This window comes from Lissotriton helveticus, chromosome 4_1 (genome assembly GCF_964261635.1).
Source record: "Lissotriton helveticus chromosome 4_1, aLisHel1.1, whole genome shotgun sequence".
Classification (NCBI taxonomy): Eukaryota; Metazoa; Chordata; class Amphibia; order Caudata; family Salamandridae; genus Lissotriton; species Lissotriton helveticus.
The window spans coordinates 161,524,138-161,596,226 of NC_136063.1; the positions used below are offsets into that span (position 1 = coordinate 161,524,138).

The 72,089-nt window shown below is 43.7% G+C and overlaps 1 pseudogene; it reads left to right on the top strand.

Annotated features, from left to right (window-relative positions):
• Window positions 1-3,081: 3,081 nt before the first annotated feature.
• On the top strand, window positions 3,082-46,429 carry LOC144827967 (small ribosomal subunit protein uS15 pseudogene; annotated as a pseudogene).
• The last annotated feature ends 25,660 nt before the right edge of the window (window positions 46,430-72,089 follow it).

A 72,089-nucleotide genomic window follows, 5' to 3' on the forward strand; every position in this document is an offset into this window, starting at 1 on the left:
ATCCAACGCTTTCCCTACTGTTGCACTCTTTGGAGTGGGAATAGCAATTTTTTACCCCTACGCTATCCAATGCTTTCCCTACTGTTGCACCCACTGGCGTGGGAATAGTAATTTTTACCCCTACGCTATCCAACGCTTTCCCTACTGTTGCACCCACTGGAGTGGGAATAGTAATTTTAACCCCTACGCTATCCAACGCTTTCCCTACTGTTGCACTCTTTGGAGTGGGAATAGTAATTTTTACCCCTACGCTATCCAATGCTTTCCCTACTGTTACACTCACAAGAGTGGGAATAGTAATTTTTACCCCTACGCTATCCAACGCTTTCCCTACTGTTGCACTCACTGGAGTGGGAATAGTAATTTTTAACCCTACGCTATCAAACGCTTTCCCTACTGTTGCACCCACCGGAGTGTGAATAGTAATTTTTACCTCTACGCTATCCAACGCTTTCCCTACTGTTGCACTCATTGGAGTTAAAATAGTAATTTTTTACACCTACGCTATCCAACGCTTTCCCTACTGTTGCTCCCAATGGAGTGGGAATAGTAATTTTTACCCCTATGCTATCCAACGCTTTCCCTACTGTTGCACTCTTTGGAGTGGGAATAGTAATTTTAACCCCTACGCTATCCAACGCTCTCCCTACTGTTGCACTCTTTGGAGTGGGAATAGTAATTTTTACCCCTACGCTATCCAATACTTTCCCTACTGTTGCACCCACTAGAGTAGGAATAGTAATTTTTACCCCTACGCTATCCAACGCTTTCCCTACTGTTGCACCCACTGGAGTGGGAATAGTAATTTTAACCCCTACGCTATCCAACGCTTTCCCTACTGTTGTACTGTTTGGAGTGGGAATAGTAATTTTTATCCCTACGCTATCCAACGCTTTCCCTACTGTTGCACTCTCTGGAGTGGGAATAGTAATTTTTACTCTTACGCTATTGTACGGTAATAATATTGGATATTATTTAATTATATTATGTTACTATATATATATATATATGTTTTAACAAATATGATGTAAAAATTTGTTTTTATAACTTTCATTAATTATTTCATTATTATAAGTTAATTTAAGTATTTTTAAGTATATTTTGGTAATTAATTTTTAATATTAATTTAATTTACCATTGTTTTTTAATAAAGTCTATATTTTTATAAACTATATTTTAGTAAACGATATTTTTAACTCGATATTTTTGTACTTACCTGTTTGCAGATGCAAACTCGATATTCTGTCTGTAGATATTTTGTCAACGATATTCTTGATAGTCGATATTATGTCCCTTGATATTATGTCAGTGATCCCTGGGAATGTGTCAAAATGCTACATCTACCCAGGTGAGGTGTAACGAGAAGAAATATTTTTATTTCTCCTTGATATTTCCTCTTTCTTTGCCTCTGAGGATTGTTTTTGTGCAGGAAGGTGTGCCTTCCTGCACTAAAACAATCTTGCCAACGACACAGGCACCCTTGCACCATTTCACAAGGGGGCCTGTGTTGGTGCTAGGCAGCCAAAAACGTGCCAGCGCTAAGAAAGGACAGGAATACGCTGTATAGTGTGAAATACGGCACATTCCTGCCCTTTCACGCAGTGCAGCGCAGCACGGTGGCATGCTGCGTTGTGCTACATGAAAAAAATGATAAATATGGGTCTTTGTCTTTATCATGTTACATCTGCTGTGTGTTCAAAGCCAGGAGTCAAAGGTCAGGCTAAGTGTTTGACAAATTTCTGCTTCTTCATTTAACAAACTAGCAGGAGTAGGAGGAGTATGAAAGAAAAGGATGTAGGCTGCCATTTTTTTTAACACAAGGAAATTTAAATACATGTAAATGTATTGTACAAAATTCCAAAATATACTAGCAGTTAAGAAAGCACAAATGCACTGTTTTGTAGTTCTGAAGTGTGATGGAAGCAAATATTTTTAATAGGTTCAAAACAAATCAAGACACTTAGGCCCATCTTTTTCAAAGTGTTGCGTCGCTATTTGCACCGCACTAGGGGTACAAGGGTGATGTAACACTAAAGTCAGATTTGTCAAGCTATGCAAGGCAAACCCTGCGTGGCCCTGCATGGTTTAATAAATCTGGAAAATGCAAGGCATCGCAAATTGCTGCCTTACTTTAGTCTGCCCCAGGAAGGCGGTCGATGGGTGGAGAATGTGATTTCCCACACATCCAACCATCGCTATTGACACATTCCCAGATTTACCATTAGCGGCAGATCTGGAAATTTGTCAAATTGCTACGCCTCGCCAGGGGAAGCGTAACAAGGAGAAATATATTTCCCCTACTTTTCTCCCTTTTCTATGTGTACCGCATTCTGCAGCACATGTAGAAAGAGGAAAATACTTCTCGGAATTATTTTTGTGCAAGAACATGTTCCTTTTTACACAAAAACAAACCTGCTTACAACACAGGCACCCTTGCACCATGGTGTAATGGTGCCTGCATTGGTGGTAGGCAGCCAAAAGTGTGCCAGCTCAAGAAAGGACAGGAATGTGCCGTATGATGTTAAATGCGGTGCATTCCTGCCCCTTCATGCAGCGCAGCTTGTTGTGTTGCGCTAAAGTATGAAAAATATGCCCCTTAGAGATGTGCAAATGATGATTAGTCACTGCACCTGAAGTCCACACATTGCCGTTTGTGCGCTATATAGTTTTATCTGTAAAACTGTATGTCTGTGAAAATTTAGTGGCCACGTAATGGAAAATGCGCTGTCTGTAAATGGTAGTGCGCCCCATACCATGCTTTACTAATATATTTGTGACATACTACATCCTTATCACTCTCCTGCTGAATGGGCGTGGCTCATTTGCTACATTTGTTTTTTGTGTGACGATTGGATTTTTCACTGTCCTTGTGATTACAGGGATGTAACACTGATAGCAGCACCCCTACTCTGAAAATTGTTCCAGGACCACTGGGTCCAGCACTCTGCATATCATCCATGTGGACTGAAAAGGGCCCGGCTCATGGGGGGGCCTTGAGCTGGGATGAGCTTGTAGCCAGCCGTGCGTGCTATAGAAAGGCTCTTAATGCTACAAGGGAACCCAAACGGTTGGCTGAGGACCATGGGGAATTATGCTTTAGAAGACAAAGGTCCTAAGCTTATCATGATAAGGAAAGTAAATAAAATATAGGCCATAATAGGAAGCTATATTTATCCTCTGTCCAGCCGGACAGGGTATTTATTTTCAACAGATTCAAAATTATTTATATGAATAAGTCAAGGCACAGTCCTGTACCTTACTCAAGAACGACACACAACACATAGGGAAAGGTTTCCACAGGCAAGAAAGAGCAATACTGGCCACTTTTACATCAGTGTTAAATTAAAGTTTTTGCCAATCAGTACAAAACACAACTAAGGTACAGCACAATTGCTAGGTTGTGGAAGTACTGCTTATAGTCGACGTTTCGATCCCTTTACGCTCTAATTACATGGGATCATCATCAGGACAACATTTGAAAAACATTTGCCTGTTTGTATTTAAAAATGTGACCGCCTGTTAAGGAGGAAGGAAGAAAAGGAGAAAGAAAATCATAGCCATAGGCTAAGTTAGAAACCTTCAGCAAGTCAATATGTCCATCTACCTTGTACATTTCACATTAATTCGGAATCGGCTTAACGTGTTTAAAACTTGCTGTATTTAAAGTGCGTCGTTTAGGGGGCTTCCATACCCGAGTGCGTCCGTGAATAGTGTCAACCACATCCGGTCTTGACCCACAGCGTTTACTATAGCTATTCCTTTTAAGTTCATTAAATAACTGGCAAAAACTTTAATTTAACACTGATGTAAAAGTGGCCAGTATTGCTCTTTCTTGCCTGTGGAAACCTTTCCCTATGTGTTGTGTGTCGTTCTTGAGTAAGGTACAGGACTGTGCCTTGACCTATTCATATAAATAATTTTGAATCTGTTGAAAATAAATACCCTGTCCGGCTGGACAGAGGATAAATATAGCTTCCTATTATGGCCTATATTTTATTTACTTTCCTTATCATGATAAGCTTAGGACCTTTGTCTTCTAAAGCATAATTCCCCATGGTCCTCAGCCAACCGTTTGGGTTCCCTTGTAGCATTAAGAGACTTTAGCGCAATCACTAGATTGCAAGGGATTATTCATTTAATCCGGACCCTCAGCCGAGGGTAGGCTCTCCTAGTACCCTTTCTCTCCCCCCAAAACTATCCTTATCTCTCTTTTCTCAAATCAGCTCTAGTTAACATGTCCAAACACGCACCCCTTTACACCGATGATTATATAAAACAACTCTGCCAAAGATCTTCCCTCCTCTCTGACACCCCTGAGACACCTGATGTTACCACAAGTACACTACCAGAGCAATTAGAGAAACTTCGCAAAAAACAGGTGCGACTTGAATTAATGATTTTGATGTTAACTGACTATTTAAAGGCTGAGGTAATACCATTGGAACTCCAGGTGCGCAACGTTCCGGGTATTTTCACTGATAATCCCAAATACATTTCTAATTTCAGTTATATTAGGACCACTTGCTCCCGCCATTGGTTGGTCTTAGGGATCGATATAGCCACTGAAACACTAAAAACATTGGAAATAGAAATCCTTGATATAGAAAAACAACTGGCAGACACAAACTCCTCCCCTGATTGAAAAAAACTCCTTGAACAACTAGAAAAAACTATATCAGATTTTCATCGCATAGAGCAGAACAAAAAGTCAAATAAAATAAAAAAAGACATCAAATCTTATAACGTTGAGAATAATTATCCATATCTTCAGAAGGATTTTTACACCAATAAAACTTACCCCTTCCCACAGACCAATAAACCGTGGGGACGCTATAACCGTCGCCAGAACCTAGTAGGTTTTTCTGACACTTCGGCTGAATCATCCGATAGTTCAGACCCAGGTGAGGGGTCAAGTGCAAATACAAGACGAGGCGGTGGCCAAAGCAATTTTTTATCCAGAGGCCAGCCCAACACCCCCCCAGCGCGGGCGGGTAAAGAAACCTCAGCGATGGTTCAACCCCCCAGGAGAGAGGAGAACCAGGAACAACTTTTACCAATGGTGACTGAGCAATCAGCAGAGGTTATACCCATCTTTAACCTTTCAACCCACAATCTGCTTGATGTAGAATTACAATTACTCAAAAAAGGCCTTTCATTCGTGCCCACCATCTGCCCTAATTTTATGGAACTTATGGAACTGCATACGGAACTGTTAAGATTTTTTAGAACAGTCCGTTTGAAGGCATTTTTCCAATTACATCCGAGCCCGACCCCTACCATGAATACTCCTTTTCGACCACCATCCACCTTTTCTCCATCATCTACGATGGTTCCCCCAGAAATCATTGCATTTGAGAAACTTGTTCTGAAAGATCTTACTACAATCCAGAACAGCAAACTTTTTGTTCCATATAATATCTCTTTTCAAGAGAAAAAAGCGATTGAAACACTTAAACGTGGGACGTGGTTATCAAGAGCGCAGACAAGGGGGGAGGGATTGTTATCCAAGAAACTGAAACCTACAAAGCTGAAATCATGCGCCAATTAAACAATCAAGAACATTACTTAAGACTCCCAGGGAACCCCACAAAAGAACTCCAAGAGATCATTGCTAAACTTACATCCCAAGCATGTACAGAAGGATTTTTGAGTAAAAAAGAATATAACTTTCTCAACATCAAATCCCCAAGACTACCAGTTATATATACATTACCCAAGATTCACAAAGATCAAACGAATCCACCAGGACGACCCATTGTTTCCGCATGTGGCTCTGTGCTGGAACCCTGGGGACCTATGTAGATTATTTTATCAAAGAATTTGTTCCCACCACGACATGCTATGTGAGAGATAGCATGTCAATGATTAATCTGGTGGAACATCTCGAATATGATCCCCTACTGGAAACATTATGTACATTAGATGTGGAATCACTGTACACAAACATTCCACAAACGGCAGCCCTGTTGGTCATTCAGAAAATTCTTGACACCCGTCCACGCCCACACAGAGTCCCCACTCTGTTTATTCTCCAACTATTGGAATTGTGTCTAACAAGAAATTTCTTTTTCTTCGATAACACGTATTTCCAACAGATCAAAGGGACATCCATGGGGGTTATTTTTGCCCCCAACTTGGCCATATTGTTTATGGACCAGCTGGAAGTAGGTTCAATATTAACACCATCCAACCCCTTCTTCACAGGCATCAAAATATGGAGGCGCTATAGAGACGATATTTTCCTAATTTGGAACCAGACCAGTGAAACATTAAGTTGTTTCCTACACTGGCTAAATAACAACTGCTGCGGTCTCACATTTACCCTAAGCTGGGACAAATCCTCTATATCCTTTCTGGATCTCACCATCTATCATTCAGAAGGTCAACTCCTTACAAGACTCTTGAGGAAGCCAACTGAGCGAAACACGCTTCTAGATTACAAAAGTAACCACCCTAGGGCACTGAGGGACTCCTTACCATACTCACAGTTCCTCAGGATTAGACGAAACTGCTCCTGAAAAACTGATTATTTCAGAGAGGCGGCGGTCCTCTCTAATAAACTGAAAGATCGAGGCTACCCAAAGAAAATCGTCAAACAGCTCCTCAAAAGAGCATGGTATTGCCCACGAGAGGTCTTACTGACGCCAAAAGATAAAAATCCAAATGAAAGAATTGCATGCGTCACGACTTTCTGTCCTGTCTCGAACAGAATTAAAAGGTCAATCGCTAAACATTGGCCAACAGTTAACGCTGGGTCAATACACATTGAAAAACCTCTCTTTGCATTCCGCAAGAGTAAAAACTTAAAAGATCACCTTGTCAGAGCAGCATTACCAATAACACCAGTAGGAAGCACACTTGAGTCAGCCTGGGAACTACCACCACTGATAGGCCATGTCAAATGTGGATGCTGCAATGTATGTGAATACACGGTGGAGGGCAGATTGTTCACTCACAATAGCACCACGTTTGAGAGACGCTCATTTTCCAATTGTAATTCTTCGAATGTAATATATGCGATACAATGCCCTTGCCCGAAATTGTACATTGGCCAGACTACACAAAAGACTTAAACACGCATTGGCCAGCACAGGAGCCGTGTACGTTGCAAGACAGCCAATGCTCCCTTGGTTGATCACTTCGAGGAAGCTGGGCACAGTGAAAACGACATAAAATGGACAATACTGAAAGTGGTCAAGCTACCATCCAGAGGCGGAGATATTGCCCAAATACTCAACCGAGAGGAACTAAAGACAATGATCCAATTCGATACAATAAGGAATGGTTTGAATCGAGCAGAAGACTGGACTACCCTACTATAAGTATGAACTTTCCTGCTCCATGTCCCATGATTAAAGCGGACACATAGACTATGTTCATTCCAAAGATTGACACGAAAGCAGAGTGTTTTGATATAACCCAAAAATGAAATGTTATTTTCTGAGTTTTTAAAATCATAAATCGGCGTAATTATGGTCACAAAATGCACTTTCACTTTAGTTCGCATCCAAACAGTAATCACTCCCCCCACTAATCACATTCACGGTAAGTAATTCCACCCACTCGCCACCATCAGATGTGCAACAAACCCACTCCAAAATGGCCGCCATCGATTGGCCCCTTTCTATTTCGATTACCATGCTGCCTTTAGCAACACGGTGGAAATGCCTATCCAGACTGCAATCGAAGCAGCGGATAGATAGGACATCGTTCCTTCTCCCACCAGAAACCCAGTTACCATGGATCAACTGAAACACTAAGGTAAGCCCATGCCCATGATGGACAGGTTTAAAAAGCGGCTACAGAGAGGCTTAACCTCAAAGCCTTCAACTCACTAGGTCCCCCTTGTCTCCCATCAACAGGCAAACCTTGGTAATACCTTCATCACACATTGGTTGAAGTGACAGGACCCCGTCCTTCCCGTTCCCAAGAATCCCGTCCTTCTTGTGGCCAGCATGCCACATGGGTAAGATAATTTCTGCAGAACACCGGAGAGAACGCGCAAATCTCTTCAGTGGTTGAAAGTATTTTTGACCAAATTTCACTTATCACCCCCACTAGATACAGCATCCTCACCTATGCAGACCTGTATTAGAAGCCAGACCCGGCGGACGTGCAGGTAAAAACTGTTACATCTCCTAAAGAAGATATACGAATATTTTAGAATTATTACTAATCATCCTCAATCCCGTAGGTATCACAGCCAGACCGAAGTCCTTGACTAGCGGGTCAGCGTCTAGCTGCACCCTAATTCCCCCATTGTGAGGCTAGGATCGGGAGATAACCGCTTGAATCCTAGTAAGTGCACTATGCCTCCCCCGACCACCGGACACGGTAGGATTGCACACGAGCGCCTGCTTTCGAATCGCTAACGCATGGAGTGCTTTATTTAATGAACTTAAAAGGAATAGCTATAGTACACGCTGTGGGTCAAGACCGGATGTGGTTGACACTATTCACGGACGCACTCGGGTATGGAAGCCCCCTAAACGACGCACTTTAAATACACTAAGTTTTAAACACGTTAAGCCGATTCCGAATTAATGTGAAATGTACAAGGGAGATGGACATATTGACTTGCTGAAGGTTTCTAACTTAGCCTATGGCTATGATTTTCTTTCTCCTTTTCTTCCTTCCTCCTTAACAGGCGGTCACATTTTTAAATACAAACAGGCAAATGTTTTTCAAATGTTGTCCTGATGATGATCCCATGTAATTAGAGCGTAAAGGGATCGAAACGTCGACTATAAGCAGTACTTCCACAACCTAGAAATTGTGCTGTACCTTAGTTGTGTTTTGTACTGATTGGCAAAAACTTTAATTTAACACTGATGTAAAAGTGGCCAGTATTGCTCTTTCTTGCCTGTGGAAACCTTTCCCTATGTGTTGTGTGTCATTCTTGAGTAAGGTACAGGACTGTGCCTTGACTTATTCATATAAATAATTTTGAATCTGTTGAAAATAAATACCCTGTCCGGCTGGACAGAGGATAAATATAGCTTCCTATTATGGCCTATATTTTATTTACTTTCCTTATCATGATAAGCTTAGGACCTTTGTCTTCTAAAGCATGCTATAGAAAGGCTGTCAGCCCCCAGGTGGGGCAATGTTTGCTTGTTTAGCAAGTCTGTTGCTGTCTTTATTTATGTTAAGGTGGTGTTATGTTTTTTTTGCACAGCATACCTCTCCGATTAAAACGTGTTCATGCTCACAATATGTCGGCGATGGCTGCCTTTATTTACTAGACCAAGAATGCCCACAATATGTCAAGGATGGCAACTATTATGCAAGGATCAATATTATGCCAGGAACAGGCACAGTTGTGCCTGACGCTCTCCTTTCATGGCCTTTTATTCACACAAATAGTACGACTGATACAGTGGGGCCTATAACATCTCCAATCTTTTTGTGACTTTAATAAAATAAGACTGGATGCATATGTCCACATTCATTCCACCTGCTTTGCAGTGCACGAGTGAATATTGTACATCTGTGAAGTACACTGAATAATCACATTTCACATCCTTTATTCCATAGGTGCATTGTATACAGGGAATATCCCTTTTTTTCCATTGCAGTTAGTTAGGACTCAAAATGCAAGCCAGACCTCCTTGCTTTGCCAAAGCTTGTTCTATTTTTTATACAGTTTCAATGTTAATAGAGGAGTACCTAGGTAAAAATTTAGTGAAATACAGAGGTGTTTGTTGGTTTTCTTGGATATTTTTATGGGACGTTGTACACACCTCTGTGAGTGTGGATGACATTCAGCTGGTGTGTATGTGTATGCAGTCAGGCGCATGCGCAAGTGTTGGCTGATGGATGCACGTGGGTGTTGTCTCTTAATGTGCCATATTCTGTGTACTATGCGTGCCTCTGCTTCTGCGTGCACCTGCCAGGAGGGAAGGGAAACAAACAGTGCCTCCCGCTCCCTTGCATGTTGAGTAGGGTGGTTTTGCCTAATGAGCGGCCATGTTTTGCTTTGCAGCCAGCGTGCAGGAGGCAGGAGATGTGAAAGCCCTCCATAATGAAGGCCTTGTCACTGGAACTACCTTGACAGGGCCTAATGATTACCAACAGGCCTCTCTGAAGGCTGGGAGTGTGCGTAGAAGTGTCGCCACCCTTCCTCCTCCGTCTACTCCCATTCCACCAGCTGAGGATCCCTTTGCTTGAGAACTCACTAGGTCACTTGTTATTTTAATGGTCCAGTTTAGCCTTTCACTTGGAGTTGGTGCAGCACAACATTTGCTACACCTTTACATACAATTTCATAACATAAACGTGTGCTTAGCACATGTTTCTTGTGTGATCCAACAATATTAAAATACGTATTGCACTTGACATTATTTCTAAAGTGCATTTACTGTAGGGCTAGTGAATTTACACAAACTTCTGTTTTTTTAACTGCATCAAATGAGATGTAAATAAACTATCCTTACTTCGTAGATATGTACTCTTTATAAAGTTGGATTTGAATTACATAATGTGTGCTTTAATACATTAAATGACATTTGCTGGTTAGATGATTGAATAGACACCCTCCAAAAGCACATGTAGAATATGATTACTCTAGAAATGCTAAACGTTTATGTGATGTGTGCATTAAGGTTTCATATATTGCCTTTAAATGTAGTTCTTAGTCAAACTTACAGATGATGCTCAAACGATTTTACTGTATGTCACATGTAATATGAATCAAATGTACTGAAATTTTACATTAAATTGTGTTTAAATGTGCAAACGCATACTAGATGTGCACTCTAGTTTAACACGCTAAGTTAACATTTTAGGCCTATATTTTCATGCTACATAAAATACTGTTTTCCATTTTCTGCTAACATTACTTTTCTTGCAGGTATTCACACACATTTTTAGTTTGAGAATAGATACATTACTGTACTATGGATAGAGAGAGAAAGCCTGAGAGGAAGACCTTGAAGATAGAACATGGAAAGCCAAAGTGTTAACTGAAAACTCTATTCAGCAATGTTACCACCTAACCTGAGTGTGAGAAGAGGATGTTGTTCCCATGTCCAGTGTCGGATACACTGCAAATGTTGCAGTCTGTAACGTCAGAAAGGAGAAAGACAATGGACCTCTGATGATGAAATCAGAGGGATGTTGCCTGAACGTTTTTAGTGCGAATAACTGGAGTCTCCACTGTCGAATGCTAGAGCACTTTTCCATGGACTTTGAGAGGTTTGGACCTCTATGCTTCCTTTGATTCTTTCCTGAGAGCGGCATAGCCTAACTCTTACTTCCCTGACTCAAGAAGACTCTTGACCATGATTCTGCAAAGCTGACACCTTCTTGTTTAATTCTTCCCTGCTCTGTTCTATTTTCCCTCATGGTATTTCTTTATTTTTAAGGTCCTTTAGGCTCTAGAACCATCCTCTTAGCTTGGACTTTACTTTAAGTGATTTAGATTTACCAATGTATAGATGAGAAAATCTGAGACTCTTCTCTGAGCATCAGATACTTTTGTTACTTTTTTGTGTTGCTGTGACTGAACTCAGTCAGTAAGTCATAATCACTTTATTCGGTTAATTTAAAACCATAAAGGTACACTACAAAAAATTCATTATAAAAACAACAATAAGACATAAACAACATTCATTATCTTTACGCCATAGTGAAAAAACTGATTCCAGGACTTTACAAAAATGTATCTTGGACATAATAATCAACCAGATGAACGTTCAATTCAGTATAATTATAAAAAGTTAAAATATATCACATCACGGGGTCTCCTTTTTTTCCCTTTCGAAGCCGCCACAATGAAGAAACTAGCACTATTACAATTTTCCCAAACATTATTTAGCATCTGTAAATATATTAATGCAGGCCTTACCTGCATAATGCCTTTACTCTTTAAAATAGGTACTATAAAACCCTTATGAATGTGCAAATAATGATCGCAAAACATAGCAAAGTGTCTTGGGTAGAAAAATTATCACAGGAGCAGGGACCCAAATCCTCCACCTTTTTCCATCCCTGGGGCTCTGCCAATAAAAAGTGCAAATAATTAAATCTAAATCTTATTAAAAGGAAGCGGTGGTGGAGCTTTGTTACTACTTCTAATAAGGGTTTTATCTCAAGGTTTGTTTTCAGTACTAGGTGGGCTCGCACCTTTGGTTTCACCAGCTCTCTAGCCTCACTTTCAGTATGTGTCATATATAAGTGGGATTTCTTGACCCAAGATAAATCTTCCTTCGATAACTCGTCAGGTGAATCAAACAACTTGGGGCGTCCTAATTGCATTGTTAACCTCTGAACATAATTTAACCAGGGAATGCAACTTGCTCTATCCAAGGATAGGCAATCCTGTACACTCTCACAGTTGATTGCGGGACTGATAGCAAGTTTCTCAAAAAGTTGTTTTCCACTATTTGGAGATCTTTAACCTCCTTGTATCCCATATTCCAGAACTGTAATTAGAGATAGCAATACATTTTGCTCTGTATATATTTAACATAGCTTGGACCAGCTTCGCCCCTAACCTACGCGCAAATTTAAGAATCACTACTGTTGATCTTGCCATAGCATGTCTTTTGGCTTTCTATTACGATGTCCATGTACCCCTTTCATCAAAACAAACACCCTAGATATTTAGTTTCCTTCCCAGTAATGCGTTTTAAGTTTTTTGGGTCTTGAACCCATAATCATTGTATGAGATTTATAAAAATTTACATTGAAATCCAGCAATGTCATAAAATCTGCATGGGAACTAAAGAGACACTGTAGGCCAACCGCAGTTCGTGCTAATAAGGTAGCATTGTCTGAATAAAGCGCTGGTATCAGCCTCTCCCCCACTCGTGGATTATTATTGCTGGCTGCACCCAATACTGAGTCTAAATTGTTAAAATATAAAGTGAATAATAGGGGAGCTAAAATACAACCCTGTCTAACTCATTTAATGACACGTATTCCCTGGGTGTGGTTGCTCCTTTGGTCAAATCTTACAGTCGCAGTAAGGTCCCTGTGCAGATTGGAGGGAAAGTTTACGATATTCCAATCAATGCCCATTTCAAGTAATAAAAGCCATAGTTTGGGTCTGTTTACTCTGTTGAAAGCCGAGGACAGATCCATAAACGCCAGGTGTAGTGTCCCTTTCTTGGCAATAGTGTTTTTCCCTGCTAGCAAATGAAAGTTGAGGCACTGATCCGTGGTACCCCTACCTTTCCTAAAACCATGTTGCAGGTTTGATAGTACATTACACTCTTCTAGCCAGTCTGTCAGCTTACTGAGGATCTTTAACTACTTTAAATACTTTAACTGCTGAATCATTCAGCGATATTGGCCTGTAGCATCGCGGGTCTCTTCTCTGCCATTTCTTGAAAACTGGAACAATAGTTGACTGGAACCAAGGTCTCGGCAAACCATACCGACAAGCCATATTGAATAATACATGTGATGATATTTTGGACCATAATGTCACATTTAGCTTAAAAAGGTCAGCCGAGACATCGTCCGGTCCGGGAGCTTTATTACTTGTTATTTGTATTATGGCCTCAGCTACTTTCTTTTCCGTGAAAGCCATACCATGGGGCATATTACCAACAAGTAGCGATCTTTATCGCTAAATAGGCTTAGCGACAAATTTTTTATCGCTGACTATCGCTGGATATGTTAGCGGAGGAAACATGCTATTAGCAACGTTTTTCTCCATTGTGCTAAAATATCCAGCGATATCGGCGAAATGCGTGAATATCGCTGAGAATACAGCGATATTCACGCATTGGCGACGAAATGCTCTTAGCCATGTTATCCACCTCCCATTGGATAACATGGCTAAGAACTGGTCTGAGCAGGAGTTGTTTTTTGGCGATGGTGGGAATATTTCCATCGCTACGCCTGCCTTGCTAATAGGCGATAGCGATGTTAGCGACTGCTTTCAGTCGCTAACAGGTTGGGTACACCCACTTTGCATGTCATTAGCGATAAATATCGCTGACATGCAAAGCGGGCCCCAAACCGCTCGCTAGCGCCTAAAAGCTGTCGCTAACATCAGTTAGCGACAGCTTGCTAATAGAGCGATAGAATTATCACCGCTTAGCGGCCGAAAACGGCCGCTAATCCGGTGATAATTGCCTATCGCCACCCTTGGTAATATGCCCCCATAAGCCTCAACCGTGGACCATGTGCCTAGGATTCCCTGGTCATCCTGGTCACCATATATATGTTTAAAGTGGCTAAATCACTGCTCCTCCGGTATATTACAGTCCAATGTACTGCCACTAACACCAGAGAAGAATGGTTTATTAAGAATTTCCCATTACTTGACACTATTCTTAATAATCTCCATGGACAGTAAATCATTCCAGGCATCAAGTTTGATTTCTGTTTTACGTATGCATATGGCCTGCTTATACATTTTCCTATGTTCGGCTATTAAAGCTTTATCTTGGGGTTTATGCTTAAATGCAGAGAGTAGCTTTTGGTGGGCAACTGTGCAGTTATGGTCAAACCACCTCTCTCCGTCATTTATGAATTCCCTAGTTAGATGTGTGAGATCTCTGGCCACCTGTTTGCAGATCCTATTGTTATTGTAGGCTGTGAGAATTTCTGCTTCCTTTTTCCTCCCATCTAGGCAGCGATCAATCTCATTCCCAACGGTTTCTAATAGATCATTTAGAAAATTATCCGGGACTACCTTACTCTATTTAAGTCTGCGGCCTTGATCCTTTACCTTTAAGTTTGGGACAGTAATGATCTTCTTCATTGTGGGGGTAACCCTAATGCTCCCATCTAATATGATATGTATGGGATCATGATCACTAAAATGTGACCATTGGGCAGCATAGGCTTTTACCAGAGATAACAAGGTCGTAGTAATGAAGATGTAATCAGTTGTGGAGTTCAGGCCCCTTCCCTTAACCCGTTTACCGTGGCGATAATTTTGCCGCAGTGCGGGGCGTTCTATTATGTGGGCGGGGCCGCGTCGGCCAACAGATGTGCGCAGCACTACCAAGGTAGTGCTCGCGCCGGACGTTGGCGATGGCAGCAAGGAAAGAATTAAAGGACCAACCTCTCCTCTCATGGTGTTTGGGTATGATAAGCTACATTCTGCTAAACAGTCCTCTAAAAACCCACCTTGTTGCATGTGTTCAAAATGTGTATCGGAAAATTGGTTTAAATAGTTGTTTTTATGCAAAATCCCTACAAAAACATGACTTTAAACAGTGCAGTAATAAATCCCTAGCGTCTAAAATACCATAAAATGTGTGCATATATGTGTTTTGCACCCTCTAAAAAAGGTGCGTACTTCGCAGGTACCGGAGTCATTGCAACTCTCGGTGTGATTGCGAAAACAGGAAGTAGGGTTCAACCGAGGCAGGCGCACCAGACTAAACTGCAGTGACGCATCACAAGGACAATACCATACCACATTCATGGGCAGATGTATTAAATAGTTATAAGCAGGGCCGGACTGGCTATAGCGGGCACCGGACAATCCCCCGGTGCGCCGCATGGGTGGGGGCGGGTTTTTTGTTTTTGTTACAGGGCCGTTTTTGCAGCATAGCTGCAATATCGGCCCTGTACCAAAATCGGCCAAAAACCGGCCAAAGAGCTCGACGGCCCCTCTAACCCCCCCCCCCCCCCCCTTCCCCACCCCCAAAAGGGGCCAGGCGAGCACTTTGCCAGGGCCGGTTGTATTTCCTAGTCAGGCCCTGTTTATAAGGACAACTGTTGTATATTCTTGACTGAGCTCAGATCTGTGAAAGGCAGGGACTAAAATGCAGTGGGCAGAGCAGCACCGTCGGCCCGGCTGGTCCTCGCGGGGCAGAGAATGAGATGCCTCCGTGCAGTGGGAGCCGCCGGATTCTCCCACCTCACACCGGCTGTCAGAGATGATCAGAACCCATCCGTCTCTGCACCTCCGCCACCGGCTTGTCTCTTCCACACAGGGATGTGTCTCATGTTCTCCGTCTCCCTGGCTCGCACATGGCAGTCACAGCAGCGCGGATCCAGCTGTCAAAAGCTCGTCTTTATGTGAAGGGAAGAGCTCTGATAATGACACACATACACATGTCAACATCTCGGCTGCACTGCGCCGGCACAAAGGCAGGCATCACGGCGGCGACTGAGTCAACCAGGAGGAAGCAGAGTATTGCACCTTCCCTGCCTGTCTCCGGGTCAGCTGAGGCCGAGGCCTTCAGATGTAGTCTTAGTGTCTTCTATGACATGCCTCAGCCCTCGTGGCGGCTGCGCGCCTTGACTGATTGACATGTCACACAGGCGGTGGAGACGAGGTTTTCAGAACACTACTGATTCCAAACCCTCTGGTGCCCTCTGAAAGACCCATCAGACGTCTGACGGCTTGGGTGAGACCGCGAGGAGCCCCTACATATGCTGGCTGTCTAAATATTCTACCACCTCTTCCATCCCTCCGCTATCCTTTTCAATCCAACTAACAAACTCACATGTCCACTGCTCAAATTAATTTAATATTTTCCTATGCTAATTCCTCACTAATCCTGTTTGGGTTCTGTAGTTGCGTGCTACGTGCTGAAAAGCGCTTCAACACCTCATCAGGGGTAGCAAGCATTATATAAATGCAAACCCTTCCCTCTTCTATTCCTCCACTATCCTTTTTCAATCCAAATAACAGACTCACATGTCCACTGCTCAAATTAATTTCATATTTTCCTCTGCTAATTCCTCACTAATCCTGTTTGGGTTCTGTAGTTGCGTGCTACGTGCTGAAAAGCGCTTCAACACCTCATCAGGGGTAGCAAGCATTATATAAATGCAAACCCTTCCCTCTTCTATTCCTCCACTATCCTTTTTCAATCCAAATAACAAACTCACATGTCCAATGCTCAAATTAATTTCATATCTCCCTAAACTAATTCACCACTGATCCTCTTTGGGTTCCGGAGTAGTGTGCTACTCTCTGAAAAAGCGATTCAACACCTCATCAGGGGTAGTAAGCGCTATATAAATGCAATTACAATTACAATATTCAAATGCAGTATCACTGTTGTGGTGTGTGGTTTAGAAGATATAAGATGCAGGCGCAGGAAGAGGTGGAGCTTCCGCTCATTATGCCAAGATGCGCGTGCACTGGCACTCCAGGTCCTCTTGCTGTGCACCTGTGGCCATACATGGCCTCTCCTAGAAACCCTTGGGCAACTCTATATCAGCCTTCCTAGAGCCTCCTGTAGTGCTCTTCTGGCAACACATTGTTGTTCCACAACCCTCTTAGTAACCCCTATATTAGTTCTCCCAGATCCTCTTATAGTGCCCTGAAGTGTTTACACTGGCAGTGCTCCTGTGGGTCATACATCACTGTTGTAGTGTCCCTCAGGGCCTACATAGGCACTCCTAGTCCAGCTTGTAGTGTCTTGATGGACACACTTAGGTACTCATCGTGCCTCTTGTACTATCGTACATTAGCACTCTTAGACCCCTTTGTACTACCCTACACTGACGCTCATAAACCCTTTTGCAGAGTAGTAGTGAACATACATTGGTACTCTTAGTACCTCTTGCACTATCCTGTACACTATTGTACAGGCTTCCCTATTACAAAGCCCTGCATTCCGTACATTTGCACTTACGCCACTGGCATCATTTCATCATAATCATAGCGGTGGGGGAGTTACACACCCCACTGGACCCTTGATGGCATCACAGGAAGTAACATCTTCAATCCTGATAAGACAAGTAGTGACATAACAGCCGCGGGGCAGATAATGGAACTGTAAGACATAGATTCAAAATCCCATAATAAATATAAAACTTAAAAGTTAATAGCCTCAGATGCAGAAAGAAGGCAGCATGGGAGTCAAAGCAGTGCACCGGGGTTGCAGGAATAGCTCCTGCCACTCCACTGCTATAAGTTATTTGGTGCTGGTTGCTGGAGGGTGTGGTGCACAAAGAGACTCAAGACCTGGATTGTTGGGACTTTTTTTCTTCTTCAGATTTATACAGCGCAAACTCGACCTGAAGGTATTGGAGCGCTTTACATAAGCACCGGTTACTTTACACAAGGACACATTGGTTTTTTTCTTTTTTTTCTTTTGGTAGGCACAGGGAGATTACATTATTTGCCCAGAATCACAGGATGTGGACATGGCCCCGAGGCTTGAACCTTGGTTTCCCAATTCCAAAGTCGGCCGTCTAATCGTCAGACCACATCCTCAGAGCTTCTTCCTTCTGTTTTGCTGAATTCGTGTTTGCTGACTTTAGGACTCTGTGCACTTCACCACTGAAACCAGTGCTAATTTGCTGGTGCTCACTCCCCTTACATGGTAAATTTGGCCCACACCCAATTGGCACATTTAATTTACTTATAAGTCCCTATTAAAGTGGTACTACATGTACCCAGGGCTTGTAAATTAAATGCTACCAGTGGGCCTGCAGCACTTATTGTGCCACCAGCTCAACTAGCCTATTAAAACATGTCTCAGGCCTGCCTTTGCAGGCTGCATGCAGTTTTACTGACATTTGTCATGCCTGAACCTTCCTTTCTAATACACGTCATTCCTAAGTTAGGCCCTAAACAGCTCATAGGTCAGGGTGCAGTGTATTTGAAAAGTTAGACATGTACTTTTAAGTTTTACATGTCCTGGTAGTGAAAACCCCCTAAAGTCGTTTTTCACTACAGCAAAGCCTACTTCTCCCGTAGGATAACATTGGGTTCCCTTATTACATTTAATACGTGTCCCAATTGCAAGAATTAGAAAAAGTAAGGAGACCCCCTCTTTGGGTTTATCTAGGACCAGGGGGAAATTAATGGAAAAAACACGGGGTGTCCCACTTTACAGGCCCACGGAGTGTGGAAAAAGGTGAAAGGCAGGTTATACACAGTTCATAAAATTAAGTTTTATGAACTGTGTATAACCTTATGATGTGTAATTACCTATGTTGTTTTAATAACTATTAAATGATCAATTATGTATGTGAAACATTAAAATCTGTATACATTTTTTACGAAAGCCTTTTTGTATTAGCCTAGTTGATTTATCTTTGCTACGAGCAACAGTAACGGTAAACCTGTGTGTATCTACTGTAATCTCGCACCAGCCACACATCAGATATTTGTTGCCTTTCACCTTTTTCCACACTCCAGCATCCTAAGAAAGGTCCGCCTTGGGCCCTTAGTCTTCACTATACAGACACGTATAGACAGATTTCTGTCTGCCTAGGCCGTAGGCCTGTAAAGTGGGACACCCCGTGTTTTTTCCATTTGCAAGAATGTAATCAAGAAAAACCGGGGGTCCCTACCAACACACTGGCCCAGCCTGGAACACAGCCCCTCACATCCTAGAATCACACAAAGTTTACATTTCTGAGGGATGCTGGGGCATCAATATACTCAAGCAATAGAGACATCTCAGGCTTACCCTCTCTGCTCAGCTCCATTGTGATCACATATCCATAAGGGAGGATTTTGAGTGACCAGCCAGCTAATGAAAGGGGCTCCGAAAGCTGATGCCCAAAGGAACTCAAAAATGAAACTGAGATTCCGGAAAAAGCAGCAAAAAGGGTCAGTGGAAGCCTAGCCAGAATGCCTTTACCAATTATAAACTTAAACTTAAGTCCGCTAACCCGGGAGAAACTATCGGGCCTAAAGCCTCAGCAATAATTGACCACAGGAGGGGCCAAACAGAGCTAGCAAGGCTCCGTCTTCCAATTCCACATCAGGAATGAACGGCCTGTCTCACTTGGTTGGTTGGCTGTAGAAGGAGGAGGCTGCACAGCAAGTACTAGTTATAACTGGGATACCAAACATCAGAGTTAGGAGGCTATGGGGCTCACAATCCAGAACTAAAAATGGCAGGTTTGCAGGAGGAATGGACCTTACGGGAGAAACTAACAAGAGCCAAGTCCCATAAACTGTACAAGATGAGGGAACAGAGTCCACTAACTAAACGCTTGAGCCAGTAAAAGATCTCTCATACCTAAGCAGTCAAGAGTGGGAAAACATGATGGCCACGTACAACATTGGAAAGGGCCAACAATTTATCAAAACCAAAGGGAGTGAGAGAAGTAACCAGAGAGAACCGGCAGGAGGGAGCTGGCCGCCCTTGCTTAAAATTCTCCAACTATCAGTGTAAGCCATGAACTATCAACCTAACAAAGTGGACATCCAGATCAGCCTTCTAAACACTCTGGCTGTGTTTGTATCAGGGATTAATGAGAAAATTGCTGATTTGGACAGCATGATAAGAAGAGCACAAGCAGATGCACCCAAAATCAGGCCTACATGTAATTGTTTGCCAGTTCTGGATAAACTGGTGACTCTCCCTGAGACAATAAGGTTAATTTTCACCAAGTTAAAGGAAACCTTTGGGTAAAAGGCATCTAACAGACAAAGGCCCACCCAATTTGTCTCCACTGCAACCCAGATTGTTTAAACTGGGGCCCCTGGCAAAATCAAGGGAGCCAAACCCTTGGTGACCCTGCTTCAGCAGAGGTCCAGGGAGAAGACCAATTGCAAAACAAAAAGAGAGCAAGGTGAAGAGACCTGTAATTGGGACGGAATCTGGGTCAATCACAACTGAATACCCTGATCTAGTGCCCAAAACACCCAAAGAAGAACCCTCACTTCTGATGCTGTTAATGCCTTGGTCAGAAGGACCCGCCAAAGACCAAACAGTTACTACAGCAATTAAAGGGACTAGAAATGTAAGCTTAAATGGACAAAAGAGGCTGGCCAAAATAATTACATCTCTAAATAATAAAGGGAAGATTTACAAACCCCTTTGACACATTTGCGCTACCTTTGTGTCACTTTTTGACACAGCAGCGGCGTAAACAATGCAGCAAATTTACAATGTGATGCATCTAAGGAGATGCGTCACATTGTAAAGCCCTGCATCACATTATACCTGCGTCAGGTATAATATATTCTGGGTGGGCGTTCCCAGGCAGGAAAGCCTCATAGAAGTCATGCAGTGAAATCTACTAGATTTCACATACGCCACTTCTAGGATGCCACTGCATCAAAACCTTACGCCTGCTTGAAGCAGGCATAAGGAGTGATGCAGTACAATAAGTATAGGCCTCAACATGCATTGCTGGTGTTGCGTCGTGCTTGCAGGCAGATTACACCTCAAATGGGCACATTGCTATCCTGAACACAGGCAATATTCTGAAACTCACTCAACTGATTCCCACTCTGGCTGGAGTTACAACTAAGGACATAGTCTTGATCGTGTTCCCTGATCCTGGTCCTGGATACCAAAATTAGACCATCAAAATCACCTGAGGCTCCGCCGATCTGGGTCTTAAAACTTCCTAATGAGGAGGCACCTTTAAACAATGGGGAACAGTGGTAATTGCTTATAAGGATACAGGATGTCCGCACACACTCGCAGTCCTTAGGGCAGCAGGTGAGGCCTCTGGTCAGACGATGAAAGCGTACTTCATCCTGAGGAATGCTAAAAGTTCATCTCCTAGGATGGATAATATCACAGCTGGAAAGAACGGCCAGAAAACCTGCTTCCTGGATACTACTGCAAATGACTGTGACTGGCTACCCTGCCCCCAGAACACAACCAGCAAGCTCTGATGAACCCAACAAATAACGACCAGATAAAGGATCCCCAGTGACTATGGGGCACATGCATCAATGTAGGCTTTTGCGATTCCTTAATTGCGATTATTAAGGAATCGCAAATATGAAATCGCAAAAGCCTATGCATGTAGGAATCACTAAAAAAATAGCCATTCCTACACATTCCTAAATTGCGACTCGCAAATTGCGACTCGCAATTAAGGAATAGCTTCCCATTCATTCCTATGGGCCTACAGGCTCATAGGAATGAATGGGAAATGCATGCACAATTTGCGAGTACCCCATAGGTACTCGCAAATTGCACATGCAATTTCAACGTTGCAAGGGTACCAAAAGGACACCCTGTTGCACCCCTGAAATATGCATGTGTGCAGATGTTGTGCTCACACATGCCCCATGGGCATCTGTGTGTGTAACATGGATTTTTGCAAATTACCATCAAGTTTAGATTGATGGTACTTTGCGACCTCTAATAGCGAAATCACTATTTGCGATTACATCATGCATTACATTTAGGGAATCGCAAATTGCGATTCCCTAAATGCAATCGCAATTTAAGTTATCGCAATTTTTGCGATTACTTAAATTGCGGTTTTTACATTTGGGATGATGCATCCCAAATGCAAAAATACCGGTCGCAAAGGGGCAGATTTTTAGAATCTCCCAGTTTGTGACCGGTTTATCTTTTGATGCATGTGGCCCTAAATTCCTCCAAGTGTGATCCTGGAACATTAATGGCCTGTTGGGTAAAATAGGAAATCCTGACACTAAAGAATCTGTGAACCTTCCAAATAGTGCTGTTACATGTAAATGTAAATGTAAATGTCATGGTACTTATAGAGCGCACTGTCACCAGACGGTCACCTTGCGGTGTCGCCTATTCGGCTTCCTGGCGCTGATACTCATACCGCTGTGGAACCCCTCCTGGCTTTCCCTGTGAAGTGTCCACTCCTGGGCACCCCCAGGGTGAAGCCAGGCATCCTTAGCGCTGTTGGGGCCGGTGTGGAAGCTAAGCAAGCTATTGCCCAGAGTTGCAGCGTGGGGCCCGTGATTAGAATAGGCACCGAAGCGAGAATTAACAGGTCCGAGGAAATTGAGCCCGAGACCCCGCCGAGGCGGGCATCGAACCCTGGTCCGTGGCCAGAACTCTGCATCAGGGTCTGCCCCTCTAACCATTGAGCCACACTCCTCCACTCCATGAGTCATGGACCCTTGGTTCAGTATCAGTAGAGGGCTTTATAAACGTCTCAGTCCCTGCAAATCAAGCCTTCCAATATGGCCACTGCAAAGGGGATCCTGCAATCTATATATTGATCGCCCTTGCAATGGAAAGTAAAGCGCTTGACCAGTAATTATCATGAGTTCCATTTATAAAGGTCTTGCTGAATGATAGTGTAGGCAACAGGGCTCTTGTTGCAGTTACCCCCTCACCTTTTGCCCCCTTATTTTGCTACTGGATGCGGATTTTCAACTCTGACAGTGCAATGCCTGCTAACCATACCTCAGTGCCAGTGCTCCTTTCCTAAAACAAGGTACAGTCTAATTGTGCTACAATTGGCTAAGGACTTTATCACCCATGTAAGTCCCTAGAAAATGGTAATATAGGTAACTAGGGCAAGGGTACTAAAGAGGGTCCCTGAGGGCTGCAGCACATCTTATGCCATACTAAGAGGCCCACATACAGTCCACACAGATGCCAGTGCAGGTTGCGTGGCATGGTGCAACTCCTGGGTGAAAACACGACATAACACACTCTTGTGTGTCACTGCATATAATATATGTATGTCACCCCTACAGCAGGCCTTTGAGTCCTAACGCAGGGTGCATTATATTTTATGTGAAGACATATCTGCATGATCAGCTATGTACCTGTGATGTCTAGTTTTATTACTAGATATTGCAAGTGAGCAGGGAAGCCATTTTAAAAGCATGTTCTGTACAATCGTGAAAATGAGTTCCCCAGTTACATGATGACTTCACTGAAAGTAGGAATGTTTGGCATAAAAAATCTTGTAACAACGAACCCACACTGAGCCAGTGTTGGATTTACTAGCACATGCACACAGAGGGCACTTTAGAGGCGCTCCCTGAAAACCTACCAGCTCCTGGTGTGTTGTCTGACTGGTTTCTGCCAGCTTGCCACCAGAGAAGAGTGTCTGGCTGCCAAGGGTGAGAGTCTTTGCTCTCAGGAGGTCACAGCAGAGCATACTTGAGAAAAGGGTGATAACACCTCCTCCCACAGCTGATTAGCATTCCAAGGTAGGGGAGCTTCAAAGAACACTGGTCGAAGACAAAGAGTCAGCCTTCCACATTCAACTCAGAACCCACAGAGATCAGCTGCCGAGTGCCTCAAGGATCCTCTCTGATCCCCACTCCCTTAAAATCTACATGGCCCGCTTGCAGCCATCGTCGGAAGCCATGAACTCAGCATCGTCCCCTACGCCGACAACAGCCAGCTGATTATCTCCCTCAAAGACAAACCCACAGCGCCCAAGAGCAACTTATACAACAGGATGAAGGCAGTTGCCACCTGGATGAAGGTCAGCTGCCTCAAGCTTAAAACAGACAATACTGAAGTCCTCATCCTGGATTCCACCCCCTCTGCCTGGGACGACTCCTGGTGGGCGACAGCGCTCTGAACCCCGCCACACCATGCAGGAATCCTCAGCATCATCCTTGACTCCTCGCTCTCAATGAAACATCAAATCAACGCTGCTTCGTCCTCCTACTTCCACATGCTCTGCCTGCTTTGCAGGATTTTCAAGTCGAATCCCACAGAGTCCAGGAAAACAGTCATCCATGCACTCGTCAGCAACAGACTCAACTATGGAATGCACTCTACACTGGCACCATCCAGAAACTCCTAAAGAAAGTGCAGAGCATCCAGAACGCCTCCATCAGACTCATCCTGAACATCCCATGCCACAGCCACATCACAGGCCACCTGAGAGACCTTCAATGGCTACCTATCAACAAAAGAATCACCTTCAGACTCCTTGCGCACTCCTACTAAGTCCTTCACAACACCGGACCTGCATGCGTCAACCTCTACCTCTCCTTCTACACTCCCACCAGACATCTCCATTCTGCTCAACAGGCTCTGGCCACCATTCCACGAATCTGCAAGACTACGGCTGGAGGAAGATCCTTCTTCTACCTCGCTGCGAAGACCTGGAACTCCCTGCCTCTGCACCTTAGGCAGTCACCATCGTTGCCGCAATTCAGGAAGACCTGGCTTTTCGACTGAACCGCAAAACAACCCCCCACTCAGTACTTTGAGACCCTCACGGGTGAGTACTGGCGCTTTATAAGAAACCTGATTGATTGCAAGTCTTGCTTCCCTCACAGTAGAGGCAGCCTAACCCCTTTTTCCAGAGCCTTTTGGTACCTGGACAAGTTGAAAAATTAATTAGCTAGTCAGTTAGGTGTGCCCACCCCCAGGCTAGTACCACCCCTAAGGTGGTCTAATTTGTGTTGGCAAACATAAGCGAAAATGTAAACCTGCAAGAGGTTTTCCGTCACCAGAGAACTCTGAGAGGTGCTATAATTTGTGCCATTGCACACAAATCAATGCACTAGAAATTAATCAGATTTCTGATACTTCATTCTTTTCGGAACTCACCAAACAAGCCATATGAGAGAGGGGGCATTCTGATTGCAGACAGGAAGAGTACGTGAAACTGAAGAGCGACTTGCAATGCTCTTCTGACATGAAGATAAAGACGGAGGAGAAATCTCCTCAATTTAAGCCCTAATTTTATTAAACAAATGTTGTGGCTATAACCGTTAAATATGCCACAAACTCTGAGAACTCTCTGGGAGGAGACTCTCCTCGACAGTGCGACTGAAGTATCTATAGTGAGTCAGAATCTCCAGGAGTTTCTGGCAGCGACAGCAACTGATAACTTTTATACAGTTGAAACTTCAGATAGGCACATTGAACCTCCAGACAGGTTAAATAATTTGGATACACAAATTGCGAGTGGCATAAAGTGCACCATTAGAGTAATATTCGGGGAAAATTTTACATTGTCCTACATCATCCTTTTGGCGGAGGTCGATTGGCCCCTGCAGTCTGTCCAGACCTCCCTACAGGGTGAGGATGTAATATTGTGTTCATTTTCTGCGCTTGTCCCTGATGAGGTCAAACAAGCTTACACATCGGAATGGGCTCTTGCAGAAGCCCCAGCTTTATACTGCAATCATGCCGGCTGGGATAAGGACTATCCTTATCACAATACCCATAAGATCCAGCCCATAAGTGCATCCACAATACGCTATAAAAGAGGATGCTAAAGCACCTGTTGGAGAAATACTCTCCCAATTGAAGTATCAGGGTGTCACTGAATAGTCCAGTTTTTCCTGTTTTAAAATTGGATCATTCCTGTTGCATAGCCTTAGACTACAGACATTTAAACAGTCATACAGGCACATCTGCAATACAAAATACACACAGTATAACACTTATTAGAAATATAGTCCATAAAGAAACACAGAACAACCAGGGATATTTCCAGTATTTTTTTGGGCCAAAATCTAGTGCCTGAAAGCAGAGATTGGAAGGCCTTCTGCGCACTCGGCTTTCAGTCCTGGAGGGTTTGTCATACTTTCAATTTTACAAGATATTGACCCTGACACATTGTCCTCTGTAGATGATGTCTACTTGATGGACAATGAGCTCAACACACATTTAGCCAGAGTGGATTGCATAATATTGGGATATACACAATCTGGCTACAAAAGTTCAACTTTAAGAAATCTAATAAACATTTCTAAGTGTCCTTTTCTTGAGATATGAACTTACACATGAAGGTAAAAGCTTTGCACAGCATTTCTTGGAGAAGTGGGCTTGGTTGCAACCTCCAAGCACTCTAAAGAAACTTCAATCCTTACTAGGATTCCTTAATTTTGGCAGAACTTACATACCATATTATGCACAATGCATCAAATCACTTTATGAATTAATTCACCCTGATTTTTCCAGTTCACATTGGACATCAGAGCAGACAGATGCACTCAGAGCTTTACAATCTGATCTACTGCAATACGTCACTCACATACACGTGTAAATGCCACAAACCTAATCATCCGTATAATAGTGGGTGCTATTGGCTTCACCTGTATCACCTTTAACCAAGGTGAGACATTGCTGATTGCTTATGAATCGCATTCATATTCCAGTGCAGAAATGTGTTTGGCATCCACTAAACAAGTACTGACTGCAGTGCAGATGGCTATTCTTAATGAGTGGCCACTTGCACAATGTCAACGCATCATTGTCGTTACTCTCATGCCGGCATTAGAGGCTCTCACAAGAGCTAGCTTTCCTAACAGTAACGCCATCCCATCCACGATGGATACAATGGGCAACATTCTTAACAACTGTTGATGCACACTTCGTCTTTGACCCAACTTTACATACACAAGAATTTTTATAATATGAGCATGTTCATCAAATGCCCATCAATGTTTTACCTCTTGACGAGTATGAATATATTATTTATACTGATGGTTCAGGCCAGCCTGCTATAGGTACCAAGCATCAATATTCAGCAGCTTGTGATGTTGGATGGAAAATTCCAACCACAAAACACTCTCACCCAGTCCTTAGGGGACACCACTGCACAGCTGACTAAGTTGAAAGCTCTGCTTCTTGCACCAACACATATGGATTCTAAATTCCCCACACTTACAGTGTGCAATTCGGATTACTGTGTCCAGTCCTTTGACGATAATCTACATTATTGGCTCCAAAATGGATTCAAAGATTCTAAAGGCAACACAATAAATCATGAAATGCTTTGGATGAAAATGGCAGACCTGAAGGATAGGCTGCCACAGGCTCACTTTATTCACACGTTGAGTCATCAATGCATGGAAACACATGTAGGGAATACGCTGGCTGATGAAGCAGCCAAATCTGCAGTTGTGACTGAAACAGTTGCTGCAATAACTTGTTCTCAAACAAGGGTAGATAATGACATAGTGGCAGCCGTTAATGCTAACATAGATGGCACTCCTTTACCTAAGTGCTTTCCAGCTAAATACACATATAATATAAGTGAACATAAAGTTCCATTTGTAATGCTTCCAGGGGTTGGTGATCGTTTGATTCCCAACCAAGACCGCAGGCTAGCTTTAGTGATAGCTGTGCATGAAGGTGTTGCTTTTGCACACACAGGAGTGGCGGCCACTTGTTGATACAGAAACCTTATTGGTGGCATGGCTTATATCAACATGCAAAAACGATGTTCTCTCTTTTGACATTTGTCAACAAATTAAAGCTTCCACCGTGACATGTCCACCGCATACACACCTGTTGATTTCCAACAAACCTTTCAGCTGCATTTATTTGGACCACTCTGGTCCTCTTATTTTGGATGGAGCATTTAAATGTATCCTAGCTGCAGTTGATTTTTGCTCAATGTTCCTCTGGGTCACAAAATTCAGCTGGTGCTTGCACTGTTATTAAAGATATTCAAGCCTTTATCGGAACATATGCATGCACATTCCACTAGTACCAAAGCCCTGCTTTTGCCTCTCAGGCTTACAGGGATACTATGGCATCCCTGGGTGTAGAGGAGCATTATTCTTCACCGTATCAGCTCAAGGGTAATTATTTAGTGAATAGGATGAACCATGGCTTAAAGCAGTTCATAACAGCTAGAGTATTAGTTAGAGGGTGTAGTTGGTCTTACCGCCTATATAGGGTACAACAAGCACTTAACAATCTCCCTAAAAGAAGTTATTTCTCCCAAGCTGGGGGCGGGGGTGGGGTGGTGCAGAATGAACTTCAATTCATTCCTGCATCTGCTACAAATTCCAGCAACACAACAGAAGTGAGTACTGTACTTACTACTGCATCTTAAGCAGCTGATGTAATTTTTATTGATCTACCCCTCGTGGATTTTACCAGTTCTTTAACTGCATCTATGGCTCCTGTTTTTCAACGAACTGCTTCTAGTTATTATGCCGGAACAGATGATTTTTCATCCAACTCTTTTGATAGTTCCTCCGTTTTAGACACTCCGCCTACACAGACCTGTGTTTTCTTTTCATGACTGAAATTCACTTATCTGGTCCCTCCCTGGATATATGTTTAGATAACACTTTCCTTGGTTTTTCTATTCCAATGGATTAGATTTGTGACTGTTTTCTTCTTGCTGATTAATGCCCATTACCTTCCAGAATGGTCTGCCACAGAACTGGTTGACAAGCTGTTGACGCCTCATCTATCTTCACATAAGCTAAAAAGAGACTTGTTCCTTGTGAACATTTCAGTTGTTCCAGTAACTAATGGAGCTGTTTGGGGTAAAGTACTTATGATGTATTCACTCATACAGAAATACTGCAGATTCCTTATGCGTTTAGGGTTTCTATTGGTGATGTAATTGTACCTGGGTTGCATTCTGATGATTGGGATGTTAAAACTGTAAACTCCATGCTCTTTAAACTGGAATACATCACTGTTTTTGAATCAGAGGATCAGTACATTAATTCTACTAATTATGGTGAAATGTTCTGTTATCATCATTATGGACATCACTATTTACATTGAGTTAGTGTTCAACACACACTTTTTAATTACACACAATAGGAACTATGTCCAACTCCCCCGCAAGGTAGGTCAAAAACATTTAGGGATTAATTCACATTTTTTCAGGCCATGACACATTAGACAACAAATTGTTTCATTTTAAACTTGTCCCTACACCACCAAAGAAATATATGCTTACACAAATCAAGGTAAAACATACAGATTTGTGTGTCACACAATTAGCTGTAAAAGGCTATGACTATTGAAAGGATACTATTGACGTGAAATCAATTTGGGGTACCAAATCCTGGTAGGTTCAGGGTACAGACACTTATATGGAGCCTGCATAATTCCAACACAAATGATTTTTTGGAATGCTATGTGTCTAGGACTGGCTAAAATGAAAGACATGAAAGCAGGGTTTAAACAGGCAAAGGTGACTCTACTGTTCTTGAAGCTGTCTACAGAGGTTTTAACTCTTCAATGTACCATACGCTTTTTAAGGTCAGCAATGCGACTCAGAACCAGTAGAGGCGAAGAGTGATTAGATACATTTTAGTGTTGGGAGGTTAATGGTTGCAGTAATGAATTGGGCGGGCTGTGCTTACCCGCAATTATCAAATGAGTATTTATTGTATTCCTGTTAGGCGGTGGTTTTGGGGAAGTGTCTCCCAGTTATCAGGTCATGTCACTTCTCTCTTACCTTAGGTCATGTTTGAACCTCCTGTATAGGATTACCAGATGAGAAGGGGTTATAATAGGAATCAGGTTGTATATACATCTGTGGGCTGCGTTACTGTGACTTTTTGAGTTTTTTATTGGGAAATGCGAATGTTTTTAAATTGTACTTATATGGTATTGTTTTGATGACGAATAAAGTATTAAGTGATTGATTGATTGATTGATTGAAAGACATGAATGCACTGAACATTCCTTCCATTGCCCTAAAGTCATGCACGCCTGATTTAGAGTTGGTCCATTGGAGGCCATGGACCATCAGTACTAAGACAGACAGTACTAAGATGGCTGCCGAGCTGGAGCTTGACAAAGAAGTTCCAAGGGCCTGGATCATTAACATTTAAATATCCCACCGATACCCTTCCATCCACCAACCTTTGTAACCAGCAACGCTACTAGAAAGGAACATAAATCGCTCTCTCACAAGCAATTCTTAGTTCTCCTTGGATGCAGCAGGAGTTCCCTTGATGACCCACTCGTCCCCCCAGGGACTATGAATCCCTGCCTGTGATGACTGCCTCGGCATGGTAAGCATTGCTATCGAGTGCACATCAACCCTACAGTAAGTCTGGGCTTCCCTGTAACTCCGGGATGGGTGCTATCAATTTGATCTATGACGATGCCCCCCGGACTGAAACCTTGAGCATTGTACACACCACGAAGCCGGATCAACAGGGCCCATGCACGGTGGAACTTTGATGGAACTTTTGATGGACTTTTGACAATGCTCCCTGGGCGGATATCAAAACTGTTTGTACTTACCTCAGTGCACAAGCAACCCTGGCCGATGCCCGGTTGAGCTGTCATATGCAGTTATGGATGAGTATGGCCCCGTTTTCACCCCGTCGGCCGTCACCTACACAGCCAGGCATTAGATAATTGTTTTCCTCGTTTCCCCATTGTGTTTCCTTCCCTCCCCCTCCTCCTCCCTCCATGATTCTTTGATTTAATTGATGTAACTATGTAACCTGTAACTCGCTGATCCTCTTGTAAAGCACTCTGAATCCTCCGGGTCTAGCCAGCACTATATAAAACTTTTCAAATAAATAAAAATAAATTGCCCGATTTGACAATTGGCAACATTTATAAATGACACTGAAGAACAACTCAATAGTATGTTGCAGAATGGTACAGTTAATTTCACACTTTCAGATCCTCATAGGTGGCTTTTGTTCCCAGTGGACACAAATGGTTGTTATGCTCAATTTTTAAATTCCACACAGGAGTTTAAAGTTAGCAGACCCGACCCTTGTTATTCCCAATCTCAGCACTGAGGCATAGTCACAACCTATTCAGTGGGGAAATTATGTCAACAATGGTTAGAACACTCCGCACTGTCTGCAGTACAACAACATCTTTCCCTCCTATCGTCAGACATGGACCTATCCGATTTCTTGATGGATCCTAATTTTTCGCATTCAAAACAATGTATTTATGCCACATACAATGACATTTGGAAATTATCAAGAATGGAAGCTGCCGCATGTTTCATACAAATTGATCAAGATAATTCTGACAAAGTGCTTGCTGTTGTTGATAAATGTATTAATAGTTGTCTTCTCACATTTACAATCTGAATAACATTGTGTCATTTCTTATTGATATTATGCATAGTGGCATATCTTCATTGTACCATGGGCAAAGTCAGCTTAGATCTATCATGCAGTTTAGCGGGACACTTCAAGTCCTTAAGAATGGCTGTGTGCCATGGTGTTACCTTAATTCTACTCAGCTATTCTTGGCTTTCAACCTGACAAGTAAACAACGACACATGGCCAAAAAAGATGCACATACACAATGTTAAATCTCAAGAAGTTAGAACAGCTTCCATTAACAATAGCAGAGACGCCCCATTGCTGTCAGGTTAATAAATGGTGTAATATCATTGCCAATTTCAACATTTTAGTTCACAGCATGCATGGAACATTTTCCTGTGAGTAGATATGAATCCCTAAGAGGCAGCGTCATTCATGCATTATGGTCCCTCCAATGTTAATATTGCTGTGAACGAGCCAACAAAGAGGTCTACTTTACTGGAAAAGAATGCAACTCTTCTGTCGGACATTCACTTGTTCGTAAACACATTCCCATTCACATAGCACGTAATGCTTAGGCATTGAATTTGGCTGCTTTCTAAAAGGAATACCAGACCCTTCAATTCTCCCCCTTAGTAGAGTCCTTTCAAATAGAAGCTATTTTATATTAGGCAACCAGGGCTGTGGCAGAAAGAAGGCCGGGATTCCATATATTTTATCGGTCTCCCAGATAGTGACCTGTTGTAACAACATGCTGTTACCTCCCAGTCAAGGGGTTTTATTAGCTCGTTTTGCCTTTGAATTCCAATTTTGAAGACAGATTAAGCAGACTCAAAGTACTCATGTTTCAAAAAGATGTAGCATTAACATCTGCCCGAGAAACTTTCAAATTATCAGTTGCAATGACATTCAGTGAAATACAATCCTTGTTAAGCACTAATCTCCCATTACATTTCGGCGAGTTAGTCCACTGAATTTTTAATGGATCTAGTACTGCCGGAATAGGCCACTTTTTAAAATGTATTGGCCCTGGCTTAGGCAGTTCCTCCCAGAAAATCTTTGGAATAATACTGCCCTTTATTCATTCCCTATTTTCAAGTGTGTATGGAGACATACCTTTGGTGTTATTCCAAATTTGGGGCACTGAGTTGTCATTGCCATTCTGACCCGCCTGGTTTACTAGCGTACAACCCGTGTTTCATTGCCTGTGGTACTCCTTCGAATGGGCACTAGATATTTGCCTGGCTCTGCACATGACTCTTCCTGTGGACATGAACCTGTTGATGAGTCCTATAACAACCTATTTTCGGAGTTGTCCCATGAACTTGTGGCTGCTTCAGGATGCATGGTAGGAGCCATTCCCTCCAGGGGAGATGGGTGCTACAGCACCAGGATCAGTGAACTCAGGCTCTAATAACACAGATGCAGGCAGAAGGCTACTTCCTCAACATCAGCTGAAAACAAACATCATGTCTGTTCTTTGGAGCTTTTCAATTGGGCAATGGCGGAATCATTGTCTGCGGGAAAACAAACATCATGTCTGTTCTTTGGAGCTTTTCAATTGGGCAATGGCGGAATCATTGTCTGCGGAGACAGAATCCGATCTGAATTCACTAAAGATTGATCTTGTGGTAGAAATCTTGGGTGGCTCTGGCTCATCTTAATTTGGCCACGCTTTCAAAATATTCATGTTATGTTTTTATTATGCTTAGGATTTTTTTGTTGTCGTATGACTGGCTTATTAGCATTGCATTTAATTTAATTTGCTTGGCTTGTGCTTTTGTTGTTTATTGTTGTGTTGGTCGCTAAGTTACTTTCCCGACCAAGGAGTGGGTATAGTAATTTACCTTTTGGACCCTCTTTGGTTTTCCCTTGGTTTCACATATTACACGTTTTAGGCTGCCTTTGTTTCGCACAGCCACACCTAACACATTTATTTAGTGCCAAGATGTTATTTTAGAAATATGCTGCACATGTTATCATTATTCAGTTGTTCTTCTCAGAATTCAGTCTGAACATTTTGAACAAGGTCAAACAACATGGTGTACTGTTTTGCTCGTGCCCTGTCAGCAACATCGCCTAACGTTTTAGACACAACACGATGGCACAGCTGTTGTTTTCGAACACAGTAGTTTTAATTGTATTAACTGTGGCTTTCCCCTCAGAAACAAGAAGAGAATTCTAGCAGAGGGGAAAGGTCTTGGAACAAGCACACCCTAGCCTTGCGTAAGTTAACACCTGTGATGCAGACCACCTAACTACAAATAGCAGGTATGGGACCCAGTGCTAATCTCAGAGATCACTGATATACCCCTGTACTCACATAGTGAGGGTAGGGATAGACAGATGTATAATTTGCCATGTAGGGCCTTTTTATTGTATACTGTTTGCCAATAATGTTGATTACTTTGCTTACTTGTACATGTTTTCTAATTGCAGCCTAACGGCTAGGGCGCTCGATCTCGGACCTGGGGATCTGGTTTTGAGTCTCGGTAACGACCCCAAAAACTCCTGTGATTCTGGGCAAATCACTTAATCTCCCCGTGCCTAAAATGAATGTGTGTCCTCATGTAACGTAACTGGTGCTATGGAAAGCGCTCTGATACCCGATTTGGTTCAGGTCTAGTTTGCGCTATATAAAACTCTGCAAAAAAAATAAAATACTTTATAATGGTCTATGGTAGTTTCAATACATATTGTAAACTTTCCTTGTGTCTTTCCTTTGCTTATTAAGGACAGGCATGAGTGAGAAACAAAAGGTGATGATCTATTTCCATGGTTCCCTTAGGGAAAAGAAAGTTGTGTTCTAGGTTATCAATTTACCTGTTAATCTGGAAAGGTTAGAAGTGCAGACCTAGACAAATTTGGGCCCATATGTACTGATGTGGTAAGAAGACTCAGCCCCTACATTCTGACGTCCTGTGATACCAATGCACAACTCTGTTTCCAAGCAGAATCCCTGCAACAAAATCTAGTCACAGCAACTCCACATGTTTTAAACCCTGTTTGTAGGAGCAGCACCGCACACAGCAGATGCGGTAAGAGATGTGAAAATTAATTGAACAGGAGAAGTGGAGGAGGGAGGGTCATTTTATGTTTGGTATGACATGGTAATTAATGTCTGGTGAGGCGGGATGGCCGCATTTTGTAATGACTCTGCCTCTGACTGCCATGTTCATTCTCTCACATACAGGTGGTGAAGCAAGTTGTCAAATCACGTTACACTACATACACTAATGTCAGTTGCAGTTCTGTACACAGGTGATCTACTCCAAACAGCCACATGCTGGAGGATGGAAGTTCTGTGCAACACACGAGATGCACAGAATTTGTTCCCAAAGATAGCTGAATATTTGTCGTTGACCAATTCTGTGTTCTGGAAGCTATGAGTCTGAATCGCAAGAAGAAAATCTAAGCCTTCATCAGTGTGTAAACCACAATTAGGGTATAGCAATATCTGTTATTTACAGCACTCAAAAACAGCTAGAATTCTGCGGGTGTGCGGCACATTCCGATCGCGGGCGTAGTCATGACGGCTCCCAGCACGGCTCATCATCAGCACACGCCCACCGTAACTGATAATGACCAGGAGCCGTCATCAGCACCGAAGGGGTTAAAGCCATACAAAATTAGATTTTTTATTTTTATAAAATTAACTGTTCTAAAAAGCATAATTTATGTTCTTAAATTAAATGTTCTAAAGCCATAGTCAACATTTTCATACTGAATGAAAAAAAAATCTACCTTTTCTAAAAAAAACTTTGGCCCTACATAGCAGGGTGTGGAAGAAGAAGCTCACTTCACACAGGTCCTGCTGTGAGTGTAAAAGGTTTCTTAGGTCAGAGCCCGCTTCAGTGGGGGCCGATGGGCTTAGGGTATATGGCCATGCCTTATCTATGCTCTTCGTGCAGAGTCTGACCTGCCATTCCCTACACTTGGCATCCCTCTACCTACATTTCCCTGCTTAGTGTACCCTCAATGCAGGGCCTGCACACTCTTACTCCAGACATCCTCTGAATACGGCCATAAATCATGTCAATGGATCTCCAGGTGCAGAGACTGGCCTTTTGGCTGTACCACGCGGTTTGAGATCTCATCCATGACATTATATGCACGGTTATAAGCAGTGCATTTGTTGGAGTGTTGGTTGCACCACCCAACATATCTTTTTCTAGAGGAATACCTATATTTTTATTATCGTCTCATATTTGTAAAGTACCACAACTTCCCTTTGACAGAGTCTTCTCCAGCGATCACATTTTTTTGTTTGATGATACACTTTCGTTCCTGGTCAAAGTAAAGTTTGCAGTTTTCAGACAGTGGGCAATTAGTAGCAATAGGATGGAGAGGAGATAGGAAGGGGGAATCAATGGTTTGTACTCTTGTTACTAATATAAAAAATTGGGACAGATTTAAAAAGGTACATGCAGTCGCGGCTCACATCGCTCGTGGGTGGGGCATGGGCGCGGGGTGTTGTTCAGGGAGGGAGGGTAGCAGGGGGGTCACGGGGGAGGTCGCAGGGGAGGATTTAATGAAAAAATAATAATTTTAACTTATCTTGAGGCCGGGTCCGCATCTTCTCGGCTCCTGCTCTCCTGCCTCCGACAGGACCAGGAAGCAGGCATCCAGGCTCCAAACAAAAGCCAATAACAATGCTGCAAGCAGTGTTGTGATTGATTGGGACGGCACCCAGCCAGGGGCTTATGGGGTGGGCATCTGCTCCATGCAGGCTATAATGCAGCCTGCATGGAGAAGTCAGAGTGCACATGACTGGTTTGGGCGGCCCTAGAGGGCCAACCAAACAGTCTTTGTGCACTCAGAAGTAGGCAAACCACACCTACCCTGCCCTTCTCAAAGAGCAGAGCAGCCCCGCCAACCGGTGATGCACAAAGCAAACATAAAATGGTAATAACTAGAAGTTATTACCATTTTATGTTTCTGCTTCTAGCACTGTGAGAAAGCAGTGGGGCGACGCTCCTCCACCCTAACAGAGGAACCGCTCTTGGGTACATTAACTAGAGAAGTAAAGGACAAGTCAGTAAAATGTTGAGGGCACAGATGCACAAAGGTTTAGCATTGGGTTAACTTTACTTTTTCAATGCTAACCTGACACTAAACCTCTTTAGTGATTCACAAACTAACGCTAATTTGTATTAGTGTTGTTTTTTATAGGAAAGTAATGCAAAGCACCGTGAAATACAGCTTTGCATCACTTTGCGTTAAGGAGCGTTACATGGGTGGTACATGGGTTTTCCCATGCTACCACCCATGCCTTTTGACGCTAAAAAACCTGTACACTGTGGTTCTCCAGTATTAATATCTTTCATAGATTCACATGCTTGAATCTTCCCCATTGTCATGGTGGGAGTACTCAAGCATGTGAATCTATGAAAGATATAATACTGTAGAACCCTCTCTACTAATATGAATAGACTGGGTTTAGCGCCAAAAATTAACGCAGCTAGAAAGCAGGCATTAAAAGGACAATGGGGCATATTCACAAGGATCTTTATCGCAACCAAAGTCGGGATAAAGTCATCGCCCAATTCACAAGCTGGTGCTAACAGCCCATATCACCAGTTTACCTGCGAAAGCAGGCACCAAAAACATCGCCACACATGACCCTGGCAACTATCGCTAATGAGATGCAGAGTAGGAGGCGTTCCTGTGCAAAAAGCCGCAACAACACCACACAGCAACATTCTCAATGACCAGCCAGATCGACGATAAGATCACAAAACAGGCAATAAGGCGCGTTAGCAGCAGGAAATTAACACTTGCTCTGACCTGGTGTAAAGTCAGACGACAACCTGCAACATAAAAAGGAGCCAGCCCAGAGCCACACCTGAATTTCAACTGATGCCATAAAGCTACTGATCAGGCAGCTCAGAGCCCCAAAAGGGCCACAACACCCACTGCCACCCCCCGGACTCCCCGCCACCCCAGATCACCACAGAGGCAGCACAGAACAAGATATCGAACCTTCAGGAAACGCACCAGCCTCACAGAATTAACACCAGAGAATGTCATGGCCCACTACAGGCTCAAAAGGACAACCATCCTCCGCATCCTGACCATCATTGCCCACAGGATGATGGTACCAACACAGTGGACAACCAACATCCCACCTCAGATAAAACTGCCGGCTGTGCTGCACCTGTTGGACTCTGGTACCTTACAACCAACAACTGCCAGAGTCGGAGGAGTCTCACAGCCAACCCTATCAAAGTTCCTCACACTTGTCCTGGATGCCATCATCAGCTTGGTACCCTAGTACCTTCACTTCCCCACACCGCGCTAGAACAGCTGGAGACCAAGCAAGTATTCTATGCCATAGCTGGTTTCCTGCACATGTTGGGGGCAATTGACTGCACACATGTCCTACTTGTGCCCCCTGCCGAAACTGCCCACAATTCCTGCAAGAGAAAGCACACGCATTCCATCAATGTGCAGGCAATAGTGGGCCACTGGGGACTCTTCACCAATGTCATCGCCAACTACCCTGGCAGTGTGCATCATTCCTACATCTTCCGACAGTCCATCATCAACCAGCGCTTTGAGGCTGGCACCTACGGAAATGCCCTGCTCGTTGGTAAGTACCAAATGAACACACCACACACCTCAACTCCACAATCATGCAACTCACAACTGTGGGAATGCACACAAAATCACATACAACATGCCCACCTACCAGACACAACAGCACAATTTACTGTGGTAACCTGGGCTAGCCATGTACACAAGCCATCAACGGCATGGCACCTCAGCCACACATTAGCAGAATGTGGGGAGAGGTGGGAACCAGGCATGTGCGAAGGAGGCAAGTGACCCATGAATGAGAATGTACACAATGCCAAGTGTGGCGTGGATGTTCTGGACAGACTGCAGTATGCAGACCACACACATATCCATGTCGACATACACTGCTGGTGGTGGTAGTGTAGTGGACAGCCAGTGGGGAAGATCATGGAAATGTAGCTTGTTACATCCCCCCTGTAAGCGTGTGTGGAGTGGGCTGGCCCGGTGTATGCCAGGCATGCGTAGGGGTGTGAATAAAAAGCACGTAGCCCTGGGCGTGGTTCTCTTCTGGAATGACCAACGTCTCTGCCAGGGTGGCATTTCTCACCCCGCCACGAGGCCGACACCGTGAGCAGCAGTGCGTGCGATCCTGTGCGCCTGCCACAGCCCAGGCCGCTGGTCCCCGAACCAGTCTTGCCAACCCCTGCTCATCCAGGCATCACTGCTCCCCTGACAACACCGGCGTGTGTCACGGAGGGCCTACCACGTGCCGGTGCACGCTCCAAGCCCGAGGCCCGTGACCTTGGCAGCCTCCTCAGACCATCACGGACTCCGCGAGCAGGGCCCGCAGTACTCCTTTCTCGTTGACGTACTCCACCGGCAGACACAGCGGACAAGTAGGTCACACATTTGGAACTGAGTCTTGATTACACAATGGCAGAGTACATATTTCATGGCAGAGTTTATATCACTATACCCCCCCCACGATGTGGTGCCACCAACTCTGTGCATAGCATTCCAACCACACTTGTCGGTGGGTCCTTGCTGACTTCGGCCTACACTACGGTCCAACAGGCCTCACACCAATCGAATGTATGACATTACAACGCATGCTTTTACCACGCATGCCTTTACAACGCGGTTTTTACAATGCATGCCTTTACAACGCATAGTGCTTTGGGGCGCTGGATAGTGAATAGTTTAATTTACTATTCCAACTCCAGTCCCCGTGGATAGTAGGGAAGGTGTTGGATAGTAAATTAAACCTATTCCCTATCCTAGAGCGCCCCCCAGCGCAATGCGTTGTAATGGTTTGCGTTGTAAAAGTTACGTCGTAAAGGCACTACGTGGTAAAAGTTGCGTTGTAAAGGATGTTTCCCCACCAATCCAGTGCAGTCCGTATCAAGCAGGACACTGCATTGTCGCAGGCTACACATCCACTCAGCTCTGGTGCCACTACCTCTGTCAGCCACAAATCTTCTCCACATGCCATTCCAACGTCGTGTGTTAGAGATCCAGGAGGAGCTAGCTGGACAGCAGCTGACCAGCGCTGACCGCTGCTTCCGGCCTACACTGCGGTCAAGTAGGTCAAACATTTGGAACTGAGTCTTGATTTCTTCAAGGCAAAGTTCATGTCCCAGTACTCAAGTAGAGGATTAAGAGGAAGACGCGGTTCTGTTCATGTTACGGAGGTGATCGAACACTACCAACAACTACACTGGTGCCACTAACTCTGTGCATTGCAAGCCGATGACACATGGCTGTGATCCACTGCTGACCACTGCCTCCGGCACACAGTGCGGTCGAGAAGGTCACACAATTGGAACTGAGTCTTGATCTGTTCATGGCAGAGTTCATATCATTGAACAGGCCTCATTGCAGACTGCAGCCCCTCCAGCTCTGGTGCCACTAACTCTGTGCCCCGGAAGTCATGGACAGTCTCTGGTGGAACTTTGGTGGCGTCTGAGTCTATGGCCTGAGGGTTGTCTTCATCATCATGTAACGGATATTGACAAGGTGGTAAAAATTAGTCTGTAGCATTCTACTCCTCCATTTGCCAGTTTCTGCTTGCTTCTGCCCTGTGCATCATGCCCTGCAAGGACACCTTCCACTGTCCCCGTACCACTCCATGACATTCTCCTTGAACTTCTGATTGTCTGAACACTGTTATAGTTGTTGCCAGCACCATCCAACCCCTGAGGGGTGGCTTACATTACCCGACACCTATCCAGCGCAGGCGTCACTGGACATGTGACACTGGCGATAAAAGGTGCTAGGCGCACGTGCCCATAGCCAGTTCCACAAACTATCTTAGGGTGACCGTGTGGTCATTATGTATGCATTAGGGCCCCGGGCCATACCACATTACACTGTGCTGTGTTCAGTGGGCACAACCTTGTCACCTCAGGCAGTGGGTACCCACCTGTGAGCGCAAAAGGAGTGGACAGGCGTACGGCAGTACAGCGTAGGGGTGTGGTTCTTCAACACGTGGCTCTGGGCGTGGTGAAGTTTAGGCCTTGCCTAGGAAGTAACTAATGTGTGTTGTCTCTATTATAGTGTCTGCACCACACGTCCCGCAATGGACAATGTTGCTATATAGCATGTCCCTGGAGTGTGGGCTTGGCTAAAGAGGTAACTGAGGGAGCGCAATCCCGCTCGGGTCAGGGATTACACATGCCAACTGTTGTGTGTGTCGCTATTAGCGCTGCATGCACCAAAGGTCTACCCTCCACGCATGTCGAGTTCAGCCAGGCATGAACTCTACATCCGTGTCCGCCCTGTCCTTACCATACACATGTGGCTTCCCACCTTCAGCGCACAACATCACTGTGTCATAGTCAGGCTTGTGGATATGCGCAGACAGGCATGACAATGGTGTGCCATAGGGGTGCAAGTGATGCAACCGCGCCGCGCACAATAGTAAATAGGCTCGGAGAGGGAGGAGCTGCAGTGAGGCTATGTAATAAACATTGATGCCGCTCAGTTGCAACAAGCATTACATGTCATATAGGAATCACTAAGTCACACATGTCACACACCAATGAACCAGTGAGCCTGCAAACACATCATGCAGTACGAAGTATTGACTCATGTCTCTCTGCACTGTCACAGATGATCAAGGATATTCACTCTGCGCTTGGATGATGACACCCCTCTGAACCCTGAACACACGGGCCCAGAGGCAGTACAATTTGGCCCACAAATGCACTAGGAGCATCGTTGAAGTCACGTTGCAGGTGCCTGGACATCACAGGTGGAAGGCTCCTGTATAGCCCAGACATTGGGCCCGATTCACAGAACTAACTTAAGACAAAATCCTAAACTTACTACTTTTGGTATTCACAGAAGTTAGGATTTTGTCTTAAGTTTGTCTTAAGACAGACTTAAGACAGACTTAAGACAAAATCCTAACTTAAGTCTGTCTTAAGTCTGTCTTAAGACAAACTTAAGACAAAATCCTAACTTCTGTGAATACCAAAAGTAGTAAGTTTAGGATTTTGTCTTAAGTTAGTTCTGTGAATCGGGCCCACTGTGTGCTAGATGATTGTTGCATGTTGTGTGTTGCATAAAATATGTGTACGCAGCAAAGCCCCATGGATACAAGTGCCAAATGCACCAGACGATGATGAGGAAAATGAGGCAGGTGGACCACACCCCACTGCAGCCGCAGTGGGAATAACCCGTAGGAACACCATCATTGACAATTTTTTCTCGTGTTAATCCTTAGCAATCATGGGACAGTACGATAAATGACCACAGGCCAGCATGTGCAAATAAATGCATTCCAAGACACATTCCCTGCGTGCATGTCACTCATCTGTACAGGCACATCACTCAGACAAGTGTGAGTGCGACGTGTAGTGCTAGCAATTTTTAAATTTGTTAATGGATGGTGGATGTGTCACCTCTGTGCAGAGAGGCTGTTTAGGGTGTCACGTATTCGAACTGCCAGTTCTGTGTGTAACAGTTAGTACGGAATGCCACTCTTCGGCGTTATACATGTGTCCCAAATCATTTCTTTTTGGCTGTCATTTGTCGCCTACAAGTGACAACAGGGCTTCTTTTGGGGTCAGATATGTACAGCCATGATGCAGGGATGCACCCTGTGACTCAAGTCCCACGACATGGGAAAAGTAAGGGGGAGTCACTGCCTCTAAATTCGTCCATGATTTCATACTTGATTGATTTTGGGCATGGCACGTCTGTGTGCAGGAGGTGTTGATTGTCTCTCTGCAATGTGAAGGGGAGAATTACAGTGTGTTCCATGTATGTATCCTCATTGGAGCAGTTTACATACAGACTTCTCAGCTTTTCTCACCCTCTGTTTGCTTATTAGCGCCGGGAAACCTCCGGGTAGCTGCACGCTCAACAAATGCAATAATAATAATAATAATAATGTCAATGTACATTGTAGCTGTTTGTGGGGAGATGCTTATCTGATGGAGGGACAATGGTCATTTGTTCTATGTCATGGCTGTGTGGTTGTGCTGTCGCAAACCATTCATTATCTGAATTTTATTAGATAGGGTTCCCTGGGTGTCGAAGATGACCCTGGCCCAATTACTTGTGTGTATTTCCTAGATTAGAGCTAGTACTTCCTTGTTGATTCTGAGCTCTGTTAACATTCTCCACAGTAGACTACGATCCACTGAATCGAAAGCAGCTAGGAAATCTATCAGGTCCGGTACCTCTCATTGGCACGCAGGTGCTTCATCCACAAGCTCGTCAGCTCAATGACTCACGGAAGTACTTTAAATAGACAACAGGATGTGGGAGCACACCGATGACCTCTCAGGCAAGGTTCGCCCCTGGCATTCTGGGAAATGTAGTCTCTTATAGCTCGCTCCGATATTTTCAAGTATTTCGCCAAAGTTGGCACAGATAGTGCTGATCCCTAGACATGTGTTTCTGGTTTATTAACCGTCATCAGTAGAGTAGGGTGATCCTGCTGGGAGGTGAAGCAGTGTGATCCCACATTTGTTTCCTGTTTAAAAGGCTCCCTCGAGCCATTTGAGCTGACGAGCTCGTGGAGAGACACCTGCGCGCCTGGAGATTTACAGAAAACCGAGAATATTTTGACAGCCTGCTAAGCAACCCCTTACACTCGCATTGCCTAATCTCTATTGATGATGGATAACAATCCAGAAACACATGTTTAGAGATGGCCAGCACCAATCTGCACCTACCTGGTGAAACACTCGAGAGACTTTGCAAGTACACACACTTGGCGAACTGCATTGACCATGATGCCTAGGGGCGATCCTACTGGGAGGTGAAGCAGTGCGATCTGACATTTGTTTCCTGTTTAAAAGGCTCCCTCGAGCCACCTGAGCTGACAAGCTCGTGGAGAGGCACCTGCGTGCCTGGAGAGTTACAGAGAACAGAGAATATTTTGGCAGCCTGCTCAGCAACCTCTTACACTCGAATTGCCTAATCTCAACTGATGACGGATAACAATCCAGAAACACATGTTTAGAGATGGCCACACCAATCTGCACCTACCTGGTGAAACACTCGAGAGACTTTGCAAGTACACACATTTGGTGAACTGCATTGACCATGATGCCTAGGGGCGATCCTGCTGGGAGGTGAAGCAGTGTGATCCTACATTTGTTTCCTGTTTAAAAGGCTCCCTCGAGCCATGTGAGCTGAATAGCTCGTGGAGAGGCACCTGCGCACCTGGAGAGTTACAGAGAACCGAGAATATTTTGGCAGCCTGCTCAGCAACCCCTTACACTCGTATTGCCTAATTTCCACTGATGATGGATAACAATCCAGAAACATGTGTTTAGAGATGATTCAGAAAAGGGGGTGGTGATGAACAGAGTGTCTGAATTAAGCAGACCACTCTTACCCAGTCCAAAGATCAGGGCTTGATCCATCACCGTTATTTAGCTCACTGCCCCATCCCAGCTCAGAACCTGTCTATATGCAAATTAGTCTGTCCCTGGCCCAGTGCATCATGGGAACAGGGCAGACCAAACTACCAAGCCAATTCTTCACCAGAAAGGAGAAACCGGTCCCCGGAAGCTTGTTTCCTTCCCAGTGTAAGAATTGGCTTTTGTAGTCTGGTCTGCCCTGTTCCCATGATGCACTGGGCCAGGGACAGACTAATTTGCATACAGCCAGGTTCTGAAACTGGGATGGTGCAATGAGCTAAAAAACGGTGTTGGATCTAGCCCTGATCTCTTGACTGGGTGAGAGTATTCTGCTTAATTCAGAGACTTTGTCCATCACCACCCCTTGTTGTAAATATTTTTGTCCACCCTAAGCGTGGAAGGGTATACTCAGATGTGAGTCCCTTGCTCATTGCACCATCAGGATTCAAGCAAGCCGGGCCGAAGACAGCTGAAATGCCAGAAACCGGTCCCCGGAAGCTTGTTTCCTTCCCAGTGTAAGAATTGGCTTTTGTAGTCTGGTCTGCCCTGTTCCCATGATGCACTGGGCCAGGGACAGACTAATTTGCATACAGCCAGGTTCTGAAACTGGGATGGTGCAATGAGCTAAAAAACGGTGTTGGATCTAGCCCTGATCTCTTGACTGGGTGAGAGTATTCTGCTTAATTCAGAGACTCTGTCCATCACCACCCCTTGTTGTAAATATTTTTGTCCACCCTAAGCGTGGAAGGGTATACTCAGATGTGAGTCCCTTGCTCATTGCACCATCAGGATTCAAGCAAGCCGGGCCGAAGACGGCTGAAATGCCAGAAACCGGTCCCCGGAAGCTTGTTTCCTTCCCAGTGTAAGAATTGGCTTTTGTAGTCTGGTCTGCCCTGTTCCCATGATGCACTGGGCCAGGGACAGACTAATTTGCATACAGCCAGGTTCTGAAACTGGGATGGTGCAATGAGCTAAAAAACGGTGTTGGATCTAGCCCTGATCTCTTGACTGGGTGAGAGTATTCGGCTTAATTCAGAGACTCTGTCCATCACCACCCCTTGTTGTAAATATGTGTTTAGAGATGGCCAGCACCAATCTGCACCTACCTGGTGAAACACTCGATAGACTTTGCAAGTACACACACTTGGCGAACTGTATTGACCATGATGCCTAGGGTCGATCCTGCTGGGAGGTGAAGCAGTGCGATCCCACATTTGTTTCCGGGTTGTGCTCGTACATTGTCATATCACCGTTTTTTTACTCTGTTTTTATGGAGCATTTTCCTGCATGACGCGTGAGAATCGCAGGCCTGTCGCTGGTTATTGCTGATGTTTGTATTGTGATTGGCCTCATCACTACTATTTTTGCGTTCGTGTTTTAGTTTTTTTCGGCTTCACGTTGATTTTTTACGAGGCCATTTGATGTGTTATCGTGAGCCTATCGCATGGTACCGATGTGTTGAGAATACTACGTTAACACAGCATTATTTTCCTGCGATAGACTGCGATGTGAAGAGTTGCGTTAAGCTAATTTTGCAGTAATTATCACACGTTCTTGAGAATATCCCCCAATGTTTTTATTTATTGCTCCTTTTTTTCCAAATTTGCATGTGTGCTGCACTGTGCAGCACACATACAAAGTAGGAAAAAAATTGAATTGTGTCTAGCTATACTAATTTGTATAGGAAGGGTACTCGCCTTGTACAAAACCTACGGTAGACTCAGGCACGCACCCTAGCACTATGGCGCTAAGGTGTGTGCCTGCCGCACGGCAGCTGAAATCAGTGCCGGCACTAGGGAGGGAGAAGGAGAGAGCCATATCTCTGTGAAAATGGCGATCTCCTACTTTTGGCTGCTGCGCTACATTTCGTGACACCTTTCAGAATCCTGGCAGAGGTGTCAAATAGAACAATCAAGTCAATTGGAAGTATTGTCAGGTTAGCTATGAAGAATGAGCAGAGCACCAAAGTCTCAAAAATAGTAAGAATGCTTTCTGTCATGGTGACTTGGCAACTGGACATAATATTTACCAGAACAATTTGAAAAAGTTAAACTTGATTGCGTATTGAATATCAATATGAGAAATGGTATCCTTCGGGTTTTCTCAAGATAATGCACATAATTCCAGGGTAGCAGCGCATCAGCATCTGCAGAAGTGTCCAAGCAGCAGTCTTTGGTGGAGACTCTCTTTTCCTCCCGCCGCCATCATGGGTCGCATGCACGCTCTGCATTGCCGTACAGGCGAAGCGTGCCAATTTGGTTGAAGCTCACATCGGATGATGTGAAGGAACAGATTTTCAAGCTGGCAAAAAAAGGTCTCACTCCTTCCCAAATTGGTGTGATTCTGAGAGATTCACATGGTGTTGCTCAGGTTCGCTTTGTTACTGGCAACAAAATCCTGAGAATACTTAAATCCAAAGGACTTGCCCCAGACCTTCCCGAAGATCTGTATCATTTGATCAAAAAGGCTGTTGCGGTGCGCAAACATCTTGAGAGAAACCGTAAGGACAAGGATGCTAAATTTCGTCTCATTCTGATCGAAAGCAGAATTCACAGGCTGGCCCGCTATTACAAGACTAGGAGAGTGCTACCACCAAACTGGAAGTATGAATCTTCAACGGCTTCAGCCCTGGTAGCATAATGATCTTTTGCTGTGCTAACAAATAAACTTTTCAACTAAACTACAAAAAAAAAAAGCAGTCTTTGGTGGAGTACACTGATCCCTTCATATCAACAAGTCTATGACCTTCAGTATCCTCACCTCCCCAAGGCATGCACATTCTGTCTCTCTTCACCGGTGTCTAACCAAAGTGCTTAAAATCCTCAGTGGGCATTGTTGTAAGGGTTGGAAACAACACCAGAAAATACTCAAAGTTCTTTTACATATTACATGCATTCCACTACTAAAAAGCTACTGCTGACTTTATATCCATTTCAAACTGTCATCCTGTCCCCCTTAACATTTTTCCTAAAAAATCGTTGAGTGCCTGGTTTTTACCCAACTTAATCATTGTCTTTTCCAACACAACAAACTTGATACCCTTGAATATGGCTTCAGTGTGTTAGCCTCTCCTCCTGAGAGAGCCCGCTGTCATGTCTCCAACTTCATCTCTGTTTCACACCACAGATGTGTCTCTTCTAGCTTCACCCTGCTCAAAGTTTTTTCTTCCTTTGACCCCTCTAATCGCACAATGATGCTTTACTCGCTGTTCCTCAGTGGCGATGATTGTGCACAATGATGCATTCATAACTAAGAACAAACTGGCAATAATCCAGTTGAATTGGTGGTGAAAGCTGTTATTTTAGTTTTTGGATCAATTTCAGCAGTAACTAGTCTGATTTTAGTTTATGTATTATTAGCTATAGCTTTATTGATTGTAATGTTTTTCCGTTCTATACCACAACCCTTTTATACCATTATCTTCTCTTTAGGATTTTTCATACCACCTTTAACACGCAAATCTCCATTCCAACTTGCATCCCTCAACGCGTCTTTGTTTCTTTGACTACCTAAAAACTATCCGCCATTAGATAATGCCTTGTTACCATCTGCTCCACCCTTCTGCAAACTCATATTATTTATTTCTCAGCTTTAGCCACTCTCATATAACTTCATTTTCTTTTCGTATTTCCTCCTAATGTTCTAACCCCTCCTCGTCGTGCCAGAAATGTCAGAGCGCTCTTTGGCTCACAGATTAACTGCAATTTCCACCACAGCAACCAGCTGTGAAATCGTCAATAAAGGGTATATTCACACCCACCGGCCATTTCACATTGCCAAACCACTTATTTACACTTGTCAAACTGAAGTAATATATTAGATTGTTAATGGGTCTTTTACTTTAATACTTTTCTTATTTCAACAAACATTTTCAAGTCAGACCCTGTGTGATTGTAGCTCAGAGCTCTTTCTTGTAAGTGCTTTATTGTCAGTGGACGGGCCACTTTGGAATGTCCTTAATTCCCCCCTGGTGTGCCTGGGAGTCATAAAGAGTGTGTGGATAGACAGTGAGCGACTGTAGTGAAATAGTTGTATAGATTATGTATGAGTGACAGATGGCTGGGATTAGTTTAGCCTGTTTGCTATTTTATGTCCGGATCAAGCCTTCATTTTGGCTCGGGGTGGGGCAGAACTGTTCCCATAAGGCAGGGTCAAGACTGATTTGCATATGGCTGGGTTTAAACTGGAATGGCATGGGGATCAAAAAATGATAGATTTTGGCCCAAAGATCTATACTGGGGTGAGTGTTTACCATTGTTCAACATTCTGTCCATCAACTATTCTTTTTGCATTTGTCGCCCCGAGTGGGACAGGTATGCCCAGATGTGGGTCCCATACTCTCCACTAGATTCAAGCTAGCCTGGCTGCTCAGGGGTAAAACCCCAAAACCAATCCCAGGATGCTTGTTTCTTGACCAGGGAGGACCTGGCCTGGCAGTTCGGGCTGGACTGTTCCCATGGGGAGCAAAGACAAGACTGATTTGCATATGGATGGATTTAAACTGCAGTGGTATGGGGAGCATTTAGGCCCAGATTAATATACTGGGGTGAATGTTCAACATTCTGTCCATTTATTGTTCTTTTTGCATTTATTTTGGCTCTGCCACATCCCTTTCCATTGAGCTAACAAAGTACAAAATGGAGGCATGTTGGAGTGGAGGGAAGACACGTCCTGTCACCATCAACCTTAGGGAGGTGACTCTCTGCCCAGAAGTCAACTCTATGGTGAGTGTGGTCATTGGTACCAGGTAGAGTTGGGTGTCACCCTTCCATCTTTAGTCAAACCATTAGCACACCTCTTACCCCATCCCACTCCACTAGGACACATGGTATTATGGTGTGGGAACTCCCTCATTGAGGGAATACAGGGCGGTGTGAGTGGATTTCCCAGGGGGTATACCTTAGACAGAGAGGAAGCTCCCCTGGCTTCAGGCCATCACTTGGAGAGGGAAGGATGGATATCTGCACTTCATCACAGCACCATGTCTTGAATCCCACCTGTGTTCTGCGAAGTAGGTCACCCTGTGAAGAGGCAGTGTATGAGGCTTTATACTCCCATGTATGCTTTGTTGTTTTAGTATTCACTGTTGTGTCTTTTACTTTTGCAGTGTTTTTGAAATATAGAAAATGTTGTTCTGTCTAATTTTGGCAGATACCCATTTTACTTGATGACAGTGATGAGAGTGAATCATTTACTTCTCTGTGTTTAGTCTCAGTTGGGCGATTTATGCTTCCTGACCCAGTTTAACAGAACTCTCTTGGAGGTAGTCTGTCCAGGGGCCTCCAGGGAGGGATGCACAGTGTAGACATCCATCGCACCAGAGTCTGTGTCACAAAGTTCTAAATAACACAGACACGCTTGGTCACTATAATTCCCTCTCATCATTGTCATCAAGCAGAAATGTTATCTGCCACAATTAGACAGAAAGACAAACATTGTCAAGATGGTCAAAGCTCTCCACTGCCTAACTCCCTCCAACTAACTGAATGATCATCCTTCTGCTCTAGCATTTGGGCAGAAACACTCTGTCAACCAAACCGTGTTGGTTGCAGTGGCGGCTCTTCCGGTAAGGCGGAGGAGCGTCGCCCACTGCCTTCAAGCAGGAAAAGAAAGGAAAAACTGAAATGATAATAACATAACGTTATTATCATTTTATTTTGTCCTCCTGCTGTGGCAGCTTGTGTGAGGGGCGGGGCTGAAGAGCAGGGGAGGAAGGCACAACCCTCCTAAGTGCACAATGACTGCTGCCCAAAACAGTTGTGCACAACAGTTCTGCAACATTTGGGTGCACAGTGTCACTTTGGGGGTGAAGGAGAGGGGAAGCACAGAGTACCAGTGAGAATGATTCTTGCTGAAAGAGCTGCTGTTGTAGCTTTCAGAGGAGCCATTTGTCCTAGGCTGAGTTAATAAACCGCTCAGAAGGAATGCATAGAGTGCTAATTGCCTTATTGTCCTCGCCTGAGGTTGAGGCCCATAGTTGCAGAGGAGGGTAATGAACAACCAAGCAGGTACAGGCATGAAAACCTCAAGTAGCGATTGTTTGATACCATTATCCAACCTAGCCACCTCGATCCACTATATTCCGAACACTATTAGTATAAAGATGTAAGTAGGCAATCGATTATACATCCTTCTCGTATGTATGCAACCTTCCACACGTATACCCTATGTGCAGAGATACCATCCCACATAGTTTAACTGGGTTTCTCCATTTGTTTCACTTAGAGGTGGAAGCCAGGGTTCTGATTGGTACCGGGAAACTAAGGCAAGACTTAGGACCTGATTTAGAGTTTGGTGGACAAGTTACTCTATCACAAACTTGTTGATATTCTATTCACACTACTACAGTGCGTTATATTTTTTGGCACTCGCATTAAGGCGTACAGGATATTTGTCATGTTTGTCACAGAGTAATCCGGACCTAAGTCTGTGTAAGTTCATCACAAAAGGATTAAGGTCATGGTGAAGAGACAGGCATAGGGATAAAGAATGGAATGAATGATGTCAAGTGGTGTGGAGTTAGTGCAGGTGGATGGTGCTCTAGTAAGGATAATCACTGCTGGAAAAGTGTGCCTCACTGCCTGTTTTTCCTTTTCTGAACTGCTCACTAAAAGTGGATTGCAAGCCCTTTGTAGATGCTCGGTGTTTAGCTTTTGCTCCTTCAGTAGAACACACGCTTTATCAAATAAGGGTGCTCTAAAAAGACTCTGGTGAGGAGCCATGGAATCCGACAGTCAAACCATCATGACTCCACCTGAGGAGCTTTCTAATGGTCAGAACCTGTAGGTGAGCCTGCACTGCCCATGACCTCTCTTACTTTCCTGCTTTTTCAAGCCCAAGATCAACATACAAGTTTTACACCTTCATCCTGATGCATTGAGGGAGTCTCCTGACCGAGAATGATTGCCCTGATTACAGAACCATTTCAATCACTGCCCTAAGAAGTAAGCTTCTGGAGATATAGTGGAGTACAGTTTGCAGGCGCCATCCTTAAAAAAACATCCTTCCCAGTTTCAGGCGTGATCGCCCTTTTCCTATTGGTGCCCTCGTGCTGAACATTTTTAATCACAACCAGCCAAAAACTAGTTATATGTGCCCACCTGTTGATACTCCTGGTAGACCACTATATCTTCCAGCAATTTCCCAGAACCAGTTTGCAAGAGAAACTGGTCTCCCTAGACTGTTTTCCCCCTCCCGTGCAATGACATGTAACCAAACTTCGTTACAGATGATGTCTGTTTTCCTTAGGAGAATGGACCTTTGGTGTCCAGTTTTTCTGTGTTTTAACTATGTACAATGGATCTCAAGTTGTGACACATGATCTTTCCTGCATATTGATGGTGTTCATGTGCACCACTTTGATGTGGTGAGTCTTTGATTGTCTAGTCCGATTACTTCCCAGTTCACTTACAAAATAGGTTGTATTATACCTAGTTACACACCCTACATATATGTTTTGTTTTATGTGGTTATCAACCACTTCCCATGTTTTTGACTTACTGCATTGCTTCCGGAGTGTTTATTTAATGATTAAATTATTAATTCTGTGCTTTGCTCAGATAACACTTTGCTGGCACCAGTTTTTGGTTGTTTCCTCCTCCATGATTAGGCACAGGAGACCGGAAGATACTGCAGACCCTTGTAGTAATATACATTCTCTGATATATTATGAAATCTTCAATATATTTTGATCACCTACTGAGTTGCTGTAATGGTGAAAGTTTGTAGGCCAAAAAGAAACCATCCCACGTGTGTTATTTGTGTGCTCAGAGTACACTAGGTTTTGCTATTTCTGGGTTGCGCCAGTGTGTAGGTTGCTGGCAGCCGCTGTCCGTGCAGGTAACAGCGGTGAGGCGGTGGGGCCGGGTAAGGGAGGATTTCGAGGGACAATGTCGAGGGAAAATTAAATATTTATTTATTTTCCCTCAGCATCGTCCCTCAAAATCCCCCTTTACCCGGCCCCACCGTTATAACCTGCACGGACAGCGGCTGGTTGCTGGGTACTTTGAGCCATAGGATTGCTTTAAGAATATTACGTACTGATTTATCTCCCTTGTATGCCTGTGCAGTTGCAAAATTCTTGGGCTTGATGTAGGCAAAAAGGAGGACCATTATTGATGCTAAGTGATTTTGTGGTTTTAATGAGTGCATATTTTTATAATGATTTTATTCTATTTTATAGCGTGAATCTTGTATTAGCAATTTTAGTGTAATGATTTATTGACTCTGTAGTTAAGGATGTGGACAGGCTAGGTATTGATTATCTTGATGACTTTATTATGCTTATATATGATCTGTATTTCTTTATATATTGGCTCACTTTTAAGGCTTAAGCTGAAATAAAGTTATTTGAAATGAAATGTAAGTGATTTACTTGGATGTTTGGAAATCACTGCCATATTGTCAAACGCAATTACGTCTCTTAAAGATTCTTCTCCATTGATCTGTCTTGTGTGCTCTTGTTTGTGTGCAGGATTATTTGATTGCTCCTAGTTCACCCTGTAACACTGCAAACTCCTAAACGATTGCTTGTTTCTTCAGTGCAGATACGTAATCATCAAACCGTTCATTTACATCGTGTTTTTTTGCGATCAGACTTGAACCTACATACAGGAATGCACAGAGGGGTGAAAAAACGAGCTTCAAGCTTTCCAAGTGGTTTTCAAATACAATATTGTCTTTCCAGTTCCACATTCTGGGCCTCATTACGAGGCGAGGTTGCCTCTGACCGACACCATCGTGCATTCGGGACTGACAGACCTCCTTTCAGCGGTCCCGCCGCAAGATTACGATGCGAGTGCACAATGTGCGGTTGCATACTCCCAGTTCTCTATGGGAGTTTGTGCTATGGCCATAAACCGGCCACGGCCATGAACCGGCCACCATTACCATCATGCCTGCCAGATAAGGTCACAAAAATGTATCCTTTCTGCTTTTTCTATCAGTGATGTTCTGCTGCATAGACTAGGGCAGGGTTCTCCAAAGTCGGTTCTGGAGAGCCGGATCCATGGTTGACTTTGGAGAACCCTTGACTATGGTGTGCCAGACGTGCTTCTTTCACACACTCTGCTGACGTGCTTACCCCACCACCCACTGCTTCTTGTTCTTATACATGTATTCCTCCTCACATTCATTCACAGTCATTATTAAAAGATGGGTATCCAACTCAAGACAAGTCCAGGTTGGATGGGAAGATTACGTGATGTGCCTAGTGAGCTTAGGAACTGTATTATAAAGTTCCAAGAAATTTATAAAAAGAACTATGATTCCGTACATGGTGCAAAGAATATTAAAATCAAGGTGGGACAATGGTCTATCTGTGAAAACATAAATGAACCAAGAGAGCAGTGCATTGATCCTTGGTAACTGGTACACACTTTGAACATTTCATCACACATTTTGAAGTAATTGAAAATTGTGTCACAGCCATTAAATCACTCTTAAGGATAATGCATATGCGGAGAAGTGTACTGCACACATAAATGAATACATTCGAGTGGGGAGGAGTGATTACTGGTGGATAAATGAAGAGGATACAGTTGAAATACCATTCATTGTAAGTGCAGAAGTAAGCCCTAATCTGCCATCTATAAGTGACCATTCCGTGGATGATTCTTCTCATTAACAACTTCATTTTAAAGTGGCGTGCCACTTCTGAGCAAAACAAGTATGTTTGTTAGAATTATCGAGGCTCGAACTTTTATATTCTTCCATGTAGTGTTAGTAGTCTATTTATTCTACAATTGTGTTTTTCTCATTTCTTTTTAACTGATTATCTATGCTTACTGATTATTATTTGTATTTGTACTTCACTCTGTGATACTGTAACTTTAATGTGTTCCTTGACATGTGAAATGTACTGCGAATTCTAGAGTGGTTTTGCAACTTCAGCTCAGAGCTTTATTCACATCTCTTTTAAGTGGCACTTTCTGGAGGACATTTTGTAAGATGGTTCTTAATTTTATTATTTGACTACTCTGACATCACTGATTATTAAAATGATTTCAAGTCAGAACATTATACAACCCCCACCATTTCATCAAAAGGCAGGCAAACTGGAAATCAGATGAAAAGAATGGCTGTGTATTTTTGAAAATTAGTTGACAGCCAGTGATGCATGAAGATATGATCCACCAATAAAATTGTCTCTTCTCTTTAATCGGCTAGTATTGCTGGCCAAATGTTCTTTGATAATCTATTTTTCTATTTCTATTTAGGGGGTTTTGTAAAGCGCATGGTGACGCAACAACGGCGTGTCCCCGCGCTAAGGAGCTACTTTATTACTGGACCATACAGAAACGGCGCATCAACTAAGCGAATAGAGCAGTTTTGAGCTTAGCTCTAAAAATTGATTCAGATGGCTCGAGTCGTAACGCCATGGGCAGTTTATTCCATCTAGCGGCTGCAAGGCATCTGAAAGATCTTCCCCCCATCCGTGCTCTGGACACCTTAGGGACAACCAGGAGTCCAGAGCCGGAAGATCTCAGGGAACGGGGAGGCTCATAAGGTGTCAAAAGTCCTTGTAGAGGGAGAGGGGATCTCCCATTAATGATCCGATGGCACGTGCAAAGTGCTTTAAATTCTACCCTGCTTCTGACCGGGAGCCAGTGCAAGGACCGGAGAGCCGCTGCAGAAGCAGCTCTTCTGGGTAGTCTAAGCACCAATCGGGCAGCGGCGTTCTGTAGGACCTGTAAGCGGCTAAGGTTCTTCTCCAGGGTGCCTAAATAGAGAAGGTTGCCATAGTCCATCCTTGATGTGACTAGTGCATGTACCAAGGTCTGTCGGGCTCTCACAGGCAAGAACTTCAGCGTCTTCCTAAGGCTTTTAAGGATCCCAAAGCATAGTCCGACCACCTGGTTGATCTGAGGGCCAAAGGTGAGGGCGGCATCAAACCAGATGCCCAGATTCCTCGCTTTTTGGCACGGAATGGGTGTTGGGCCCAGGGAAGATGGCCACCATGCCGACGTCCACGCAGACTGGCAGCCCCCCACGACCAGCACCTCGGTCTTGCCCCCGTTGAGCTTGAGGCAATTGGCGGACATCCAGGCAGCAAGGTCTTGCATGCATGCTCTGAAGGTGTCCGCCGAAAGACCGGGTGCGCGTGATAGGGAGATAACCAACTGCGTGTCGTCGGCATACGACACCAAGCTAAGGCCGTGACTCTCTACTAAGGTGGCAATCGGAGCGACATAAAGATTGAAGAGTGTTGGACTCAGGGACGAGCCCTGCGGCACCCCCTGGTCCAAAGAAATTCGCTCCGAGTAGTAGTCACCCTGCCTCACTTGGAAACCCCGGCCAGTGAGAAATGAATAAATCCATTTCAACGCTGCCCCTTTCACCCCGACCTTGTACAGACACTGTAGCAAGATGGAGTGTGCTACAGTGTCGAACGCGGCGCTAAGGTCTAATAAAATTAGCGCTATTGTTTGTCCCTCGTCGGCACCCTGCCTGAGGGCTTCGGTAACCCTCAGAAGGGCGGACTCCGTCGAATGACGGGGCCAAAACCCGAATTGGGTAGGATGAAGATGGTTGCCTTCCTCCACATATGTCATTAGCTGTTTATTTGCCACCTTCTCCGCTACCTTGGAGAGATAGGGCAGCAAGGAGATGGGGCGTAGATTGTCCAAGTTCTCGAAGCTAATGTTGGGCTTCTTGCGGAGGGGAAGCACCACAGCCTGTTTCCAATCCTCAGGTATTGAACTGGATCGGAAGGAAACATCTAGCACATGCCTGATGTAGGGTTCCAGGGTCTCCAGACTGTCACTCAATCTTTTAGGGGGTGCGGGATCTCGAGGAGAGCCAGATTTAACAGACCTACAGATTTTAATTAGCTCTTCCGGTAAAGGGGTGATAAAGTTAAGTAACCGATTACGATCATCTTCCTCTGCTGCTAGATCTGTTGGCTCTTCTGCTGCATGAGGTATTTCAGGGAAGGCGGCGTAGATTTTAGACACTTTATCTCCAAAATAAGTAGCGATGCGATTGCATGCTGCTACTGAGTGATCTTTATCTAGACTTGCCGTTTTAGGGGTGGCTAGAGACTTGTATATGCTAAACAGTTCCTTAGCGGAATTCTCTGCCCTCTGGATTCTGTCTGCATAGTATGTGGCTTTTTCAATGCGGATTCTGTTATGATAGATGCGTCTCTTGATATGGTAGACTTCTTTCATCGAGTCCTCATATGCCACTCTCCATTGTCTCTCTGCCCGCTTGCAGTCCCTTTTGGCGAGACGCAATGCCTCGCTGAACCAGGGAGCGGTTATCTGTCTGTGGGCACCTTTTTTTGGCCGACCCAATGGGGCTGTACAGTCCAGAGCGGCTATAATACGATCATTAAGCAATTTGTTTGCTGTTGTCACATCCTTGCCTCCTGGAGGCCCTTCCGCAATGAGAGCCCTATTAAACTCTGGCAAGGAAAATGTTGCCCACCTTCGGCGAGGGTAATTGAGAGGGGCGGAAGCATGAGCTTTGTATTTAGGCAGGTGAATGACAAACGGGACAAGGAAGTGATCTGTCCAGGGCAGGGGCTCTGGGGGTGCAGCCAGGACATCCTCCCAGTTAGCAAATATAGGATCTAACAAATGCCCACGGTTATGTGTGGGAAGTTGACCCTTGAGCTCTAGCTGTAAGGTATTCAATTCCTCGCAGAGCTCCATCGCTCCTTTATCTAGTGGATCTTCTAGATGTGTGTTTAAGTCACCTAGCAGCAAAAAGTTATCACTTCTTAACGCTGTTTCAGTGATACACTCTAGCAGATTGCCTTTGAATCTGGACATAGGACCTGGTTGGCGGTAGACTAACAAGCCTTTTAGAGTTGTATTACCGTCAATTGTTATGGTAAAAAAGCCCGCCTCACAACTTGGCAAACAGATTGATTCAAGTTTGCAGGCCCAATGTTGTTTATAGGCGATCGCAATTCCACCTCCTCTGCCTTTCGGTCTGTCCAGGCGGACCATCTGATAATTCTCTGGTAAGGCCTGTATAATATCAGGGTCACAGGTGGGGTCAAGCCATGTTTCTGTAATGAATAGTAGGTCAAAGTTTTTATCGATGAGAAGTTCATGTACATCATATTTATGACAGCTCAATGATCTCACGTTAATGAGGCCGCAGGACAAGGAGAAATTACTAGTCTTACTATCTGCTTTCCCTGTGTGGAAGCGAAAATGGCAGTGACGGCACCCATCATTCAGCCCTACTCTCATACTGTGGAGTCCTGGAGTACACACATTGAATGAGTACCTTACCAGTTCATTCCTGCTCCAAGTGATTCTGCTGGTCGGGGCAGGGGTTCGGGCCCTGGGCCGTGTCCGGTCGCGGACGGGCGCAGACGGGCTTGGCTTAGGCGCGGCTTCGGCGTGCATCCGGCGCGCCCGCTGCGCCAGCCCGCTGCGCCGTCTGGCCGGAATACACATTTTATAGAGTGTTAGGAGGGTGGGAGGGCGGCGCGACTAGAGCGCACCCCCAGCCCTACCTAAGATGGCGCCCGCCGGCGCTAGCAACAATTCCAATAAAACGACTGGGCGAGGCAGGGAGGGTACAGTACAGCGTGTGAACAGGTGTCAGTGTGCCTAACGAATTCCCCAATTAAAACATAGTATTTAGAGCCCCCAGGTACAGATGATAAAAAACGCTATATTTCACTATTTAAAATGCAATTTCCTCCGTTAAATGTGCCAGCAGGAAAGTCCAGCTAAAAGTGCTCGCAGCCCTAGTGTCTCTCGCTAGGGAGAGCTCAGAGAAGGCAGCGAGAGTGCTGAGGAGCAGCTCTAAATAACCTGGGAGGGCGGGAGGGCGGCGCGACTAGAGCGCACCCCCAGCCCTACCTAAGATGGCGCCCGCCGGCGCTAGCAACAATTCCAATAAAACGACTGGGCGAGGCAGGGAGGGTACAGTTCAGCGTGTGAACAGGTGTCAGTGTGCCTAACGAATTCCCCAATTAAAACATAGTATTTAGAGCCCCCAGGTACAGATGATAAAAAACGCTATATTTCACTATTTAAAATGCAATTTCCTCCGTTAAATGTGCCAGCAGGAAAGTCCAGCTAAAAGTGCTCGCAGCCCTAGTGTCTCTCGCTAGGGAGAGCTCAGAGAAATGCGTTACCAGACAAGCTTCCTGTATGTCCCCAGGTTATCTTTGGTATCTGGTAGGCTTCGACCTAAAAATTGTGTCACTGGTGCTTATGTACAGCGATGATGATACACCTTCGGGTCGAGTTAGCTCTAAATCAAACTGCCCCAAAAAATTATGATAGAATGGTACAGAAAAAGAGAGGAGAGCAATTAAACGGATTGGTGTATTCTGAATGTAACGGACGCCTGCTCCCTTAAGTGACTGCACCAAACAACGCACATAATGAATGGAATATCTATGCTGAAACGAAAGAATGCAGAGACAATTCTCTGAGAATTCTAGTGTCATGTTAGAAAGACAGTTTCTTTAAACACAAACAAGGCAGCGATAAATCAGTAGAAGTGTTTAGTGCTGCTTTGCCTGTTTTAGGCTCACCTTGTGAATTTTAGACTAGTATTAAAATATATATTAGAGACCAGTTCGTATTTAATTGCTTCTCCAAGAAGATACACAAAAAGGTACTGACTTTCATGAGCCCTACTTCGTTTGAACTTATTGATGTTGCAAAAGGAATAAGGAGTGTTTATCTCCTGTGGGTTACATTTCGGACAGCAATTCTGTTTGTGCAATGAATACTAAAAATGGAAGGAATAAGAGGGGGCAAACAAAATGCTATAGATGTGGATCTTGAAATCATATTGGAAAAATCACTTCTTTTCTAGGTTTGGCAAAGAAGTGTAATATTGCGGAAAGTTAGGCCACCTTTAGTCTGTGTGTACAGCAACAAGTACCAATGTACAGATTGATACTATACATATTCAAGACTATTTAGGTAAATTTAGTAATGTTATGTCAATGTTTGACAGACATGATATGTATGTCGAAATGAAAACTCAAAAATTGACGAAAGACTTTTAATGGCTATGGCGGAGCCAGAAGCACCCATTACTGTTTCGGCTGACACAAACTTTTACAAGTTCTGGCCTTGTTGTTTTACCTTAACGAAAATGGATATCAATCTTTAAGCTTGTGGGGACCTGATATAGATATGTTGGTCTACTCTGATACCTTATAGGAGTGTTTCGGAATATACATTTGGATAAAGATGTATGTTGCTATTAAAGGTCGGGATATGGTTTGGTGGAATAATTTAGCTAATTTAGGTATTCTACTGTGTCCAGATCATAAAAACCCTATTGTACTATGGGAAATGCCTATTTTAGCAGCAATGGACACTAATGACAATATAATTCAGCTGATGATATCTATATTTCGCGGCGTATTTAAGACTGAAATAGGAACGGTTAGGGTTTTGAGCACTGTATTAGATTGAAGCAGAGTGCAACTCCCACAAGTCACATCCATTCCACTTGGTGTCAGGAAGGATTTAAAGTTTTTACTGAATAAATTGTGTTCCGAGCGGGTCATATAGACTATCGCTTCACCTGAGAGGGTTTCTCCAGATGTTTTAGAGAGAAAATGCTCAGACGATTTACGTCTGTGAGTGGACATACGCACACCGAACCAAAATATTTTAGTTGACAGTCATCCATTGCCCTGCATCCAGGAAATGATTGCCAACATTGGTGAGGCTAAATATATTTCTACAATTTACCTACATTCAGCTTAACATCAGATTCCTTTGACTAAATATTCTCAAGAACTTACAACCTTTATCACGCCCGAAGGTGCTTATAAGTATTATAAGTACTTACGGTTGCATTTTGGGCTGGCATCGGCTGCCAGTGTCTTTCAGTAAATAATGGACTTTTTGTTTGTGAGTTAGACAATGTTCAGGCCTTTCAAGATGGCACCCTCATTTTTACAAAAAATACAGAAGAGCATTTAACAGTACTTGAGTGAATTCTTCGCAATTTAGATGAGAGAGGAATGACTGTGAGGTCAGAGAAATGTAAACTTCTGGTTCAGCAAGTGGCCTTTCTAGGTTACACGATTTTGCCTGAAGGCATTAAACCTAACTTTTCCAATCTGGAAGTAATACAAAAAGCACCATCTCCCACAGATAAAGATTTAATACACTCATCTTTAGGCTTTGCGAATACTATGCTAGATTTGTCCTTTGAATGCTTTGACTTTGCAACCCTTAAGATCTTTACTTCAAAAAGATACCATATTTGATTCGAAATAACAGGTGAGCAATACTTTTTAAGAAATAAAAAAAACTATGGATTTGAATATGTATGTACCTGATGGAAAGTGTTTCATTACAGTAGATGCAGTTTTTGAGCAGTTTGTGTCTGGTAAAGAGATTATGGTTGCTTTTGCTTCTAGTACACCCATTGAGTTAGAAGTAATTACAGTAGTATTGAGAGTGAGACTTTGGCTTGCATGCTGGCAGTAGAGAAATTCAAAACTTATATTTGTGGGCCCACGTTTGATGTGTACACTAACAGAAACCTCTGATATATCTTTTAAGTGATGATAGTTCTGGCAAAGTCTCTGCACGTTTAGAGAGACTTTTATCCAAACTACAAGAGTATATGTGTCTTCTGAGTTAAGGTGTGAATATCAATCCTGTTTAAGGAATGGTTTATTCAAACCACAACTGGAGTTACGTGAGCTCATGAAGATCATTTAGGCATTTCAGTCTTTTGCAAAAAATGGTGTCAAATTTCTTGGTGGCCTTACATGGGTACTGGTATTGTTTAGTGAGTTGTTTAAGATAAATATTGGAAAACAGTTCCCAGTTCTTTCCAACTTCTTTCTTATGCTAGTAGGTATTTGATTGTCTTCATAGACTACTTTTCCATATGGATTTACTTTTCTTTTGTAGATTTACCAAGAATGTGATTTAATTTTTAGAGGGTGAGTTTCGTCTTGAAGGATCCCTGGATGAAATTGCAATTGATAATGGCACTCATTTAAAAAGAAATGAGTAACATTTTGTACCTGCACAATATTAAACACCTTCACGTTGCTCTTTATAGTCCTTCAGCCAATGGTCTTGTTGAAAGGGAAAATCGTTTTGTGAATGAAGGGGTTGGAACTGCATTATCGCCATGGCTTATGTGGGTTGTTTTCTAAAGGAGAAGGTCTAGGCTTATTTGACTGCTCTTCATTCGACAGTAGTTTCACCATTTAAATTATTAAAAGAACGTGAAGCAAAGTCATGATTTGTACCAAACTGGTAAAATACTACATGCAAACTCATTGATGTTATTGACATGAGTGTTAATAAAATGAGTGAAAGAGTTGAGTACAAACAAGGTAAACAAAAAGAACATTTTGACAGCAGAATAAATGTCAATAAATTGGACTTCACTATTGGCAATTGAGTTTTGATAAAAAACACCTTTTAGATTGGGGAAAGGTGAATCTAAGTTTTCTTTTCCAGCTAGGATTGTTAAAAACAGCAAAGCTTCTGTGCATTTGTATGGCAAAGGATAGTTAAATACAAATGATATTGTACATTATTAACGTCCCTCTTTAAAGGTACCCCAGTTTGTTTTCCTTCATGAGATATTTAGATTAAATTGTTCTTCCGGACTTGAACTTCACAAGACAGGCGCTCTCAATTTCAGGTAGAGTTGCTTTGAGCTGGGGCTGCAATAAACTGTTTACATGTTATCTGTGGTAGGTGCGTTTACAATACAAAAACATCCTTCCATCTTTACACTGCCTTTTACCTGATCAAGATATATATTTCCTCTTCTCCTTGTTGTTTTTCTTCTTCTTAATGGCACTCTTAAAGCCACCTGCTTCACCCATCGTTAAAAATAACTGCTTAGCCTTTCCACACTCATCCTTTATTTATTTATTTTGGGGCCCTCATTCTAAACTCTTAATCGCCTTCTTAACCCTTGATTTACCTTACTGTCTTTACCCTTTACACTTTACTGTCAGGATTTGTTATAGAGTCCTCAGAAGGATTAGGTAAGATGCAACAGTGTCTCAACCTCCACCTGCTTATCATTAAATACACAGTGATGAAATTGCCCATCTATATCTGACATCAGCAGTGCTTTTGACCAAGTAAATTGTTCAAAGCTGTAGTACATTCTAAATGGCTGAGGAATGGAGCAGCATCTGATTGCCATTCTTTGTACCCTAAACTCAAGTGTTTTGACATCTATAAGATACAGCACAGGGGGGAATGCCCAATTTCTTTCCTTTAGCATGGGAGGTCAGACAGGGCTAAGCGAGTGCCCCAATTTTGGTAAACAATCTCATTGCATTTTTGATTTCACATGATAAGGACATGTCTAAGATACATTCCAACTTAGTACGTTCCTACTGTATACAGACACAGTTTCATGTCTCGAACTCCCAATGATCTCAAAGTTCTGACTAAGTACTCTCTCATATTTATGGACAATTTAGACCGTAAGACCAATTTCTCTAACACTTACTATACGTCAAGTATCTAGGAAAGGGTTTTGTTAACCTCTTCGACGCTCATGACGAGCTGAGCTCGTCATGAGCCACGGCGCTCTGGTGCTCATGATGAGCTCAGCTCGTCATGGCCCGCGAAATGCTCAGGTGCGGGGAGAATTCCCCCGCTGTTCTGAGCGTTCCACGGGAGTCAATACACGTGTGACGAGCTGAGCTCGTCATGAGCACCGGAGCGCCGTAGCTCATGACGAGCTGAGCTCGTCATGAGCATGGGGGCGCCGTGCGCGCCCCCCTCACCCCCAGCACAGTGGGGGAATAACCCCCGCAGCGAAGGGGTTAACCAGATCTAATCTTGGAAGCATATACAGTCATCTTAGTTTCCCCAGAGACAATAGAAAACTGCTACCACCCCAACCTGTCCATGTGTAGAATCCTCCAAGCAGACTTTATTGCACTTTATATTCTTTTGCAAATTCTACAAACCATCTATGCATCAATTTTCAATACCTGTTCTTAAACCTCATGTTTTAGAAATGTAAGCCTGAATTTTACTTTTTAACAATATGTTTCTACCTTGGCTGTTTCCTTGTCATTGCTTTTTAATTACAGTAGTCTTATTGATTAACCCTCAGTTCTTACTAAATTATTTTTATATTTGTACTTGTTAATGTTGATGTACTTTTATAATTATTAATTAATAATCAAATAAAGGAATTTAACTGAACTGAGTCCTCAATTTGTTTATTTTAAAACAGGCTTTTGTTCAGTCAGTAGTTTTTTAACTGTTCTTGTTTCTATTATTTTCAATCTAATTCTACTTCTTTCTGGTCATTTCTTTTTCACAAAATAGTTTTTTGCATATTAGTCAGAAATGTATTTATTTACTACTGTTGTATGGCGTTTTAGGTTCCGATTGAATTTTCCCGATTCATGCCCTTATATAGGTACAATTCACGTTGCCCTTGTATAGGCATAGAAATCAAGCCCTTATTTAGGCATAGCCCATGCTACCCAAATACAGGCATGGCTACTTCCATCCGTTCACCAAACGTCACAACGATTTCTTGGAAAACCAGCTTAAGCCGTTAGGGACTTCCCCTTGCTTGAATATTGATTTCTCCAATAACGCAGTTAGTTTTACAATGAACATCTATTCCATAGGGGTTCATTCATGACGTTCATATGCCCGACTTTACGTCAAACATGGCATTCCTAAACACCTTCAAGGTATAAATATACCTTCACTAAGCACGGTGGTTCGGAGCAGTTCGATGACCTACTTGCCCGACGCAGCTCGCTACAGCAAGTGCCGAAGGAAGCCGACTCTCCAGCTGACGCACTGATCAGGAAGCTGCCCTCATCTGTTGAGAAATCCAGCTCCGGTGTTTCTGACTTGCGGGGTGTTGGGAAATTGAGTCCGGAGACAGTGATACCAGACCTCCTCCATTCTAAGGTATGGAGCTGATTAGAACCTAGAGAAACCTTTGGTGGATTCTTGGCAAAAACTAAACCTAGGCTAAAGACCATACTTACTTCTTCCCTCGTACTAGACCTAGGTTAGGTACATTTGGGTAGGCGTATTTTAGAAGCCCCAGTTGAGTATTTTAGCCTGTGTTATTTATGTATGTATTTTTATATGGCTTAGAAACCATACAATGCTATTACAGTATTATTTTATAATACTATTCTGCTGTACGCATTATACTTTGCACTCTGTCTAACGATTGCAGCAGTTCACCTCTCTTGCATGAGAAAGAAGACTGTTTAATAAACATTTTATTGAAAACGCCCGTCTCTCTATTTCTCTGAAACTCTGTAAAAATGAAGCATGCGCGATTGACTGAGTAAAATAATTATCTATTGTTTCTACGACTCTGAAGATATTTTCCAGTCCTAGGGAAACAAAGTTGTCATGTTTATGCGGTTGTGAATTCGAGAACGTATCTAGTGACCTCTGAGCTAGCTGGCACTCACAATTAAGTTTAGTATATTCGAAAGAGACCTACTACCTAAGTTCTACGTCATATTTATATATTATTCCAATGCGCAGAGTCTATTGGAATATAGGAGCTACACTACATGGCGCCCAACGTTTGGTAAGGCACTAATTTAACGCTAGATACTAAAGTAACTCAGTTGTGCTTTTCTCAGAGACCCCTTTTTCTGTAATACTCCATTAGACGTCTGGTGTGGATAAAGGGATAATATCCGCCATAGCTGAGTAGGACAAAAATCCTATGTATTAGCTTTTTTTTTTGTTCAACGTTGAAGGATACAGTTTTCCAAAATATTGTGCACCTTATCTTTGTTTCCTTGAAACTTGCTCTGCAAACTTTCAGTCAACAAAATGCCGGATAGCGACAACAACATCGAAACCGGTGGAGCTGCAGCCGATCCAGCTTTTAACATTTCAGGTTTCCAAGAAACCGACAATGATGGTATAAGCATTCCTGTAAATTTAAGGAAAAACATCACTATCAAACTTATAAAAAATGGCCTAACATCGAGAGGTGGCAGGGTAGTTTTTGTGATAGAGGCACATGAATATCACCAGACAGAGCTGTTCTATTCATGGATAGTCTTCCCCGAAGCAAATCCAGTAGCACATGTGTTTCACTTCTCCAAAGAAGATGAACCACAAGAGGATATTGAAATTCCACCAACTAACCAGGAGCATGCGCTCTGGTTTAAAGGCCCTAAAACATATAAATCACATTACCAGGCTCGGTGCACTAGGTGGACTAGGAGCAGCAATGCCGGTTTTGGCCAGCTATAAACCACATCCTGACCTTGAAGAAATGACAGATGCGGAATTAAGTACTCAACTCAAAGAGTTAATCAAAATCTACAGACAATTGGTTCAATATGTCATGCGGACTCTCACAGTCCAACCAGCAATAATGAGTCCACAGCATTCACCCCACCAGGAGAATACAAATAAATAGACGCCTCAGACTTTACACTCAGTCTTTGGTAAATTACCCGCAAAACGGGAACAAATTCCATTCTGGATAGCTAAAAAAATTACTCAAATTTAGGCAGTATTTCCTAATACTACCCCTCATGAGAAACACAGAGTTCTAACAATCTGTTTACCAATGGGGATCGCACCACATCCAGAGGACTGCGACACATGGGGTACAGTCTTTGCTGCAATCTACACTAAAACAAATGGTGTTCCATATATGGCGGTAATACCTGACGTCCTGAAACAGATTCAAAATGAATACGGGGCAGAGCCTGCTCTAAATCTACGTATGAAATTACTGAAAGATTTCAAACAGGTCTCAACAATAATATTAGCTAATATTAAAGGTGAGGCAGCATCCGTGGTGATCCACCAGAAGTGAAGGGAAATTGATGTAACTGAGCAACCACAAGAACTGGCCAGAATAATTGAAACATTCTATGAAGAATTAGGCAGAGACAGCTTAGGTGGAAAACCAGTTAAGCCCCAACTGTCAGAAAGTCCTGAAAAGGCCTTTACTAAAAACACTCCTACTCCTAATAAAAAGAAGTGGGAGAACACCAAACAAACTTCTAAAGAGAAGCATTCTCAATCCCGAGGTAGATCTCCTCAAAAGGAGCCCTATGAAAGGTGGTATACCCTCAGGAATAGGGATAACTTAAAAAAACCTGATAGATATCAAGATACTGATACACGATCCTCTCGCACCTTTCAGACTTTGTCACAGAAATCCGAAAGAAGAGGACGGTCAGAAAACAAAGAAGAACGCGTAAAGTCCGAAGACGATCAACACGTTCCGAAAAACAAGAAACCTCAATTCACCAAAAAGAAGGTAGCAGGCCTAAAAATCAGACATACCGAGGAACTTGAGGACACAACTCAAGAACGGGGAATGGGCTCAGACAATGTTGGCCAGCGCAGCAGAAGTCACCATAGCTCGCAGCAACTTGAAGGATCATCTGGAGACAGTGGACTTGAATGCGTACATCCAAGTTGAAACTGCAGATACCAGGGTTAGTTCTCTATATAAGTTATACGAAATAACACTCCGGATGGAGGGAGACATACTTAGAAATATAAGAGCACTCTTTTGGGAGCGACTCTCTAAGGGTTATGACATTCTTCTAGCTGAACAAGACTGGCCACCACAATTTGTCAGAGAGTGCCCACATGGCGAAGACATCATTATGCCAGCCTTCTCCAACCACATTCCAATTCATTTAAAATATACCTATGCCAGGAAATGGGCGGTAGCCCAGGCTCCTGCATTCTATACAAATCAAGTAGGATGGGATGAGGATTCTCCTCACCATAAAATCCAGTTAAAAAATCAGCCAACTGCACAAAGGCAGTACCCAGTTAAGCAAGAAGCTAAAAAACAGGTCAGGGAGATATTAGATCAACTTGAATAACAAAGGGTGATTTAAACATGCACCTCGTCCATGAACAATCCTTTGTTTCCTGTCTCCAATCCAGACAATACATATCGTCTAGTTTTGGATTACAGCAGTGGCGGCTGGTCCATTGGGGGCGTTGGGGCGTTGCCCCCCCGCCCGCACCCGCAGCTGAGCTTCCTCAGCGTACTCTGAACTGAAGTAAACTCTCAGTTTACTTAAGTTCAAAACGCCGGGGGACAATGCCTGTCAGTCAGCATGATGCAGGACCGCCCACCCCCTTCAGAGTCTGAAGGGGGTGGGCGGTCCTGTGTCATGTTGACTGACAGGCATAAGGCATTGTCTGGGGCAGGCAGCAGCACACAGGTGCGCATGAGTGGGGACGGAGGCACATTTTTCAGCCTTGCCCACGCATGTGCACTTGTGCCAGCGCATGCCCATTAGAAGAGCGAAACCTCACTCTCCTAATGGGCTGGCGGGCAGAAAGCAACCATGCCCTGTGTCAATCCTGGCGCTGCTCCAGCGCCAGGATTGGCTGAGGACGGAGGGCGGGGTTTCCGCTCCAGTGAAGACGCCAAGGTCCCAGGATGCGGCGCTGATGGACGGCGGTCAGGTAAATTAAAATTACCCTTTTTATTTATGTAATTATATGGTATTAGGTTGGGGTTAAGGATTTATTTCACAGTTTTTGTGTATTGTGTCCTCAAGAAAGGGCCACAGGCCAGGGCCTGAGAGGAGCATACGAGTTGTACTGAACTAATTGGGCAGTCATCCGCGAATTATTTGCAGGCAAATGGCTGCTCTAGCAGTTAGCACTTTTTTTTGCAAATTAACGACTCTCTGGCACAAGGGTTTTTAAGTGAAGGTATTAATAAGGGCCCTGGCAGGTATTCCCGTGATTCGCCGAGTTGCATTTGCATTTAAGCGAACGTTAACTATTTCTCTGCTGTGAAGAAATGCAGCCGGCTTTTCCAAACAAGCCAGAGCTACATAAGTGAGGTAGCAAGGCAGTCGACAGGCCCAGGTTAAGGGGTGCGTTCAGTCAGTATTACCCCTGCATAGTGTGAACAGTTAATGGCAGAAATTTTATGCACTGAGACTGAGCTCTTTGTGGTGGTTTATGGGGTTAATTTAATTTCAGCGATCGAGGAGTAGCATAGAGTGGGGTACCGTTGATGGCTTAGTTTATTATTGAAGGGCCTCAACAGGAGTGAGAGTTTGCGGTTACATTTAGCTGATCATGGTTTTCATGTTTTGCTGTGGGTTGAACGTGTTGTGTGCTAAATTCTACCTGGTAAGAGTTGTGCTGAATTGCTGTGTGTTGAATTATATCAGCATTCAGGTGCTTTACATTACATGCTACGGGTGCATTATTTCGTACTTTCAGTGTTCCGAATGTGCTCAGAAATGAATTCCAATTAAGGTTATCGAATGTTTGTGTCCCAGAATGTCTTATGCTGATTGGATTGCTGGGTGGTTACCTGCTGTAGAACGTGTTGATGTCAGATGGGTTGCCTGACGCCCTGATTTTTAATGGATTATGGGGCCTCACACTGTGATAGCCTGAAGTTGAATGAGTTCATATCTCCCAATCAATTCGAATGTCGTGTTTAGAAGGGGCTGTTTTGTATGATAACATTTTGAACATGGATGTTGAATTTAGTAATCCCAGTTCTTTTATTATTGGTATGTTCATCTGTGGTCTTTTTCCTAGTTTGGACAGGACTCGTTGTGTGTCTTGCACCCACTATCTTCCTGTTGTTGTACAACAACTTACACACAGAGATGACTAATCCAATTAGCCAGTAAGGCGTTATCAATCCTCCAGAGCGGCATCTAGGCTTGAGTACACTCAACAGATTATCTGCTCGGCGCGCGCTCCCTGGCACTGCCTGCTTTTACGCACCATCTCATGCCCATCAGGTTGCAATGTGAAATCAGCACCATCAAAAGTTACCCTTCGAACTGCACTGGCACCAAGTGGTCACGGCGTTGGCACCCTACCCTGTACAGACCACCTCCTGACAACAAGAGCAACTGTGATTCTTAAACACAGAATGCAACACAGCTGCAAAGTGCCCCTTTGAAGAAAGCAATGCACAAGGTGCCTATCGGAACAAAGGCATGGTGTTATATCCTAGTGTGCCATGGGCTCTGGGTTCAAGCACGTTCAACATGTGAACCACATACACAACTGCTCTCCATGCCACACATCATATCCCAAGCCTGTAGACTCCAAGTCATGCTCTGACAGGCAGCCTCGGAGTTTTATCCCAACGAGCAAAGTGAGTCTGGCTCCATGTAGAGCATGAACGCTGTTCTACGCGCCTCGTGCCATCGCGAGTTCGAATCTTCCATGCGCAGCATCGTGCATCTTTATTCTAATTCCCCGGTCCCCGGGGCCCTGGAGGTTGTACGGGCTCACTGGCTACGCTCACTTGCCACCATGCGGGCCGGCAATAATTTGCCGCCCACCACTTTCAAATGTCACCAGCTGCCACTGGATTACAGACATCTAAACTCTTGTTGCAAAACAGTTGCAGTACAAAATGCACACAGTGCAGCACTAATGAATAACATTGTGTCGTAAAAAATATAAAACCATATTAGATATTTCTAACGGTTTCTTCTGTCAAAATATTGCACCAGAAAGTAGGTATTTGACCGCTTTCTCAATCATGAGGACACAGCGTCACTTCTGTTGTCTCCCTGAGAGATTCAAGAATAGTCCAGGGTTATTTTCAGCTAGAGTAACAGAGTTACTACAAACATATGATGATGCAGCCTTATCATATGTGGATGACATCTATTTAACAGACGATGACTTGGATAGGCACTTGAACAGGGTGAATACCATTATACTTGGATTCGCCTCAGAAGGGTACAAATTCAATTTTAAGAAATCAGGAATTGCCCATCTCAACGTCCTATTCTTAGGATATGAACTTTCAAGTAAAGGCAAAAGCCTTGCAGCAAACTTTCTGCGCTGCTCCAACCTCCAAAAACGCTGAAAAACTTACAGTCGAGTCTAGGTTTCCTAAATTTCGGAAGGGTTAAACCTCTCTACGAATTAATCAAACCTGATTTTAAAACAGTTAATTGGACACAAAAACACACAGAAATGTTGCGTTTACTCCAGTCATGTTAGCAACAAAACATTTGCAAACACGCGTAAACGTACCAACTTAGTGATCCAAATCATTCCAGGTCAATGCGGATCCACATACTTAACTTTTAAATGAGGTGACAATTTACCAATAGCTTACAAATCACGCTTGTACACACAAGCAGAAATGAAATTCACTTCAACGGAAAAAAGTCTGACAGCGGTTCAAACGGCAGTAGCAAAAGAGAGAGCCCTCGCACAGGGTAAACTAATTATGGTTGTTACACCTGTACCTGCCTTAGAAGCAGTGACAAAAGCGAGCTTTCCAAATGATAAGGCTTTACATCCAAGATGTGTACAATGTGTTAATTTTCTTGCTGCTATAGACGTTGAACACGTTTTTGATCCTTATCTGAAAATACAAGCATTTCTACAATACGAACAAGAATGTCCTCTGCCTTCTGAAATTCTGCCTCTAGAGCAGTATGAATATATAATTTATACTGACGGATCAGCTCAACCCGCTACGGTGGGTAGACAAGCCTATAGTGCGGCGTGCGCGATCGTTAAAGGTCGCTGGCGCGATGGCAAATTCCGACCAACGGTCACTAAAACACAATATCTAGGAGATTGTACAGCTCAGCAAGCTGAACTACAAGCATTCAAGATGGTGCTTGAGAATACAGACCGTGAATTCCCCACACTCATAGTGTGCGATTCGTATTATTGTGTTCAATCTTACAATGAATACTTGCAAAACTGGATTCAAAACGGTATCAAAGATGCAAAAGATGGCACAATCAAGCATAAATTGCTTTGGGAACAAGTAGTTCAGTTACGACAAGGACTACAAACACTCACGTGATACATACACTGAGTCATCAACGTGATGGCGTTCACGTTGTAGGGAATTCATTGGCTGATGAAGCCGCAAAGGCAGCTTTGCAAACGGCTTCCGTAGCTGCAATCACTCGTTCAAAAACGAAAATAGACGGCAAAATAATGCTAGCTGTCAAAATGCCACAAGCAAAGGCAGCGGTGCAGCGTTACCTAATAAGTTTCCACTCAAATACTCATATATAATTGATGCAAACTCCGTTCCTTTTGCTCGAATCTCTGGAGTGGGGGATAGGGTAATTCCAAACAGGAAACATAGAGTAGCTTTGATATATGAAGCACATTTGGGAGAGGGTTTGATACATCAGGGGATCTCTAAAACTATACTAGAATTAAAAGAGATGTACTGGTGGCCAGGAATGAATGCACACATTCACACATTTGTAATTAACTGCACTGACTGCAATAGAGATCGCAGCACAGAACGCCACCAGATTCCTGACTATAGCATAGGAGCGCAGTACAGACACCATTGTTAGACAGCATTAGACTTTCTACACGCAGACGTCCCTATGGACAAATGCGTTCCCACAAATATTAAGACAAAGTTCATTTGGATGTGGCCTCAGCGCTCGGCTGACGCTCGAACTGTTATAAAAAATTTGCGAGTCTTTATCGGCACATACGCAGTCAGCACGCTACATTCTGACCAGGGTCCTGCGTTTAGCTCTGGGGCTTACGAAGAAGCCCTGTCCAAATTGGGCGTTGCATTGTGGTACTCTAGTCCATTTCATCCTGAGGGAAATTCGGTAGTGGAGAGAAAAAAACGGGATGTAAAGCAATCTATAACAGCTAGGGTATTAGGCTCGGGTGATGGGTGGGTCAAACATCTAATGTGTCCAACGTAGTCTTAACAATCTGCCAAGAAGTTCTCTAGGGGTATCACTCCATATGAAGTCCTTTTTGGGACCAGAATGTTAGTATCGGATCTCGATTGTCAGACTTCAGTGGTAGACCAAATACCCTTTGATATCAAAGACCATTTGGCTGTTTACAGGACTTAAATGAAATAAGAACGAAACAAAGTAACGTGTTCCTGAAGCCAACCACCACGGAAGAGAAACCGACTGTCCCAGCAAGGCCTGTTTGGATTCCTAAGCTTGGGGATCTAGTCAGAGAGAAGATCGCGAACAAGAAGGAATTTGGGCCTTCTTACAGACAACCAGTACCTGTCCTAGCAATCCACAGATAAAGAACAGTATTACTGCTGCCCCTTGCTGGTAAAAAGGAGAAAAGGTTTGTGTCCATCGACCTGGTCAAACCACATCATGTGGCCGATCATAAGCAGTAGGCTAAGTGGACTCCGCCAGTGTAGCAGATGCCCTAATCTGGCTACTATCCAAGAGGTTCAAACTGAGAGACTCATCACCTTTGAAAAATCTGCAGTGCGAAAAGAAGGACTATGCAACAAAGCTATGGAACTTGTACCTCTTGAGACCCAAATAACAGTTCGGCAAGAAACACCTGTCTACAACAAAGTAGCATCAGCCTACACAAATGTATCAAGTGATCAAGTGGTTCCAGCGATTTCAACGAATCCTGGTGCAATCCCTACAATTGACA